Raw genomic sequence first — 71371 nt, 5'->3', positions numbered from 1 at the left:
GCTACCTAGTGTGCACTAAAAGAATAGGAACTTGGAACTGGGGGCTGGGGCAAGACAGGTCTGCACATCTGCACGAGGCCCTGAGCGAAGGGCCTCGTGAGTGAGTTTGGGACTGAACGTGGACTGAGGGTGAGGACTCAGCCAGCTCCTCCTCAGTTTTCTCCTGAAAACAGGCTGACCATTCTTACTGCTGGAACTTTTGTGAGGATGAAAGAGGTGACATGCCTGGCACAGAGTAGACCCCCAGTGACTCCTCCCTTCCTTTCCTCTCTTCCCTGCCTCAGCCATCCCTCCCTTCAAAATGCCAGCTCGTTAAAGTTGCCTCACACATATTGTCCTCTATTCAAAAACAACCTCTGCTGAAAGAATTGGTTTTAGATGTAAGAATCAAGCACTTTTTTTAAAATTAAAGTTTATTGGAGTGACAATGGTTAGTAAAGTTACATCGATTTCAGGTGTACAATTCTGTAATACATCATCTATAAATCCCATTGTGTGCTCACCACCCAGAGTCAGTTCTCCTTCCATCACCATATATTTGATCCCCCTTTACCCTCATCTCCCACCCCCTCCCATCTTACCCTCTGGTAACCACTAAACTATTGTCTGTGTCTACGAGTTTTTATTTCTTTGCTTGTCTTGTTCCTTTGCTGTTTTCAGTTTTATATCCCACATATCAGTGAAATCATATGGTTATCAACTTTTTCTGTCTGACTTATTTCACTTAGCGTTATAATCTCAATATCCATTCATGTTGTCACGAATGGCACTATTTCATCTTTTCTTACCGCCAAATAGTATTCCATTGTGCATATATACCACAACTTCTTTATCCATTCATCTATCGAAGGACATTTTGGTTGTTTCCACGTCTTGGCCACCGTAAACAAAGCTGCAATGAACATTGGAGCACATACATCTTTACGGATAAATGTTTTCAGATTTTTTGGGTAGATACCCAGGAGAGGGATTGCTGGGTCATATGGTAATTCTATTCGTAATTTTTTGAGGAACCTCCACACTGCCTTCCATAACGGCTGCACCAGTCTGCATTCCCACCAACAGTGTATGAGGGTTCCTTTTTCTCCACAGCCTCTCCAACACTTGTTACTATTTGTCTTGTTGATGATAGCCATTCTGACTGGGGTGAGGTGAGATCTCATTGTGGTTTTTATTTGCATTTCTCTGATGATTAGTGATGTTGAGCATCTTTTCATATGTCTATTTGCCGTTTGTATGTCCTCTTTGCAGAAATGTCTATTCAGGTCCTCTGCCCATTTTTCAATCAGATTGTTTGTTTTTTTGTTGTTGAGTTGTGTGAGTTCCTTATATATTTTGGATATTAGCCTCTTATTGGAGGCACTGTTTGCAAAAACCTTCTCCCATTCGGTTGGTTGCCTCTTTATTTTGTCGATGGTTTCTTTTGCTGTGCAGAAGCTTTCTAGTTTGATATAGTCCCATTCATTTATTTTAGCTTTTACTTCCCTTGCCTTTGGAGTCAAATTCATAAAATGCTCTTTGAACCCAAGGTCCATAAGTTTAGTACCTATGTTTTCTTCTATGCAATTTATTGTGTCAGGTCTTAGGTTTAGGTCTTTGATCCATTTTGAGTTAATTTTGGTACATGGTGACAGATAGCAGTCCAGTTTCATTCTTTTACACGTGGCTTTCCAGTTCTCACAGCACCATTTATTGAAGAGGCTATCTTTTCTCCATTGTATGTTTCAACAGTAGCAGAGATATAATGAAGAAAAGCCTTATGTTCTAACTTTGCTTTTTAATATTCCCTGTCAATCATCTGACAAATGTGTCAACACACTTCCCCAGGCACTGGGTCTCTCCCTCCCTGATGCAGCCCTTTCCCTGCCTATAACTGCTTCTCAGTTTTGGAAAATGTTCAAATATTACTGGTATCATTCTGATGTCTAATTATGTCACTCTACTTTTTTTCTTGCAATTCTGTTCATGGTGATTTTTGTGATCTCCTGGTGTCCTGCTTGCTCATGGTGTGGTAATAACCTGTCCATTTCACTGGGCATGTTGGGTCAGGGGGACACACTGTGATGATTCAGTATCATATGCTACATGTGTAATTTTAATGAAGCTTGAATTCATTACAGTAGGACCTCGGTTTTCGAACGTCTCCGTTGATGAACGTTTCGGTTTACGAACGCCATAAACCCAGAAGTAAATGCTTCAGTTTTCGAACACGCCTTGGAAGTCGCACATGTCACTTGGCTTCGTCTGAGTGCAAGCCTAACTGTTGGCTGTTTTCGAACATTTCAGAACTCGGAACGGATTATGTTCGAAAACCGAGGTACCACTGTACATGCTCTTCATCTCAAGACTGCTTTACTGAAGGAGGGATGCCAGTCTGAGAATGCCACACAGGGCTTCTTCCAATTTTTTATTTTTTTGAAAAATAATGCAAGATTTGTGATCAGCTGGTTGGGAGTGTTGACTGAAGCTGAAGTCTGATCTGTGGGAGAAACATCTCTGACAGAGCCCAAGGGACTTCTTGGGCCTGCGCTCCATGTCCCAGAGGGTAAAGCCCCTCTGCCTGGGGCCCCTGGGTGGGGATTTGGGACACACATGTGGCTGTTTAACGTCTTGTCTCAACTTATCCTGAGAACCAAGGAGTAGCAACACGTCGGGTACATTTGTTACTGAGAGGTGGAGGGAGCGAGTGTCCTAGCAGGGCAGCGATTTGGTGTGAAGCCCGAAGACCTCTGTGGGTGCACAACCGATGCTTCTAGAGAAGTCTTCTCCTAGGATGTGCCAGAGGGTCGGCACAGGCTTGGCTCTCGGTGAGTGTGAGGTTGGGTGTTGGCCCTTGTCCCCCAGAACCTCCAGGGAAGACCCTGCTGGGAAGCACATGTTTTCTCCATGCACAGGTTGGAGGTCTGCCCCCGAGGGTTGCAGTGCCACTCCCGGCTTCATGTCCCCCCTAGAGCGCATCTGGACCTGGGGGCTCTTTTCCGCTTGCTCTCAGTGTATGCAAGACCATGACAAAACTCCCCTCCAGACAACACAACTCCTAGGTGGTTACGGTTGGAAACCCCGGGCTCTGTGTCAGGGGCCTCGCCTGCTTCTCCTTGTGGGGAACAGAAGACACACGGATGCTGGGTGACTCCAGCTGTGCCCAGTCTGTTCTCTGCCCACATCCTTTCTCATGCTTATTAGGCTTTGACTATAACTGATAAGTGTCCTAATATTTTTGTCATATTAACACACAGGAAATGGAGGGAGAGTGGCCTTTCATGACGAATCGAGAAGGAAAAGGGCTGGCCATGGAATTCTTCACTGCCAGCACACAGCAATGCCAGGTAACCATCACACTGGTCAGTAAGACACCTGCCTACCAGCTCCTCACTCTTCTACCCCTTCCAGGTGTAAAGAGCTCCAAGACAGAAGGTAGGGGTCTCCTCACCCCAGGGAAATGTCCAGGTGCAAGAAGAGGTGAGAGAAGCTTTACGTGGATGAGACTTCTGACACCACCCCAGACCAGAGTTTCATATCTGAGAGTGACTGCTCCAGGATTTCACCCCAGGCAGGGGAAGAGAGCAGGGTGACATGAGCGCCTGGTTCCTCCACACTTCTGTCCTACTGAGGTCTTGTCACTAAATAAAGCGCCTCTACTGACTTCGATGTCACACAGCTGGCTTTAACTGCCTTAGGCAACAAGGACTCAGATGATCGTTTTTCTCTTTGGGGGCTTCAGGGTTTCTGGACTGAGTTGACCGTTTCTCTGATGTTGCTAAGAACTAGTCTTTGATTAGCCAGACTCCCTGTATTGGCTTCACTTGGAGCCCCTCCATTCTCTGGAAGGCCCGCTGTGCTGCTTTCATCCTCCTTTCTTGTTTGACTCCGAGACGGCCTGGCATCCGCGGGTCCGCACCGACTTGGCGGGTGTGCACAGTCGGGTGGAATCTGGAGAGGTGGAAAATACCGAGGAGGCAGGCAGCCCGTTCACCGAAGCCAACCAACCCCAAGGAATTTCCACAAGGGTTCAATTTCAAGCTTAGACCAAGATTTTGAATACTTTATTCCTGAGCCACTCCTGGGTAAACTGAAATTGGATAAAATGCACTGGAGGGTTGGAAAAAGCCTGTTTTTTTCCGTGCCTTGTAAAGCTGCCAGCCTAAACCCAGTCCACAGATGACTACTGCACACTCGGGCTTTGCGTGTCTGGATTGTGAGGTTGCAGCTTTGACCTCAAGGAATGTACCACCTCCTTGAGGTCATAATATACAGATAGATAAAGTATTAAATAACAGTGAGATAAAAATAGACAATTTGTCCCAAAGTAGCACATGTCTTTTTTTTTTTAATTTTCCAAATGAATTGTGAAGGCAGTAATTGTTTAAAGGAGTGAAGAATCATTTCAGTCTGGTTACTGTAAGGAAACCACACCTTCCTGTAAAACGTTAGATCCCGCCATGTTGGCGAGGGAGGGAGGGCGGATGGGCAGCTCTTGTCCACCGAGCGTCACCTCTCCTTGGCTCCTTCTCACTAATGACCAGTGATGGCACCTTTGTGCTGGCATCATGGGGGACCAGGAGAGGGCATTACTGTGTACGCATGGGTGCGAATATGTGTGTGTGCTTGTGTGTGCACATGTGTACATGCATGCATGTGTGCCTTGTGCACATGTGTACATGTATGTAAGCGTGTGAATGAGCGTGTGTGCATGTATGTAAGCGTGCGAGTGTGTGCCTGTGTGCACATGTGTGAGTGTGTGTGCATGCCTGTATATGTGTGAATGAGTGTGTGTGTGCCTGTGTGTGCATGTAAGTGTGTGTGAGTGTGTGTGCCTGTGTGTATGTGAATGAGTGTGTGTGCATATTTATGTGTGCATGTCTGTAAGTGTATGAGTGTGTGTGTGCTGGTATGTGTGTGAAAGAGTGTGTGCATGTTTGTGTGTGCATGCCTGTATGTGTGCACGTGTGTGAGTGTGCCTTTCAGGACCAACTGTCAGAACTGCTTCGGGTACCACCAGAATTAGTTGTAAGTTTTAGGGAAAACTTATAACTGAGTGTTAAATCCCAGAGGCTTCTCCAAAGAGGCTTCCCCCTGGGTAAATGGCATCACCTGCATCTTCACCGGGTGTCTGTGGGTCGCTGGGGGCGTCAGAGAACTTGAAGATAGGAAACCGCCCTGGAGACAGCTGGACTGTCCCTGGAGCTACTCTGGGTGGAGGCAAGAAAACACTGGGAGACATGCCCGGTCAAGGTCAGGAGTGTGCGGGAGGCACGGCCGAAGCTGGAGCTGCACTGAAAGCACTATTTGGATTTCACAGTTACAGCCCCTGCTAGCCACCCACTGTGTTGTTTTCAACCTGTCTGCTTTCTCTTAGAGGAAAACGACAAAGACAAAAACTCAGCTGGAGAAGAACACATAAAATTTACTTACAGATACACCACAGTGTTATGATATCTTTAAAATTGCTTCCTTCCTCTATTGCCACTTCTGATAAACACTTTAGTCAAAGCATCACACCGGAGAAAGCAGAGAAGTGGTCACCTATCTTTGCTGTGCACCTTCAGGGATGATTGTGAGCTAGATGCAGCCATGGGAGCGCAACCCAGACAAGAGCCAGAGTGAGCCCAGCTCCAGGGGACCAGCCCCTCGGTCACCGACCACACCCCTCCATAGGCCGGCCCTGATGGCCACACCACAGGAAGTGCCACCTGCTGATGAGCGAGCATCATATAAATGGAGTATTTTGTGTCTAGCTTTCTTCTCTCTCTGTTGTCCCATGAGATTCACCCATGTTGTATTTAGCAGTGCTGTGTCCATTTTTCGTTACGGTATAATATTCCACTGAATAAATATACCACAGTATACTTACCCATCGCAGGGTTGTTTCCCCCTGGCATTCTGCGTACCGTGGTGAACACTCCTGCATATGTCTACAGGCTTGTGTCACATGTGGTTGGGTGTACACATGGGAGGACAATTTCTGGGTCATAGGACACTCGTGCATTACACTTTTGGAGATTCTGCCAAACAGCACCCACCAGCTTCCAAGTCCTAAGATGTTTAGTGCTCTGCAGGTTTCCCCACACTTGGTATTAGCAGGCTCTAAGTTTAGCCACGGTAGGTATGTAGCAAAATCTCCTTATGGCTTTAATTCACACATATTTTCAACCATTATTCCTCTCCCATTCTCACTTTTGTTGTCTCCTGGAGCTCTCATTAGGTGTATGTTAGATATTCTTGTCCTGTTTTCCAGGCCTTTATTTGTTTCTTACATTTTAACTCTATTTGTAATTCTGTTATATTTCTGGGTAATATTTACAAAAGTATCTTCTGGCCTACTGAATCTTTTGCTAAGTCTTCAATGTTGTTTAAAATACCCATAGAATTTTTCATTTGATATATATATGTGTGTGTGTGTGTGTGTGTGTATATATATATATATATATATATATATATATATATATATATATATATATATAGTGTGTGTGTGTGTGTGTGCTGCACGTGTGCATGTGCACACGTGTGTGTTTTTGAAACCCTATTCGGTTCTTTCCCAAATCTACCTGTTAATATTTGATGGTCTCTAGTTTCTTCCTTATACTTTTAATTCTATCTTTTTTTCCCTTTACGTTCACACATGCTTGTTTTATGTTCCCCATCTGATAATTCCAATGTCTGAAGTCCTTAGTGGTGGAATTTTGCTCTTTTTTTCTGCAGACTCTTGCTTACAGTAGCCTTTTTCTCTTGTGTTTTATAATTACAGACTTGAAGTTCACAATAAACTGAGTTTAGTGGATCTAAAGGGCCCATGTTGTGTGTGTTCCTTCAGGGAGAATCAGTGTCCTCAAGGGCCCACTTGAAGTTAACCTCTTGGCCAGGGGTTTGCAGCATCTGTGCTGTCCAGTGAGGTGGCCACTAGCAAAATGGGGCCACTCAAACCAAAATTAATTAAAAGTAAATAAAAATAAAATCAGTTCCTCATTGCACAAACCACGTTTCAAGTTCTCAGTCATCACACCTGGCAGCTATAGTATGTTTCCATCTTGCACAAAGTTGTACTTAAATGCAGTATATTGGATCATAGAGATTTAGATGAATTTGAACCCCAAATCAGCAGGCAGTACCATAATTATACATTCTTAAGTGAATAGTGTGTTTTCCACATCGGAGGGGAACTTGTCAATTCTTCAAGCGACTTATATTTATATGAGGGGCTTGCTTCCAAACCCCCGCTCTTTTTGGCTGAAAAGACACATCTACATTGAGCTGAGTGGTCAGTGGAACCGAAGGCTTCAGATTTCTGGTGGGGAAAATCCAGCCCCAGGGAGCTGAGAATTCAGTTCTACCTGGTCTGTATTAGTTTTTGACCTCTGGGGATTTTCTGAACAATATTTTTGAGTTTAACAGAACATTTAAAAGTGTTTGGTTGTAATTCATCTGTTTTTTTGAAGTGTTTTGTGCGACATTTTTTTAAGAAAAACAAATTCCCCACTGTCCTCAGCTCAACACATGTCCAGAATGAAATGCTTCACTCTCGGAAGTGTTTTCTGACCTGAGGATGACGTGTGCATAGCGCCTGCATTTCTTCTTTGTTCTTCTCTAACACTCTGTCCATGCTGTTGCCATACTCTGACTGTCACACCTGCATTCCCTCTAGTCCCAGCTTCCTAAGAGCATAGCAGCACCTTATTCATCTCTGTGTCACCACCACCTGGCGATATGGCCAGCCAAGGTGGCACCAGTCACATTCTTAACTTTAGCATTTCAGACATTAGCTGTTATAAAAGACCTTCTTTGGGAGCTGTGTTGCATGAACGAAAGGTGTCTGCACAAAACTGAGAACAGCACGTGGATGGGGACCCTGTCGTGCTTCCCAAGGGGACGGAGCCCTTTGTCCTCGAGGAGCTCACAGCCTGGGAATTCACCCCTCTGTTTTAAAGCTGAGATGTCAGTAGGAAATGAAAGTTTCGGATGAACGTTTCGATGTGAAGACAAATGATCAGTTGGCAGTGGTGGCCGTGGGTGCTGCCGTGCTGTTCTCTGCTCGGGTTCTGAAGCTGGTGAGCGTCCCCCGCCCTGGAGATGCTACTGGGAGCCCACGGAACATTGTGTTCTGCTTCGTGGATCTGCTACACAGTCGTTCCTCAGCACAGAAGTCACAGCAAGTATTTTTAGTTCTACTTTTAATATTTTCCTTTTAAAATAAAGAATCTGTACAACATATGTAGATGTTTATGGCAACACAGAGCAAACACATACAGCTGGTCACTCAGTGTGACTTCTTTGATGAGGTTCCATTTATTGATCCTCAGGGGCTGTCCCTAACTCTCGGGTTCCTCTGAGGGGACTGAGTTCAGACACAATGTTCTTGCTGATGTTTTCAAAACACTCCCCCAGAACTCCCACAGTCAAGTTATTCAGCTTATTTTCAAGTGAAATGCCTATCGGAAGACAAGACCGCGAGATGAACAGGGCTCGGAGGGGAGTGTCCTGGAATCGTCACCTGAACATTCCACATGGTATAGAAACACATTTACCTAAAACGTTTTATTTTCTTTCTTGGAAACTGGTCAAATGTGAGTCATTCTTTTAAATGATAAAATATGGAACATCTTTGGTTAAAATAATGAAAATTGTTAAAATAGCGAATCAGTTATTACATTAGCAAATGGCCAACTGTATTAGGAAGAAAGTCTGGTGATCTTCAGTCATAACCTACAACGTGAGAGACATTGAATGTAAGACAAATCTACAGTGGATGGTGGGAAAGGCCTGGTGTTGGGTAAGGCAGATCTAGGTTTCCTTATTAACATACGGTTTTCTAGGTTTGTGACCTTGAGAAAATTACCTCTGAGAATCAGTCTTCCATCTTTAAATTGGAGACAGTAATTTCTACTTAATGAGATCATTTTGAAAGGTAATTGAGATGAAGAATACAAAATATCTGGCTCATAATAGATATTCAGTGACATAGTATGTCACTGAATAATTCAATCATCATTTGATAAGGGTTTCCTCCTCTTCCACACAAGTAGTTGTCTACAAATGTGAGCTAAATACGATGTTTTATTTCTAAAAATCCAAATATATAAACAAATAAATTTTAATGTTTATACAGTTGGTGAAATGACTACACAGAAAAATATTAAAATGACTCTAAAACACAGTATATTGTACATCCTTTGTAAAGTATATATTAAGGTTAAAAAACACTTTAAAAAGTTAATACTATTTTTGTTGTAATCATATTGTTGAATAGGCATGTTCACATTGTTATTCTAAGACTCTTGGGTGTGGTATTGTGGGATAAAGCAACTTAGTGATTATATATTACTTTATTCTCTCATTTACAGTATTATTTAGAACCAAGTTCTTTGGCAGAGGATAAAGAAAGCACAGATGTAAGATATAAGAGGTTTAGTAAAAACCCAGAATTATGAATGTAATTTGGCTACATAAGAATGAAGTCATGATGTATTTTATATTAAAAAAAGAGCCCTGTCATTTTTTCCACTAAAATGGCCTAGAAATAATGGCCAGTGGTAATAAGTACTTCTAAGTGACCAAACTAAGGTCCTGATATATTATTTTCCACTAGAATAAATCAGGGTCTAGACATGGAGTCAGAAATGCATAAGATGAGCCTGGACCATCTGGACCTTGTACACAATAAATAAGCTGTCAAAGACGGCTGTCAAAGACGGTCATAAGATCGAAGCAGCAAATTTGAAGAAGTTCCCACTGACCAAATATGGGAAAACTTGAGGATCAATAAGGATAGTAAATTCAATGAATTGAAATGTGAAATACTTATAATTACATTAGTTAATAACAATAGTTTAAAAAACACAGTTGTTCCCACTGTAGAATGCTAATGAACTAACTCATTATTTTAAAAAATGGTAAAAACAAAACAAAACAAAACAAAAAAACCCCCACATAAATAATTTGGCAGTTATCTTTCCTTTCCTGTACTGACTGCAAGTTACCTCAATCACAGATAAGGGGAGTGTTCTTTTACAGAAGTATGTTAGCCAAGGCATGAAGAAAGAATGAGAGATATGATTATTTTGTAAAACCTAATGAATTAATGAGTCTAACATTAACCATCAGTGGATGGTAACATCACAAAAAGAGACAGCTAGACACTTTGTGCCTCCTTTGGATTAAAATGATCCATGTCTTATAATGCAAACTTGCCCAAAGTAAAGACAAGTCAAAATAGAACCTTATGAAGGTGTCTCTCTTTCTTCTTATAAGGAAAACAGTCCTATTGGACCAGGGACCCACCGTTACAACCTTACTTAATCTATGTGACCTCGTTACAGACCCTATTTCCAAATACAGTCATTTTAAGAATACAATCCAGCTCATAACAGGAGAGTGGTTGGGAAGAAAAATGATTTTTCCTTTATCCTTCTAGGTTCTGGGCTAAGAGACTTCCTTGTAATAAAAGACAGATTAATAGGAGAAAAACAAACAGAAGTTTAATAGCATATGTACCTCCTGCACACATGGGAGAGACCCAGGAAAACTGAGCAATTCCTAGAAATGGCCCAAGCCACAAACTTAAATACCATCTCCCAGTAAAGATCAGGAAAAAAAAAAAAAAAGAAAAGAAAGAAAGAAAGAAATAAAGAAAAAGAAAAAAAAAAAAGAAACGTGGAGGGAGGGTGGAAGGCCTATTATGGGAGATTATCAGGAAAACAGTAAACAAAGGTCTGGTTGTGATTCAGATTTAGGTTCAAGTCTCTCCATTGATGAGAGTTTCTAGAGATTTAGTCACCATCCTCTTCCTGGTACAAAGATGGAGACACCCTTACAAATGGAGATTTCCTTTATAAATGTACATTTCTCTTATAAAGCGGTAACTACTACTTGATTTTCAGAGCTTCCCCTTCTGTTATTTTTTTAAAATAACAAGATCCAAATAATCCTTATGCCAAAGAGACATGTTTTGAGGTGACATATTCTGTTCCCCTTCAAGAGAAAACTTATTTGAACAAATAATGACCAAAAGCTCCCCCAAATTAATAAAATATTAAAATTTCATATTTAACAAATTCAGTGAGTTCCACACAAAGTAATTCTATAACATGTATTCAATAAAATTTAAACATATATTCAAATAAAATACACCTCGTCACATAATCAAATGCTGTAACTCAAAGATAAGGAAAAAAGTCTTCAAAGCAGTCGCAAAAAACAACACATTACATAAAGGGGGAAACTAATTCAAAAGATCACGGATTTCTAATCAGACTCTATAGAAAATAAAAGACAATCTAAGAAAAAAAACAATATATTTTAAGTACTGGAAGAAAAAATGTCAATATGGAATTCTATAGTTAGCAAAAATATCCTTCAGTAATGAAGGTAAAATAATGACATTTTAAAAGAATTTTAAAACAAAAGTAATATATTACCAACAGAACTGCTCTACAAGAAATTTCAAGTTTTTTTTTTCCTGTTTGTAAAGATACTTCAAGAAAACTTGGATTTTTGGGAATAAAGGCAAAGCATCACAAATGGTAAATATCACAGTAAATATAAAAGACACATTTTCCTCTTAGTGCATTAAATATATATGACTGTCTAAAATTATAGAAAAATATATGTAACATGGTTGATGTAAGAACATCCAAACCTATAGAGAATTTTTTTTAAGAGTTTCTTTGAGCCGAACTGATGACAATTTCTGAGAAGCAAGATAAATGCTCTGGAGAGTGATAGTTTTGCAGTTTCTTTTATGCGTTTGGAATTAAGGAGGAAACATCAGGAAGATGACATGGAGGTGGGAGAAAGCAAGGTGGGGATGGGATTACAGGGGAGTTAACTAGATTGTGTGCTGTGTAAGGGTGGTTCCTGCTTATTCCAAACGTGTGTTAACCGAGCCGCACAGAAACAATGGACAAGCTTGCTTAAGTCAAAGACAAACCTTTCGCTAAAGAAGTTGCAGGCCTTGGGTGTGATGACCCACCATGACCTGCCCAGTTAGGGATTTATGATCAGGTCATCCTGTGAGGTCACTTTTCATCAAATGCTTTTTTCATCCAAACGTGCTGAGGTTTTCAGTGTATGTATATGTAATCTATATGACAACCTCTTCCTAAAAGACAGCAGGGGAAAGGAGAGGGAAATAAGTGTTGTAAATTTTTAAAAGTTTAGATAAGGAGGTAACGTGTTAAATTTAAGTAGACTGTAAAAGTTTAGGTGTACATACTGTAATACCTAGAAGATACACCTACAAATGCAAAACCCCCAAAAGTAAATAAACAAATTAATATTGGATACTAAAGAAAAATATTACAAGTAATCTCCCACCCCCACCTCCCCAAAAATGTAAGGGAAGATAAACAAGAAAAAAAGTCAGAGAAGACACATGAAAAATGCATCATAAAAGTGGTAAATCTAATTCTAACATATCAATCATTACACTAAAGTTAATAACCCATACTCTTCAATTAAAAGGCAGATATGGCAATGTGAATAGAAAAGTAAGATCGAGCTATTTGTTATCTATAAACACAAATAAATGAATGATATAAAAGCAAATGAATAAAAACTGTCCACCACACAAATAGGAAACAAAAGAAGGCTGGGTGACTGTACTTTCCCCTTTCACATCTTGCTCTAATGCTGGTCTTGAGAGGATCTTACCTCTCATTATCCATTTTTTTATTCCTCTCAGCATTTCTCTTTGGAGAACCACCTCTCCCTCATCCTCATTTCATGCTGCTGTGGTCAAGCTGACCCTGCTCCCGCCCCCACTACCGGGGATGGACACTTGACTGACGTTTAGCCAGTTGGACTCTTCTAGGTACAGCTCTCTGGCCTGACAGTGTTTGGTTCAAGGATGAGAACTTAGCTTGATGAGCCAGCCTCAGGATTTTCTTTTTGGACGCTTATAGAATTTTTGTTTGTTTGCTTGCTTGCTTGTTTGTTCTGAGTCTACATTTTATTTATTTATATTATTGTTTTTAATTCATTTATTTAATCCATCCCTCTACCTCCTCCCCTTCGGCAGCCATCAGCTTGTTCTCTATGTCTATAGGAACGATTCTGTTTTGTTTGTTTGTTTTATTTATTTATTTGTTTTTAGATTTCACATATATGTGAAATATCATTGCAGTATAACTAGTAATAGCCGAGATATGGAAGCAAGCTAGATGTCCATCAATAGATGACTGGACAAAGAAAATGTATGTGTACAATTGAATATCACTGAGCCATAAAAAAAAAAGAAAAGAAATCTTGCCATTTGCAACAACATGGAGGCCCTGGAGGGTATTATGCTAAGTGAGATAAGTCAGAGAAAGACAAATACTGTGTTATTTCACTTATATACTTTTATCAGTAAAATAGACTAAGAACAAAAGAATATAATCAAAGTTCAAAGAGATATTACATAAGGCTAATAGGAACAATTCATGAGTAGGACACAATGATAAATGAATATGTACCAAAAAACAGAGCCTTTGCACATATTAAGTGATACTTGACAATTTAAAGGGAAAAATAAAGCCTGAATCAATGGAAGATTTTAACACACTTCTTTCAGCAACTAATACAGCAAACAGACCAAATATCAGTAAAGTAAGAAAAAATGAAATAACATTACAAGGTTATTAATCAATTTAACAGTGATAGACTGTGACATCCAACAACTGCAGAATATACATTTTTTCCAACTGCATGCTACATTCACCAATATAGGATATAGGCTGAGCCATAAATAAAGTTTCAAAAATTTTAAAAGAACTGAAATCAAACAGAGTGTATTATCTAACCAGAATGGAATTTGGATTCACTAAGTAAGATTTCTAGAAAAACCTCAATTAATTTGAAGTCAAACAACACCCTTGCACATAATGCATGGGTCAAAACTAAAATTAAAAAGGATATAATACTATTTTTAACTGAATGGTATAAAAATGCACTCTTTCTTTCTTTCTTTCTTTCTTTTTCTTTCTTTCTTTCATTTTTTAATTGCAGCTAATTCAGTGACTAAGGGGAATCTTGTGGAATTCAAGTGTGGTGTAGTCTCGTTCAAAATGGTGCCACCAGGAAATCCTGAACCCCCTTCTCTTATGGACATGCCATCTGCAGCTACACATGGAACCATTTCCCCTTAAACAGCCTGAAGTCCGGCTGAGTGATGAGCACACACTGGGCCAGTAAGAGGAACACCACATCAAAGCAGCAGGAAGAGCTGGGGTGCAATGTCGCCATAAACCGCGTCCCGGCGTGGTGACCCACACCTGGGAGGGAACTCAAAACCTGAAGCATCCCCCTGAGGACTGAAGGGTTTGAACCCTGCATCGGGCACCCTGACTTTAAGATATGCACTGGACAGACAAAAACCCCCAAGCATCTAACTTTGGAAACCAGTGAGGTTTGTGTCCTGAGACCCACAGGCTGCAACGACATGAAAAGCATAATCCCCAGACCACAGCTTGATGGAGACGTTATATGAACATGGCATGAACTGAATGTTTGTGTGCCCCTGCAGTCGTAGGTAGAAGCCCAATCCCCAGTGTGACAGCATTTGGAGGCGAGGCCTTTGGGAGGTGATGAAGTCACGAAGGTGGAGCCACCAGAATGGGGTCAGTGCCCTTGTAAGAAGAGACACGAGATCACTTGGTTTTCTCTCCACTCTCGCCATGCAGAGACGCAAGGAAAACATGTGCAAAGCCTTCACCACACAGCAGAGCTCTCAGCACCTTGATCTTGGACTTCCCAAGCTCTAGAATTGTGAGAAATAAGTGTTTGGTACTAAGCCACCCAGGCTGTGGTGTATTGGTTAATGGCACCTAAATGCTCTATGATGTGTATATTTATTTGTTATAGCAGCCTAAACTGAAGTGTATGTGTGTGTGTGTGTGTGTGTGTGTGTGTGTGTGTGTGTGTGAGAGTATTCAAGGCAATTTAATTTAATTGGGATAAGGAAAGTTTATTCAACAAATGATGTTATAACAAATGGATATCTATTTAGGAAAACTGAAATAAGACTTTTTTTTTTTATATCATGCCACAAAACTAACTCAACAGAGAATATTGACGTAAAAAAAGAACTAAAATTATAAAACTTCTAGAAGAAAACTTAAGAAAATGTGTTCATAACTTTACAATAAGTAAAGTTTTCTTAAAACTCACAGAAAATACCAGAAAAAAAAATCATGATAAATTGGACTTGATCAAATTCAGAACTTAAAATTTTCTGGTCATAAATAACCCCATTAAGAAACCCTCTAAAAAAGGCAAGGCACAGACAGGGATAGGAGAAAACATTTGTTATAGATTTAGTTGAGAAGAATCCTGTACATCAAATGCATAAAAAGTACTGCTACAATTTAATAATAAATAATAATAAAGAGACAAAATACTTGGTACACATAGACACTAGACAGTAACAGATGTCGCATATGAATGTCGGACTCCATGGAAAGTGCTCAGCCGTAGCCGTCTGATAAATGCAAATTCACGTCACCAAGACCCCACTGAGCCCCCACTAGATGGCTAAAGTAATAGACATGAGAACATATGCCCCCAAGATGACAAGTACAAAAGTGTTCATAGTGGTTTCATTCCTAACAATAAAAACATGGAAGTAATGCTGACATCCATCAATCGGAGAATCAATAAAATATGGTTCAGTGTCTTAAAGAATTCTGCTCAGTAATAAAAAGCAACTGGCTACTGAATCTCAAAAACATTTTGCTGAGAGAAAGAAGCCAGGCACAAGAGTACATGTCATGTTATTCCATTTATACTGACTTCTATAAAATGCAAAACTAATCTATGGTGACAGGAAAATGAACAGTTGTCTCTTGAGATGTCTGAGGTTGACTAGACAGGGACACCAGGGGACTTCCTGGGACTGTGACAATATGTGTCTTAATGTGCTGTGGTATTCACAGGTAGGTATACGCATTTCACCACTTGATAAACTGTACACTTAGGATTGTGCATTTTACCATTTGAGAAAACCGTCCTATGGACTTTCTTTCAGCATTGTACTGGGTTCCAGCTCTGCAATCAAGCAAAGAAATACAAGGCATAGATTGGAAAGGAAGACCATTTCTTGCATCTTCAGCATGAGAAACTGAGGAATTCTTGGAAGTAAAGCCCACGGCCGCGCGGGATCCTCCCAAAGGCTGGGCCTAGGGGGCCTCACTGTCATGTGCCTGCAATTCCGTCAGTCACGGCGGAAGTGCTCCTCCAGTGTGTGGCGGGTCTCTGTGACCCTGGGTGCTCCTCTTTCTCCAGATGTCAGGGTGGGGCTTTGCCCTGTTAACCTCAGTTCTCTGATGGATCAAGAAAAGTTGTTAAATTTCAGCTTGTTCTGATTTTTATTGTAAGCATATGAGTGACATATACCTTCTTTCTGTGTCAGCCTGAAACTGGAATTCTCATAATTAGATATTTTATTCTGAGAACTCGTTACAGTTCTCTGATTTTTCCTCACTCACTGAGTCCTCCTCTTGTTTCAAAGATGAAGTATCTTCTCTGAAAATATTAATTATAGTTTCTAATTAGTTTAAAAACATCTGTTTTTCCAGGGATACTGTTAAGAGAATGAAAAGAAAAGCCATACGCTGGGAGAAATGATAGCTGACCGTTGAACAACATGAGTTTGAACTGCATGGGTCCAGTTATAAACACATTTATTTCAATAAATACTATAAATGTATTTTCTTTTCCTTATGATTTTCTTAATATTTTCTTTCATCCAGCTTACTTCATTGTAAGAATACAGTATATAATACGAGGTCTGGCAATTAAGTTTGCGAACTTGCCACCGTGCGCTTACATTGGCAGCGCTGTACAAACAGCTCGGTCAGGTTTCATCCCCTTGGTTTATCAGTGTCGTACAGCTGTGTCCGTGTTGACGTGTGGTGGTATCTTGCTGGGTGGTGTTCATTATTGTTATTGCGTGTTTTTGTGTGCTGTCAAGAGAATGTCTGAGCTTGAATTAGAGCAACGAACAAACATTAAATTTCTTGTTCAACTTGGCAAGAGTGGAAGTGAAATCAGAGACATGTTAGTCCAAGTTTATGGGGATAATGCCGTGAAGAAAACGGCAGTGTACAAATGGATTAAACGTTTTTGAGGGAAGAGAACACGTCACTGATGAAGAGAGGTCAGGGCGGCCAGTAACTGATGAAAGCAGAACTGATGAAAACATTGCAAATATTCATTGAATTGTGTGTCAAAATTGTCAGCTGACTGAGAAGCACAGCAGACCAAGTAAACATCAATAGAGAAACAGTTAGGGAAATATTAACTGAAAATCTTGGCATGAGAAAGGTGTGAGCAAAAATGGTCCGGAAGGAGCTCTTGCATCTTGACAGTGCACCAGCTCACACAGCACAGTCTGTGAGGGAGTTTTTAGCCAATAAACAAATAACTGTATTGGAACACCCTCCCTACTCACCTGATCTGACCCCCCCAATGACTTCTTTCTTTACCCGAAGATAAAGGAGATATTGAAAGGAAGACATTTTGATGACATTCAGGACATCAAGGGTAATATGACGACAGCTCTGATGCCCATTCCAGAAAAAAAGTTCCAAAATTGCTTTGAAGGGTGGACTAGGTGCTGGCATCAGTGCATAGTTTCCCAAGGGGAGTACTTCGAAGGTGACTGTAGTGATATTCAGCAATGAGGTGTGTAGCACTTTTTCTAGGATGAGTTCACAAACAAGTGTCAGACCTCGTGTATGTAACATCTAAAATATGTGTTCCTTGACTGCTTATGTTATCAAAAGGCCTCTGGTCAACAGTTTTGGGGGGAGTCAATAGTTATATTCAGATTTCCAACTGAGTTCAAAGACTTGTATCCAGATATAAAAAGTACTATCAAAAGTCACAGTAAAAAACCAAACAGCTCATTTAAAAATGGGTCAAATATTAAAGTGACATTTGGCCACACAAGCTATGTGGATAACATACTGGTTTCAGCACGTGGAAAAGTGCCCCCCCCCCATTTTTAGATTTAATTTCTTTCAGGGATACACAAATTAAAACCAAATTAAAACCACAAATTTCTTTCAGGGATTTCTTTTCAGGGATTAATTTCTTTCAGGGATACACAAATTAAAACCAAACCGAGACAGTAGCACACAGCTACTAGCATGGTTACATTGAAAAGACTACCTGTAGCAAGTGGTGGTGAGAAGGTGGAGGAACTAGAACCCTTATACACCGCTCTTGGGAATGCAAAACAGTGCAGCCAATTTGGGAAACAGTTTGGCGGTTTCTGAAGAAGTCCTGCAGAAACTCACCGGGTGGCCTGGCCTTGCCACACCTAAGCATTTACTTACAGATGCAAGCATGCACCTTAACAAGTGTGTGCACGTGGATGAGCCTTTTATCAGAAGGTGAAGGGGTAAACAGATCGTGGAATGTCCACCACAGGAGTACTACTGAGCAACAACCAGTGCTACCATCGGCATGTGCAAGAGCGTGGACGAATCCAAGAGTTAGGCTGGGAGCAGCCCCAGTGCACACTCTATACATCGACTGAACAGTGTGGGAAGCACCCGCCATCTGTGGTGACAGAGGGTACAGAGCTACTGCTTGAAGATGGACGGGGAGCGGGGTTGTCCCAGGGGAAGATGCAGAAGGGTGCAGGGAGTCAATCACATGCTCATTTTTTTGATCGTGGTGATGGCTTCACAGGTAACACATTTCAACACATATCAAATTGCTCCTTTTAAATAGGTGCGCAGGGGCCCTCATTCCTTATTTTGCTTCAATTATACATCCATAAAGGTTTTAAAATGAAAAACAAACAAAAGGTGGCATATTGTACAATTCAATTTATAGAGATTCTAGAGAAAAAACAACAACCGATAGTGGGAAATGGGACATCGCTATTGTGAGGGGCCAGGGCGGCTGGGAGGCGTGCTGCACTGCCGGTGGTGGGGACAATGTCAGCTGCTACCTGTCAGGTCCTGTTGGATGGGACTCATGTGTCAGTGCTGCCCAGGGGGCAGACAGTACCTCAACCTGTGGATTAAGAACAGGTCCTAATATGGGCTCGCGTTTATGAGAGAAACAGAGTTAAGAGCTGCCATGGAGAAGAGCAGTGAGATGGAAACGAAGTGAAGGGACAGTTAGTGTGTGGGGTCCAGGCTGAGTGTTCCTGAAGGACTGGCCTGTGTGTTGGGGCGTTTCTGCACGACTCTGAAAGCAGTCTGTGTCAGATGACTAGTTATACGATGTTTGGGGCTGTGGGATTCTTTTCCTTTTGGTTTCCTGTCGGGAAACTCCACCGTAGAAACAGCGTTAATATGGGGCAGATATGATTTAAACCGTGAGCACTTACGGGAGCAAAGAATAGAGTTGGTTCTGAGATTCTGATTCAATCCCCCGAATTCTAGTTACTATTCAGCCATGAATAAATTAAGACCGTCTGATTTAGTCATGTTTGTAAAATGCTCTTATTAGTAACTACTTTGAATGTTTTGTCTTTTTATAATCAGTTGGTAATAAAACTCCCTTTCAAAGTTTAAATGTCAGACTCAGATCCAGTGAGTAGTGTAAAAGTTTTGAGCGTGTACAACAGTTGTGTGTAACATCCAGAAACATCTTATTAGACTTTCCTCAGTGGGCTTCTGCCCTGACTATGAGCAGGCTATGGATGGTTTTAATTAGTTGTCGAAGAGCACGGGCTATAAAATATTAAACGATGATGAAATGGAAAGAATATTTTGAGGCAATTGCAGACAAAACCTTTCCTGTCAAGATAAAAGGCTGAGGATGAGTCACCTCACAGAGAGCCATCTGGTCACACGTCCTCAGTGACCAGATCCTTTCTGCACGGCGATTGCACAACTTGGTGGCCCTCTCACCATGGGTCCTGAGAGAGCCTGGGGTGAGCGTGGGGTCAGACGCAGGGCAGAGTGGCGGGCGGGTGTCCCCGTGGGAGTGGGCCCTGCACCCACACCACCCAGTGGGGGCTCCCGGGACAGTGGCCGCTGTGCTTCCGAGGAGCGCCTCAAAGTCTGATGCCGTGTATGCATGTGAGCGTGCGGCCCCCAGTCCTCACAGAAGATGCTTTCCTGGCATTTGGGGTACAGGGCCACCAGCCGTGAGACGGGGCGTCACGAGTGAGCGACGTGCAGGGAGTCCCGACTCATGGATGCATTCACGGTGTCCAGGAGCTTCTGAACAACACTGGGCTGCAGTGGGGTGTGCGAGGAGAATGTTCACTCTACGTCATAGGATTAACTGATCCTGTGACGTGTGGGTGTCCGTCAAATCACCGCGTTGTACACTTTAAATATCGTGCAATTTTACTTGTCCATTGTACCTCAGCAAAGCTGGAAAAAACAGATGTTTTGTGACAGAGTTTCCACAGACCCCTTCATGGGGCTGAGGGTGCCAGGTGGTCAGCCAGGAAAGACAGACAAGCACATGTGACCTGTTGTCCCGCCTCAGGAAGCAAGCGGTGTGCAGGCGTGGCAAGTTAACTCGCTCGTAGGAGAATCTGATTCTCAAAGGCCCTGAGCCTCAGGGTGGGGCTCACCCACTTTCTATGTCTTTCTCTAAGGAATGAAGAGAAGCTTGGCTCTCTCTGCCTCCCAGGAGGTGAAAAGTTGTCGCTGAGTGTCACCTTCAGATCTGCCCTTAATATGCTGAGGGAACGTGATTGGCTGAAGACAAAGGCACAGCATTTCTGCCTCAAGGGAAGAAAGTGGTCAGAAAATGTTCTTTCTTTGAAACATTCTGATCCCGTGTTTCCCCCGAACTTGGTTCTGGACCCTGGACAAGGTCTCTGGCACCCCCACCTCCTCAGGAGACCGGGAGACAAACCGAGGCCCCCGGCTGCTTGGGGAGCAGCTCACTTGGCAACTGGGCCAGGCCAGGCCGGGTCTCCTTGTCCTGGAGATGGACAGACGTAAGGGACAGTGAGTCCTGCAGGCAGGTCTGCCTCTCCGTGGCCCGAAACCTCTCTCACCACACTTTGAAGGATCAGAGGAAGGCCCGGGTAGGCAGGACTCATTTGAAATTCTGGCTTCAAAGGCACCCATGAAATGTTGATCTTTATCACTTGACTTTTTTGAGATGTGGCAAATGGGTTGGATGCGGCCTTGCCCTCAAGAAAATAGCGTGAATCAGTCGGCGTTTGTCTTGGCATGTTTTCATTTCTCTTACTCATCCACTGGGGCCTCACCACATACAGTCTCTGCCTCTAGAAGACTGTCAGAGGCTCATTTTGAGAGAGAGAGGGCTGAGAAAGGGCAGGCTCAGGCTGAGGTCTGCCGTCCTCCCTCTCCCACCCTAGCTGGGCCTCCATCCTCACAGATGAATCCCGGGGCCCTGCTTCTCTCTGTGCCAAAAGGCCGTGGTCCTGTCCTGCTCACTCTTTCCTTGTTCCTCAGGAATACATTTCCCAAATAATGTGAGTGGCTGCGGTAGGCCAAATAACGGCCCCAAAATCGTGCAAGTCCTAATCCCTGGGACCATGACTGCTACCTCACATGGCAAAAGGGACTGCACAGCCGTGACAGAATTAAGGGTTGAGATCAAGAGATAAGCCTGGATTGTCCATGTGGTTCCCAAGTGCCATCACTGTCTCCTTACAAGAGGGAGGAGAGAGATAGTTGACAGCACAGAAAAGCAAGGAGTGTGTCCCCTGAAACTAGACGCCGTGCTGCTGGGTGAAGGAAGGACCTGAGCCAAGGAGCCTGAGGAGTTGAAGAGGAGAGGAGACGGATCCCCGGGCCCGAAAAGAGCAGCTGGATTTCTGCCCAGAGATACTGTTAGACTTCTGACTTCCAGAGCTGCAGGAGAATGATGTGTGCTGTTTTCAGCCTCTGCGTCTATGGTGATTTGTTACAGAAGCCCCAGGAAGTGAACACTGTGGACAAATGTGTGCTGAGAACATGTTCCATTTCTCAGCTTCCTTTGCTGCTACATGTGGCCGTGGGACTAGGTCCTGTCCAGTGAGACATACGTGGAAGGATGGTGCCAACTCCTAGAAAGGATTCTCAAAGAAAGGGGCCTGTGTCCTCCCTCTCCTTCCTGATGGAGCGAGCAGCCGTCTTGGACCATGAGACGAATTTGGGAATCGAATTGTGCATCAATTATTGGTGGATCAGAAAGATAAAGTAAGCTGGGAACGGACCCTATGGGTCCACACCTGCCTGGCTGCCTACCCAATATTTTATGCAAAGGAGGAATAAACTGTATTCTGCTTAAGCAAGTGCTATGTGGGCCTTTTTGTCAGCCTAACCTTGTCATAACGAAGACAAACGAATCATAAACCTTACAACGCGTCCCCTTATCCGTCTTCCCCAAGGGCCCCGGAGAAGAATGCGTGCCTCTATTTCTTGCTCACTGAAACTTCTAGCATGGTACTGATCATAAACTGATAGGTAGGAAGGAAACAATGTGATGAGACTACTTTGCTTTATGGTTTGGTTGCCATGGTTCATGGTGGAAGAACAAATACTTTGTAATCAAATGTACCTCCTAGATTATACATCTCAGGCTTTAGGACGAAGTAAAAGGAGAAAGAAATGGGGATACAGCTCTATGAACACTCTCCACCTTACAGGTTTACCAGTGGTTGAACTGTTCGGAGAAGCAGATGACTATTTCTTATTTGTATTTTAAGTGTTTGTAATTGCTACTTAATTTCATGTTCACTCTATCTGACTTGTCTTTAACTCATAGAGGACAGGAGTTTTCTACTTAGGGCTAGGTCCAAATACCCTCATGTCCTCAGCACAGTGTTTTATGGAAGCAGATGCTGTGAATTGGCTGTCTTCACGTGGCGTCTTAAACATATAAAGATTCATAAAGTTTAAGCGTCATTGAATCATATATATTTTTTTCTGTTTATGGAACAGAGCTTTCAACGGCCTTTCTAAGTTAGTTTCCAGATACTCTTTCTCTGTAAAGCCAATGGAGGTGGAGTTACGAACGTTGGCATCTGGCCACTGACCCAGCACATGTCCTGCCTGCCTGGAGTAAGCGTGAATGAAAGTTGGCGCCTGAGGGCTGATGCTCTGAAACGTTTCAAGAATTGTATCGATAATGAAAGCCACGCTTGATTACGTGCAGCTTATCAACATGTGTTGAATAAAGCACTGGAGGCTCTTATGCAAACAGACGTGGTGGCCGGCTTTCGTACCCTCCTAGCTTTAACCAGGCCAGGAAAGCCATGTCTTTTTCCTTTTTCTCAGCATCCTGGCAACGTCAGTTCCAGTTCCAGCCAAAATCTGGAAATGCAGAGAGAGGTGAGTGAGAATAACCATTAAAAAAAAAAAAGGCAATATAGTTAGTGCTATACACGGGTTGGCTTGAACTTGGAAACGAGTGTTCAACTCAAATCTTTTTATCCGAGTGGTTTCAACAGGCTTTGTCAGCTGCCTTGTGGAAGGAGGACTGTATCTCTATCACTTCAAAGCCCCTGCAGGAGAGCATTTCCAAGTTAACGCAGTCACACAGCCAACTGAATAGGAACTTTCCAGAAATACGCTGAACAGGGTCAATGTTTGCTAATCGCATTCGATATTTGGAGCTTTAATGGATTGAAATTTTTATAGATTTTAAAATTAAATACGATTCCTGTGAGATTTTGCATCTTTGAAAGAAGTTCTAAACATGTCTTCAAATGTTGTGTCAGGTTTGTTGCTGGGTTTGTGTCACATGAACTGGAATCCAGCCATTCTTGGGAAAGTGGGTAGTTTTAACAGGAGGACTCAGTGTTTTAGAAGTAGAGTCACATTACACGTATCAAAAGGCAAAGAATATACAATTCTGAAAACCTCATGCACATGGTATGTGTGTGGGCGTGCACTGACGGTGAATTTGGTGTCTGTTCAGACCTGCTGCTCTGTTCTCGGGCCCTGGGCTCCGGACGAGGGGAAGTTTCTGACCTGGCCCGTCTTCTCCCAGCCACAGGCTGCCTTCTGACCCCTGATCTTAGTGCATTGCTTTATTGGGATGACCCATTCTGTGTCAGTGAGCAAGAGCTCATTGCTGCTCGACATGTGGTTGACAGGTAAGTGGCCATGGAGGTGTGGGTGAGGGAGCCCTAACCTGGGTGGAAGAAGAAGCCGTTACTGTCACAGATGACAGCCAATACTGCCATCTCTGCTTATCATCTCTGCTTAAGTGGCAGCGGCTCATCATTCCTCAGGGATCTGCAGGGACTGAGGATTTCTACAGAGACTAAATGACTAGTGATTGTACAGAGTCATGGACAAAAAATGATGGTCACATGCTTTTAGAACGTCTTCTACATTACCGTCTTTGACGGTGGGCCCAAGGGCATGCTGGGACATTCCCTGGCATCACATTGCACCTGTGGGACTTGCACAGTGTGGCCTCGTGTCATTTCAGAGGACACTTCATTTACAAAATAAATGTAATATCTAACTTGAGGTACATTACACACGTGTGTTTACTTTGCAAGGGTTCTGAGACTTCCTTTTCCATTTTAAACAGAGAAAAGGGATCCATTGAGGTGTGGCCATTCTACCAGCAAAACCACAGACAAGCTTTCTGCTAATAAGTAGGGGGATGTAATGGTTTGTGCTACCTGAGATGCCAACTCACGACTTCAGAACACAGAAAATACTCATTTGTGTGTGTGTGTGTGTGAATAAATGAATGAATGAACTCTTCCAACTGCAGTGGGACATGGAATACAAATGTGAGACTTTAAAGGAAAGGCATACATTTCGGTTAAGGTCCCTGGCAAGTGTTCACTGAGCAGGCCGCCTTTGACCTGGATTTGGACGGGGGCCACATGTCCTCAGATCTTGCACTGCTTGTCCCCATTTCTGCCCTGAAACGTGACAAAGGAGCTGTGAGCCTGAAGACGTGACAGATGAAGAGTACAGATGTCACCTTACTTTATCAGCTGAGGCGTCACCAACACTGGCCTTTCTGCTGGACACAGTGCTGCAGCGTGGCCCCTGGTCCAAGAGCTTTCAAAAGCCTCTCTGTGGATCCTGCAGTCCACAGCCAGACTCAGGGTTTTGCTACCTCCAGCTGGCTGTGTTTCATAGGACACCGAATGTGACAAACACACAGCATGCTGTGTGAGGATAAAAACAGGTTCCAGGCTGTGGAGAATGAAGGGAATGTCACAACAGTTCCATGCAGTGACGGAAAGCCACAAGCAGGATGTGGATTTCTCCAGGGGTCACATACTGAGACCGGCTCAGCACCTATATGCTGGCGAGCCCTGGACTCTGCTCCCCTTGGGGGTCGCCTTCTCCTTCCTGTCCGAGTGGGGAGTAAGGAGAGCACAGGAGCAGGACACCCTCTTCCCCACGAGAGGGCTTGAGACATGACGCAACTTCTCACAAGCTGACTTTTTGCTTCTCTGCCACATTCTTCTGTCACCTCAAACTTGCTTTGTCCTAGACCTTTGTGGGTCATACAGGATGGAAAGTGATGATGTCTGGCTTGCTTCTCATGTGCTCCTATTTGTAAGGGATCAGCAACCACATACATGTAAGGTATTAATCCCAGGACCCAGCGTCTACCATGAGCTTGATGTCAACTGTGGCTTCCTATTATTGAAAATAGCGCTCTCCACTGTGGTTAAAATGCAGGAGATCCAAACAACATCGCTGTGCTTCCGACATGCTGTTGAGAGGGGCACCGGCTCCTTCCTGAGCGGGCGGACACAGGGCCACCTGGCTTTCTGTCGTGACACACCTGAGTCCTCCTGCCCCCTTCGTAGGGACCTGGCATTAATGTGAATGAGAAGGAACAAACAAGGAAACAATTCCAAATTCAGAAAAATTCCGACCTATCCAGGGTCCTCCTGCTTTCTTTGTTGTGGTCCGTCCTGACCAAGATGTGTTTCACTATCGCTCAGGGAACAGAACTCAGCATAAGTGTTAACGGAGGAATTCCAGTGGCTGACGAGGTCACGTCTAGTGGACGTCTAGTGCATGTCTAGTGGACGGACATGTCGTGTTGGGGATCCCACCTCATTACACAGGCCTGCAGCTGCCTCATGCACTTAGTGGGGACCACTGAAGTGACATTCAGATCCCATGTTCTACCGTAAATACACCACATTCATGCAACGTAATTGTGATGATTACAGCAGTACCATTGGTTGAAGTCTTACTAAGCCTGGTGCTTGTTTTATATAAATTATGTTATATAATCCTCAAAATGTATCCATTAGAGTTACTATGTGTATCAATTTACTTAAATACACCCAAGAGTGTAACAGGCCCAAGACCACACAGCTAGTCCAGAGGTCTGGGTGAGTCCACAGACCTTCAGCAATCCAATACTTCTCACTGCTTATTATTCAAGCAATAAAGAATAGAAAACTTGTTTGGGTCTTCTCCTATTTATCTGTAATGAAAAATGTATTTTTAGCCTCAAAACATAAATAATGCCAAAGCGTATCTGTGGGGAAATAATTATAAGTGATGTGATCGTGGGGATTTAAAAAATTGATGTAAACTTATTTCTAGACATTTGGTTCATGAGAATCGATAAAAGTAACAAGTCATTTCACTATGTTTTGATCTAGCATCAATTTTGGGGTCACACAGGAAGTTGAAAATTAATAAGGCTTAGATAAAAAATCAAACCATAATTTTTTAAATAGCCTCTTGATTGAATGGAAGCCAGAAAGGTCTTAAGTCAAACTGACTAGAGAACCAAGTACTGGGTCAGAAGTGGGAAGGTAGGATTGGAGGCGGGCTCTGACAGACAACTTATACAGCCACGATTAAGCTGTATCCATTGAGGAACTCCACTCGTCAGAGGAATCCTTTTGCTTTCTCTTCTTTCATTTTTCAGTGTTGCCCATTTAAGTTGTGATGGTTAGTGTTCTGTGTCAACTTGACTGGGCCATGTAGAGCCCAGACTGTTGGTCAAACGTTATGCTGGAAGTGTTTGTGAAGGTGTTTCTGGATGAGATTGACGTTTAAAACAGTAGATTGAGTAAAGCAGATTGCCCTACCTAATGCGGGTGGGCCTTGTCCAATCAGTTGAAGGCCTGAAAATTGCTGACTCTCCCCTGATCTTGCCTGACTATCTGAACTGGGACACTGGCTTGTCCTCACCTTTTGGACTTGATCTGAAACATCAGTTCTGCCTAGATCCTGAGTCTGCCAGCCTTCCTCCTGGAACGATACCATCAAATCTCCTGGGTCAGGCCTCTGGACCTAAATTATCAGCTCTCCCAGGTCTCCTGCTTACTGTCCACAGATCTGGAAACTTGTCAGCCTGCATAGCTGCATGAGTCAACTCCAATAACAAAGCTGTATGCATGCGTGTACATTGTATTGTTTTTCTTTCTCTGTGGGACCCTGATGGATACATAAGGTTTAACAAAGTACATTTCAAAGCAATCTGAAACTGAGCAGAAAACAGAGGCTCTGAACCTCCTTATGAGATGGTGCAGCCTAGGCTATCTCACAAGATTTGGCCTTTCCACTACCTTGCAATGGTACTGATAAGAGACATGATACTTGTGAATTTTTTGGTTACTTGTAAACACTTTGTAAGTGTTGGGAATCACACACACATCGATCCTGCCAGCCGGAGTCTGTTATGGTCACAGGAATTCCTCTGCCCTTCTGACTGAGTGATGCATTCCATAAGAGCACGGCACATGGGCACCAGGGCACAAAGCCGGCGGCCTGAGCATCCTCCCACTGTCCCCTGCTCACATTCCTGCCTAATTGTAACAATATTGTGTAAAGTCAGTCACATGAGTCTGCGTGTGGAGCCCACTGCCCTGCGTGCCTTCTCCTGGACACATGCAGAGTGACTCAGCTCCAAGTCCTTCTGCCCAAAGGACACTGTGGAGTAAATCCCTCCTGAAGTTAAGCAAGCACAAGCAAAACCCTGCAGATGCGCTTCTTTACAGATGCGGTGTGCTAACCGTGCACAGGCCCGTTGCATGTGCACAGGCCCAGCGACATGTGCACAGGCCCAGCCGCGTGTGCACAGGCCCAGCCGCATGTGCAGCTGCCTCCATCTGTTGCTGGCTTGGAAGGGCCTGGTTTGCATTCTTCCTATATGAGGTCTGTCAGTTAAGTTCGTGAACTTGTTGCAATGCTGCTGCTAACCTTTTTTAATATTAAAGGGATTATTCATTATGCATTTGTGCCAACTGGACAGTTAACGAAGTTGACTATGTGGAAGTGCTGAGAAGGCTGCATGAACAAGTTAGATGACCTGAACTTTTCGCCAACAATTCATGGCTCTTGCATCACGACAATGCACCAGCTCACACAGCACTGTCTGTGAGGGAGTTTTCAGCCAGTAAACAAATAACTGTATTGGAACACCCTCCCTACTCTCCTGATCTGGCCCCCAATGACTTCTTTCTTTACCTGAAGATAAAGGAAATACTGAAAGGAAGACATTTTGATGACATTCAGGACATCAAGGGTAATATGATGACAGCTCTGATGGCCATTCCAGAAAAAGAGTTCCAAAATTGCTTTGAAGTGCCTAGGCACTGGCATTGGTGCATAGCTTCCCAAGGGGAGTACTTCGAAGGTGACCATAGTGATATTCATCAATGAGGTGGGTAGAAGCTTTTCCTAGGATGAGTTCGCAAACTTAATTGTCAGACCTCATAGACGAGTGTGGCAGTCTTCAGGGTTTGTGAACAACAGAAGCACGCATCATCCAGGTCCGTTAAAGGACATGAATGTCTGTGACAGCATTCTATTAAAGGAAGCTGAGCGAGCACTGCTCCCGAGCTCTAGTGAGCGTGGCAGTGGCCTGGCGGTGTGGAGAACATGGGGACCTCACAGGTAATCAAGCCGACAGCCTTTGCTCAGGTTCTGGTAGAGCAGAGACGGCGCTAACCACCTTGCAGGGATTCCTCACCAGGCACCTTGGCATCCTGTGCGAAATAGGTTAGGTGCTCACTGGGGGCCCGGGGGTTGCACCAACCCTGGTTTCCCCGAGGGTGAGGTGCTCCCTGGGGGCCCTGGTTTCCCTGAGGGAGACCCTGCCTTCTTTCGAAAGCCACGTGTTCATCCTGGCCCCATCAAAGGAAAGACCCCAACTGTATCCTGGCTCCACTTATTAGTCCGTCTCTGTTTAATCCCAGCTCCAAGAACCTTCTAGAGCTGGGGCTGCCGAAAGCCTGGTGCCCACCACTGCCCTTGGCTGGTATGACAGAGGTGACCGGCCTCAGCCCCACCCTGTGGGGTCCGGAGACCCAGAAACTGCACCCAGCACCCCACCTACAAGCCCAGCCCACTTTTCTCTTGAACTTCGCTCCCTGGTGAAGGTAAACCCAAGGCCCTTCTTTGAATCCACTGGCTTCATGGGACCTGGCGCCCTGCCGGCTGCCCTAACTTCCTCACTGCCTGTCCTGGATGCTGAATTACCGCCCCTCGCCAGCTGCTTGCAGGAGGCTGGGTTCATCGCGACTGTGGGGTGTTCGTGGGGCCTGCCCCTGCTCTGTGGGGCCAGCCGCCCCCACTGCTGTCGGCTTGTCAGGCTGTTGGCTCCAGCGTCTTCCTCTCCCAAGGGTGATAGATGCCCACAGTCCAGCACTTGACAAAAACTCGGTCCTCATCAAGGGCACCACCTACGACCTTCCTCCCAGGAGACGGACCTGGCTGACGGCACAGCTGTGGTCCCACTGCCTCGGTCCCACTGCTCCTAGGCCTGTGGTTCCTGAGGTGACCCGCTGCCTCCCACCCAGGTGGTGATCCTCTGGACGGCCACCCTCACGACTGCAGTGTCATGAGTGTGCTCAGGGAGCAGCCTGGCCCCAGGCACATGCTGACTGATGTAGGCAGTGGACAGGGACATCCATTAGAGAAGTTCTCCGAGGGCACAGGGCAAGGATGACTTGGACACTGGGTGGAGCAGTGAGGTGGCCTTCCATGCTTCCCAGGAAACTGTCCCACGCACGTGGCTGAGAAGAGCCGTCTGCACAGACGCCCGTTCATGCATCAGCTCAGCCCGTTCCGGGAGCGTGGTACTGGCTCCAGCTGGGCAGCCCGGCGAGAGCACAGCGGGACCCGAGGTGGTCAGTACGCAAACAAGCCAGGTGATTCAGGGAGAGAGTGGATGCGGGGGGAAAGGTGACAGTGGGAGTGACAGATGGGTGGGCAGGGGTCTTGGGTTGGCTCATCCGGGAGGGGACTGGGCAGCTGAGACCTGAATAACTCTGAGTGCAAAGAAGCAGCAGCCTGAGCAGCTGACCGGAAAGTGTTTCTGGCAGAGGAGTAGCAGGTTTCAGGGCCCTAGGGGCGACGTTGGCAGCGCACAGTTGGCGGGAGGCAGGCAGGTGGACAGGGGAGAGCCTGCAGTGACACTGGGAGTGGCTTCTTCTCAGGCCCATGGCAGATCCCCAGGGGCTGCCTGCATGGCACTCCCGGGGTCATTGGTGCCATGTCCCTCTGGGGACAGGCTGAGGGTGGGCCGTGACTGGGAGCTGTGAGGCAGGGGCAGCTCTGGGGCAGCATCTGCCAGTATGGCGCTCCCAGCTCTCAGTGTTGGGGACTCACCAGGACCTGGGGAGGGGCGCTGTCACATCCCGTCCCGCTGTGGTCTGGTGAGGTCTTGGGTGCTGACCAGGGACAGGAGCCCTGGTTGTGGGCCCTGGAGCCTCCTGTCCCAGTGACTGTCCCAGGGCAGCCAGCAGAGGGGAGGTCAGTTGCCACGTCTGTAGACTAGTGGACAGCACGTGATGGCCAGGCAGGGGTGCGAGGCTGCCTCATGGCCTTGCAGGTGGCTGGGCCAGGACTCCAGGGAGAGATGAGAAGTCCCAGGGGACCCTTGAGAGGCTGGCCCTTCCTGAGCTTGCTGAGTTATCAGAGGTGCAGCGCAGGTTTCCCTGGGTGCAGGGCACACACCTGGGCCTGGCTCCGAGGCAGGCTTTGTGATTATGCCCATTTTACAGGAGAGCACGTTGAGGCCCAGAGAGGGGCCCGGGCAGCGCTGCACAGCTGGCTCAGGGCGGGGACCTGGGCTTCCGCCCCATGCTGTGTTGCCTCTCCTGCAGGGGTGCAGGGGTGTCGGCACACCCTCCCGCCTCCCGTGTCCTCGGTGGGACTGCTCCCTCTGCTCTCCCCAGCCCCAGCTCCAGCCTTTGTGTGCGAGTGCCCAGTTCACACCACCACGGATGGAAGTAACCCACGACCTCATTGCCTGGCCTCCATCCTCATGAGAATTCCTCAGGGATTTCCCCCTCCAGCTACCAGCCCGGGGCACGCTCACAAAGACTGCTGTGTCGTCTGGTGTTGGTTATGACAGCCCAGTTCCCGAAACCCCCGCCCAGAGGAGGCCTGAGAAAGCCCTCTGCTTTTTCATGGCCAAGGAGACTAAGAGGAAACAGATGCCCACAGCCTGACATCTCACGTCCCAGCAGCTCCTAGCTCACTGCTCCCAGCCCTCGGTGTCACAGAGCCCCAGCCATCTGTCCGGTGTCCCCTGTGGCTCCTCCCGGGCCCAGCACAGCAGAGTGAAGGCGCCAGCCCTCACCTCCAGACCCCGCGGCTCCCACGGGGACCTGGGACCCCCCCGTCTGGCGAGCACTCGGCTGCCTGTAGTTTCTCTTCCATCCAAGCTTGGCCCACTCACAGCTTTTGCATGGGAAGGGCGGAGGGGTCATTTGGTTCATTTATGAATCAACTTGTTCATTCTTTAACTCAAAAGAGATTTATGGAGCGTCTGTCACAATTGACACCTAACAGCCTGTCCTAAGTCGGCAGCATGAGCGCTGTAAGCGGTCCCTGCCTTTCTGTATCACGTTGAGTCCCACCCACCGGCTGCCCGAGTCCCCAACTGGCCCGTGGTCGCCGCTTGATGCTCACGTGTGTCTTGTGACTGGAAGCCGCTGCCCCACAGGCTGCTCCCAGGACTGAGCAGGACTCCTGCCCCATCTCCCTCCTGCAGGACTCTGAATGAGCCCCGCAAGCCATAAAGACCCTTCTCCCCACGCTCCTTGAGGCGTCTGAAGCCAGTGGCCTTGGCCTGCCAGGAGTCGAGTCCCTCTCCTCCCTGCCTTCCTGCCTCCTGCACCCGGCAGCGCGGACATCAGACACTGGGGGTTATGCTGTCGGTGCTGGGAGCACTTCTGTGGGAAGACAGCCACACCCACGTCCCAGGGCGGGGTCGGCACCCCACCGTCTGCGCAGGACGACCTGCTAAGTTGATGCTGAGCCCCAGTGCAGGCTTTCCGTTCTACCCCGTGGGGATGAGTGGCTCCACCCCGTCTGTCCTCCCCCAGACAGACCCCATGGTTCCCAAACTGCAGCTCAGACAGGTCCCCCGGCTGCCCTGCTCCAGGCAGTGGCTGGGTACCCCACTCCGTGGCACCCCGTGCCGCAGGCCTGCGTGCTTATTCCAGAACCGGCCCCAGAGCTGGACGCTGTGGTGTTCAGAGCCACACCCTAGTCCCCTCCTTCCTTGTCCCCTCTCGCCTGGCGCCCCCGGTCTTGGCGAGCAGCTCATCCATTCCAGCACTTGGTGCCGACCCACACTCAGATGGTTCCCGAGTCTGACACTCACGGTGCAGACTGTGAATGTCCTACCTGCTCTGCGGGCACAGCAGCTTTCCGCCACAGAAACGTGGGCATATCAGACGATGACACTTGTGTGGGATGTGGCAGGGGTCACACATCAGGTGGGGGCGGGACAAAATGGGAGCTCGGTGAAGGCATGGCCTGCACCACTAGGCCACACACTGTCCACCTGTCCCCCAACCCGCAGTCACCTCCACGGCCCACCCCTCCCCGACCTGGCCCCTTGCCTCATGCCCTCGGCCCAGCCCGGCCACCTCGGGCACTTCCAGCTGTTCCATCGGGACCCTACCCAGCCCGGGTGGCCGTGGCCTGTCCTTGGCTCCTGGTGAGGGCTGGGCAGTGGCCACCCCATGTCTCTTGCTTATTACGCCTTATTTTCTCAGCCAGTGTGGATGTTGGATTTCCAGGTTCTAGGAATGTTGGTTGGGCCCAGGCAGGTGTCTGTGCACAGCAAGCCGACCACTGGTTCTGCCCTTGACTCTTTTTTGGTGATTAGATTGGGCCATTTCAGGCTGTCATCATCTGATGCGTTAACTGTCCCAGGTCCCAGCTCCACCACAGTCGGGGTCCCCTCTGGGTGGCATCGGTCACTGATGGAAACACTCACGGGTCAGGGCTGGTGACAGCCTGCACTGCCCTAGTCCTGACAGTCTCCAGTCTCCCTCCTTGCTGTGTCCTGGATGGCAGAGGTCAGCCTGCTCCCCTCCCCAGACCTCACCTCTGACCACCGGTCAGGTGGCGTTGTCTCACGGGAGTGTCCAGTAGCACTGCACTGACCACTTTAGAAATGATGTCCTTGATGATGGAGGTTTCCGGAACCTGGCAGTGCAACTGTGTGAGTTTCCTAGGGCTGTTGGAATGAAGCACAAAATGAGGGATGGATTGAAAATCAGAAATGTATGGTGTCACATTCTGAAGCCACCAATCAGAGCTCAGGACTTGCAGCCCACGCTCCCTCCAAAGCCTCGAGGGAGGCTCCCTCCTGCCTCTTCCAGCTTCTGGTGCTGCCGCAACCTTTGCTGGTCTCTGGCCTGTGACCACGTTCCTCCCACTTCTGCCAGTGGCCTCACACCGTCTTTCCCTGAGTGCCTGACATGCACTGTCTCCTACAGACACCACACCCTACTCCCAGATGAGCTTGTCTTCACTTGAGCACATCAGCACAGTCCCCGTTTCCAGTGCATTCACGCTCTCAGCTTCTGGGGGTCATGGATTTGGGGAGCATATGATCCCAGCCACAGAATGGCTGCCTCGCGTGGCCGAGCTGTGGGCACTCCTCTTCTTTATATACACTTAACCCAGCCCTGAAAACCGGTATTTTACTCAAATGTCTGCGGACTTCCACAGAATCCCAGACACTCCCACCACCACCCTGACTTTGCTTTCTGGTTTTAGATCACACATCCACCTCATCAAGGAGAAGCTGGCCAGGGCCCTTCCTCCAGAACCCTCCCCCCAGGACCCTCCCCCCAGGACCCTCCCTCATTGACTCTCCCTCCAGAACCCTCCCCCCAGGACCCTCCCTCCAGAACTCTCCCCCCCAGGACCCTCCCTCCAGAACTCACCCCCCAAGACCCTCCCCCCAGGACCCTCCCCCCAGGACCCTCCCTCCAGAACCCTCCCCCCAGGACCCTCCCTCCAGAACTCACCCCCCAAGACCCTCCCCCCAAGACCCTCTCCCCAGGACCCTCCCCCCAAGACCCCCCCCCAGGACCCTCCCCCCAGGACCCTCCCCCCAAGACCCTCCCCCCAGGAACCTCCCCCCAAGACCCTCCCACCAGGACCCTCCCACCAGGACCCTCCCTCCAGAACTCACCCCCCAGGGCCCTCCCTCCAGGACCCTCTCCCCAGGACCCTCCCCCCAAGACCCTCCCCCCAGGAACCTCCCCCCAAGACCCTCCCTCCAGAACCCTCCCCCCAGGACCCTCCCTCCAGAACTCACCCCCCAGGGCCCTCCCTCCAGGACCCTCTCCCCAGGACCCTCCCCCCAAGACCCTCCCCCTAGGACCCTCCCCCCAAGACCCTCTCTCCAGAAACCTTCCCCCAGGACCCTCCCTCCAGAACCCTCCCCCCAGGACCCTCCCCCCAGGACCCTACCCCCAGGACCCTCCCTCCAGAACCCTTCCCCCAGGACCCTCCCCCCAGGCCCCTCCCCCCAAGACCCTCCCCCCAGGACCCTCCCCCCAGGACCCTCCCTCCAGAACCCTCCCCCCAAGACCCAACCCCCAGGACCATCCCCCATTGACTCCCCCCCCAGGACCCTTCCCCCAGGACCCTCCCCCCAAGACCCCCCAGGACCCTCCCCCCAAGACCCTCCCCCCAGGACCCTCCCCCCAGGACCCTCCCCCCAAGACCCTCCCCCCAGGACCCTCCCTCCAGGACCCTCCCCCCAAGACCCAAACCCCAGGACCATCCCCCATTGACTCTCCCCCCAGGACCCTCCCCCCAGGACCCTCCCCCCAGGACCCTCCCCCCAAGACCCTTCCCCCAGGACCCTCCCCCCAGGACCCTCCCTCCAGAACCCTTCCCCCAGGACCCTCCCCCCAGGACCCTCCCCCTAGACCCTCCCCCCAGGACCCTCCCCCCAGGACCCTCCCTCCAGGACCCTCCCCCCAAGACCCAAACCCCAGGACCATCCCCCATTGACTCTCCCCCCAGAACCCTCCCCCCAGGACCCTCCCTCCAGAAACCTCCCCCCAAGACCCAAACCCCAGGACCATCCCCCATTGACTCCCCCCCCCAGGACCCTCCCCCCAGGACCCTGCCTCCATGCTATGCACAGTGGGGCCACAGAGACCAGCCTTGTCCCAGCCTGGGCATCTCTGCTTCCATTTCCTATGGACCCCATTGCAGCTCCTGGGGCTGGGTCCTGCCCCTCCTGTGAGCGGCTTCTGCTGGACGGGTGCCCTGTCTCTCTCACACCGGCAGCTTCTGCCTGGTGTCCTTCCTGGGACATCCTCCTGGCATGCTCTCCTCTCGTGTAATGGTCCAGTTGGCTCATATTCTGTCTCCTCCAGGGGCCCTCCCTGACTCTGCCCTATGGCGACCCGGGGAAGAAACTACGCCTGTTGAACCCCAGCATGGCTGTCCTTCGTCGCCAGGGGCTCCTCTGACATCCAGCGTCATTCCTCAGGGTTCATCTCTCCCAATGGATATGCAGGCGGTTTTGCTGTCACATCCTAGAGCCACGTTCCCCAACCCGGACATTCCTGAAATGCCAGGCAGGCAGGACCCTGTGGCACAGCTTCGGAATGAAATGCACATGAAATGGTTGAGGAGAAGAGGAGATGCTTTCAGAGCCCCTGCAAGGGATACAGGGACAATCCACCTATAAGCAAACGAAGAAAGTAAAGTGGGCAATCTGACAATTAGCCACTGGAAAGTGTTTTGGGGAGACTGGGTTATGCATTTTTTTCTTTTCTTTTTCTTTCTTTCTTTTTTTTGATGTTCTGAAGAACATTTTATTTACTTATTTTTTATATTATTTGTTTATTTTTTTCAGTTACAGTTCACATCAATATTATTTTATGTTAGTTTCAGGTGTACAGCATACTAGTTAGACTTTAATATAATTTTCTTTGGAATTTGAGATAACATCAACTTAGTTACAGAGTCCAGATTTTTTAATTTTATTTTCCAAATGACTTTATCACCAACTAGCTGACCAAAAGGAAGCTGTCTGACCCTAAACGAGACAGGCATTCTTTGAGTCAAGTTTCTTTTCTTTCTGTACATCAGAAACTGATGTTGTCCAAAATGTGAACAGGGAATAGGATTGTCATCCAGATACGACCCCTGCAGGCCAAGTCCTCCCACACCCACGAAGAACCCAGAGCTGGTCAGCAGCAACCTGATCGGGACCCAGGACAGGAAATGCCAGGGACCTCAGGCAGAGGGAGGCGAGGACAGACCGGACACGTGCACTTGGCACACACTGTCCTCTCCTCCCTGTGTCCCCTGTCCCCTCCCTCTGTGCCCTTCCCCCTCCCTCTGTCCCCTGTCCCCTCCCTGTGTCCCCTGTCCCCTCCCTCTGTCCCCTTCCCCCTCCCTGTGTCCCCTGTCCCCTCCCTCTGTTCCCTTCCCCCTCCCTCTGTCCCCTGTCCCCTCCCTCTGTGCCCCTCCCCCTACCTGTGTCCCCTGCCTCTGTCTCCCTTCCCATCTGTCTGTCCACCCTCCCTCTGCTCACACCCTCCCTGTGGTCACAGCCCACCCTGGCCTTGGTGGTGTGTGACCTCTGGCAAGTGGCAGGGAATCTGTCTGGTTGCTGCTGCTATTTTTACTTCTGGAGTCTTTATTCTGCACAGCACCCTGGCTGAGCCCCTGGGAGTATTTAGGATGCTTGGTGCCACTGGGAAAGTGTGTGCTAAGTGGACTCATCCAGGGCTGGGTGTCCACCTGGAGAGGCCACCCTGTAGAGTCCAGACCGAGCAAAAGAAGTCCCATTTGGATACAAATAAAGTCTCCCAGACCTACTTCTGGGTTGTCTAGCTGCATGAACTAAAGTGTGTCAGCTTCCTGTTGGATTATTTTGTTTGCACGTGATACACTAATTTACGTGTATATGAACCCATCAGCCCCAGACTAATTAATTGTCTGCACCCCCAGGCTCTTCTGTGTCCCCCTGAGTGCCTCCTGGATTCAGAGCAGCCGCTGGCTTCCTGCAGCAGCGGAGTCAGATTTAAAGCACACAACTTGCATTCTTTGTCTTAAGCAAAAGCAGGGGCTTGCAGCCAGTCTTGCCGGGTTTATTTATAGCGTTGGCATTTTATTTCCTCAAAGACAGGAAAAGCAGGCTTGCGTTTCCGTTTCCCTGTCTGGCCCGGCCCGCCCCCGTGCTCCCCCAGCCAGCGCGTCAGCACGCGGGGTGGGTGTGCCCCCCCCCCCCCCGTGCCAGGTGCCGAGCGAGTGCGGGACGGAGGGGGTTATGTCACCCCTTGGAGGGACTGCGCTGAGCGCTGGGGGCGTGACTGACGGGCCGCCCGCCGCCGGCGCCTATAAAGCCCGCGCGGCCAGTGCGCCCGCCCCGCCCCGCCGCGCTCCGTCCGAGGCCGAGTCCCTCCTGCCCGCTGCGATCGCCCAGCTTCTCACGTGCGGTAAGGACTTTGCAAAGGGCACATCCCTTCCGCAGCTTAGTTCTTAGGAGAGGCCGATCTCATTTCCAGGAGCGGGAGAGACGCCAGTGTAGGTTTGTAATTGGAGGTGGGGACGTCTGTGGCCACCTGTCAGCGACCCTGCCCCACGCCGCGGGCTGCAGAGCCGCTGTGTGCGGAGAGCCCCCGGCGCCTGCATGGCTGAGGGTCCCTGTGGTTTCCAGGTACCTGCCCTGGCCGTGCCCACTGCAGCGTAAACAGTTTACACACCAAAGTTTGTTATTGAGCGGCCGTGAGAAGGGAATTAGAGAAACCGCTCCTGAGGATGCTAGCGGATCCAAGACGGTGGAGACGCCACTGTCACCCTCCTAAGAGCCGGGGGTGTGCTTCTGGACGAGATTAGTGGATAGAGGTAGCAGGTCTGTGCAGAGCCTCCGGCTGCCTGGAGAGCCGCTGCCCTCACAGGTGGGGGAATTGCGCGTGGAAGCCCAGCTGGCAGTTATTAAGGGGCTGCTTTGTCTGGGTCCCAGGTGGGGCAGTTGGAGCAGCACAGCCTTCAGTCATTCACGTGATGGAGGGGAGGTTGTTTTCGCTGTGAGTGCTCCTATGACTAGAGGTTCTCAGACATCCTGTGCTTCAGTCTTTGGAAATATCTCCTTTGAGGGAACAAATAAACAGCCGTAAGTGCCGCTCTCACTGTGTGACAGCAGTGTAGCGTACCGGAGTGTGCTATGTGACACGACACCTGAGAAGGGCTGCCCTCTGACAGGCCGGGTGTGGTGAGGCTGTACCCACCATCCCGGGACTCTTGGTCCTGCCGTTTCTTCTTGGTCGTCATCAGCCCGTGAGATTAGATGGGACCCTCAGGCTCGCTTGGCGAGTGGCAGAGCACTGACGCTCTGTGACGCTTCTGCTTGTGGAGCCAGACGGTTTGCTTTAGTCAGAACAGCGCTCACGTACTCTGTGTAAGCCGACGGAGGATGCAGGGCATCCAGAAAGGTCAAACTTGGCGTGTGGATGGAGCCGCCTTGGCCAGAGCCAGCCGTCCTGCTGCCCATAGGGGACGGACGCAGGGAAAGGGACCCAGAGGTGCTGGCCCACTGCTCTCTGAGTGCCAGGCACTGTAAGTACCTAACATGTGTCCCCTCGTGTACCTTAACCCTTTGAAGGCTCCTGTTACCATCCAGACCGCTGTCACTGCCAGGACACTGCAGTCACGGGGGAAGCACTCCAGAGGGGGAGCCCGGCCCAGTGTGTGCACTCGCTGTGCTGATAAGCCCTCCACCTACCGGTACTAACTGGCTCGAGTTGCTCCTCATAACGCCCCTGAAGGAGGTACTTAAACGAGTACTTTCCACGACCGGCACAGAGAGGTTCGACGGGTGCTTGAGGCTGCACAGAGGCCACCCCCAGAGGGCAGCCTCGAGTCCTGCGGGCCTGGGGCTCCCTGAGCTGCCCAGAAAACAGCCAAGTGCTGGATTGATTGGGGGCAGACTGCAAAGCGGCGTCTTGATCCAGACGGAAGCCAGGGGTCCTGCAGTGCCCTTCTCTTCCTCTGGGGGGTGTCTCTCCCCCGGGAAGGGGACTTTTCCAGTTTACCAAATACTTCTTCTTTTTAATTAGTTTCAGGAGTACAAAACAATGTAATAGTTAGACATTTACATTCCTCACAAAGTTATAACCCCCACCCCCAATCTACTACCCCTCAGCACCATATATATGTAGCTGTTATAATTCCTGACCACTGCCGTGTACACACCTGAAGCTGAACAACCCTGAATGTCAAGTATAATTGAATATATATATATACACAGACACAGGATGTGGAGTACCAGATACTTCTGGAGAGGCAGTCTTTGCGCTTCGTCCACACTGAGACCCTAACGAGCTGTGATCTCCTAAATGGGGCAGGAATCAGGGCTGGGGACAGCACGTGGCAGGGAGGGGCCGGCTGCCCACATGCTCAGTGGGGCTGAGGAAGCTGAGACCCCAGGACGGCTCTGGCCCCGCAGTGGTTAGCTGAGAGCAGCTGCCCAGAGCCGTGAGCAGCTGCCGGCCAGGTCTGCTGGCTGGGTCTGGCCTGTGCTGAGGCGAGCCAACTGCTTTCCCCAGAACGGAAAGCAGGCCTGCGGGAGGAGCCCAGCTGAGTGAAGATGACATCTAAATACAATGCGGGGCTGTCTGTGGTTATGGAACCAAACGAAGTTTATTTCTCTCACGTACATGTCCTTCTTATTCTATTTAGTGACGTTATGTACAACTTCTTCTTTTCTTGGCTGTTTTCACAAAAATCCTTCCCAGGTTAGTTCAGCACCCTCGTGTTTCTCTACATTCCAGCTTCCTGGGTTCAGGTCATGCCACACTTGTCCTTAGCTTTGCTTGGGGAGAGCACGTGACCTCTGCAGTCCTCCACTTGCCCCTGCAAAGTGGAGATGATAAGAACAGAACTACCTCCTGGGTCACGCTGAGGGGCCAGGCACATGAACATTTAGCGTGTGATTGGCACAGACCTCGTCAACAAATACTCGTTGAAAGTATTAAAAAATAGTTAGAAGCGTCCCATTTGAAAAGCACATTGCTTATGCAGCTTTTATTTCCCCTAAACCCATCTGTTACGGCTTTATATACAAATGCTTTTAAATGGTCGTGTGAGTAAAAGCTCCAGTCTCCACTGGAGCCCTAGTGTGCTCGTGACTGACAGTCTCCACTTTGTTCACAGGGGTTGGGGCTGAGAGGCGGGATGCTCTGGTCGCTGGTCCTGCCGGTCCTGGTGGCCTCCTGTGGCGCTCACGGTGAGTGGACAAGGCCTCCGGCCACCTGGCTTTGGGGTGTGGGTCGCATGAAGGATGAGGGGCCAAGGTGATATTGGTGCTGGAAGTTCTCACCTCTGAGCCCCCCCTTAACTTGTTTTAAATAAATATTTGTTTATATCTGAGTCTATGTAACAGGAAATGATTTCTTTTAGAAAATCCAGGTATTAGAGAAAAATACCTTCCCACCTAGAGATATCACATTTTTCCAGGCACGTTTTGGCCTTTTACCCACATGCTGTATCTCCGGCACTGGAAGTATTGGGTATTTTATAACTTTGTTTCTTTCCACTTTTTTCCTACTTAAAAATATACCATCAGTAGTTTTCCATGTGTTTATTCTTTTATAGCATGATGTTTAATGACCATACGTGGTCCATCAGAAGAGAAGCTCTACTTTTCTAGGCCAGTTCCCACTTATGTTATTACTTTATTTTCGTCGTGTAAATGGTGCCACAAGGAATATGACTGTAAATAGATCTTCACTAGCATTTCCGATGACATCTTCAGGATGAGTTCCAACAGTAAAATTGCTGAGTCAAAGGTTGTAATTATTTTAAGGATTTGGGGTCCATTGCCAAATGGCTCTGTCGAAGGTGGTGGCATTCAGACTTCCCTCAGCAACACTATGTGTCATAATGGTTTATTTTGCTAAATATTGGATGAAAGGTTGTGCTTTGTTTAAACTTTCTGTTCAGTAAATTATCTTACATTAGTGAAACGGTTATGATTTTGGTGAGGTCTGATCACTTTTGTCCCCAGCAGTTTAGATGGTGACTTAAAGCCATTCATTTATAGGCTCAAAACCCATCACCATCCCAGGGCCTTGCCTGTGGTGTCTGTGTTACAAGTGGGAGAATGCGTTTCTGCAAAATAAAATATACCGACATGATTTACTTAACCCAGATGGTCTCAATAAGAAAGCAGCGTGTTAATTCAGCTACTTCCTGAAAACGCATGGCTAGCAGGGCTAAGACGCATTTCTTTTCCAGGAATTTTTTTCTGGCAGTTGAATGGTGGAGACAGACAGGGTCACTCGTAAGCCCAGGTCTGGGGTGGAAGAACAGGCGTGAGCAGCAGGCTCAGAGTCCTGCTCGGGGACCAGATCTGGGATGGGTGGCAGGATGTCACTCAGGGCCCTGCTTCCTGCCCGGAAGTCTCGCGGTGGGAAGGGTCAGCTGACCTGACACAGCGCAGGGTGATGCAGTTGGTTACCTGGTTGGTTACGTTGTAGCCTGAGCTCCCCGGCCGGCCGCTGTTTTGGGGACCACACTTGGGGTTGCAGCCTGGGGGGAGAGGACGGTGTTTTCACCTAGAATATTGCAGCGCCCCCGCTGTGGGGAAGGGAGGGGTAGTGGGCTACGGGGTGGCCTCATTAACCCACCAGCGCAAGAATCACGTTCGCGGGGACTGTGAGAAGCCCCTGCTGGCCCCCGCCCTGCACGCTGGCAACCGCCCTGCTCTGCTCTCTCACGCAGCTGGGGCCCAGGACGAGGACACTGCCTTCGACCTTTTCAGCATCAGCAACATAAACCGGAAGACCATCGGGGCCAAGCAGTTCCGCGGGCCGGACCCTGGCGTCCCCGCTTACCGCTTCCTGCGCTTCGACTACATCCCGCCGGTGAGCGCCGACGCCCTGGGCCGCATCGCCCGGGCCATGCGGGAGAAGGAGGGCTTCTTCCTGACGGCCAGCCTCAAGCAGGACCGCAGGTCCCGGGGCACGCTGCTGGCCCTGGACGGCCCCGGCGCCGCCCACAGGCAGTTCGAGATTGTGTCCAACGGGCCGGCGGACACGCTGGACCTCACCTACTGGATCGACGGTGCCCAGCACGTCGTCTCCCTGGAGGACGTGGGCCTGGCCGACGCCCAGTGGAAGAATGTCACCGTGCAGGTGACAGGCGAGGCCTTCAGCTTGTACGTGGGCTGCGACCTGATCGACAGCTTCACTCTGGACGAGCCCTTCTATGAGCAGCTGAAAACGGAGAAGAGCCGGATGTACGTGGCCAAGGGCTCCGTTCGAGAGAGTCACTTCCGGGTACGTAGACCAGGGACACCGGCAAGGCCTGGGGAGGAGCTCGCTCTCGGGACCGCGGGGCGACTGGGGTGTCCTGCGGGGGCTGCCGCTGTGCCGGGCTGGCACACACAGCCACTCGCACCAGCGATGTCACAGGGCACATGCACACACACGTGCACTCATGCACACACAGCACACACTTTTCTAAACCGGGAATAGGCAGAGCGAGTTGTCACAAGTGCACCTTCTCACCTGCACAAGCACTCACCCATTACCAGATGGAAGGTCAATTTGATGATCAGGGTGCAAACCCCATTCTGACGTTTCTGGCAACCCCAGACTGACTTAGGACGCAGAACCCACTCCCAGATTCTGGCTTCTTATTGAGATAATGGGAGAACAAATGAACGATGCTATTTCTAAGGGAAGGCTATTGATTTAGGAGGGAATAGTTCCATCTTCATCTTATTAAAATATTTTCTGGAGGAGGATCTTTCTAAACCACACGCGTTAAAAAGCTACAATGGAGTGTGGATACAGTGTTCTCTCCCAGATATGTGGGTAGTCTTTGGAAATAAGCATGTGTTTTATTTGCGTAAAAGGCCTGAGATACCTGACTTGTTATTGGATTCATCTCTGAGGGCCCCCAGGAAGCTCTAGTGGCCACACATGCTGGCGAGCGGCCTGCTGGGACCGGCATTACACGCATGCTGGGGAGGGACAGCTCTTTCAGCCTGTTGTCTGCATCTAGGGCTGGACCAATGCATGTTTCCAAGACCTGGGCCCAAATGCCAGAACACTGGCAACCACCAGGGTCCCCTGCGAGGAAAGCACAGCCTAGAATACCCACCTAAGTGTTCTGGAGGTAGATTTACCCTCTTTTGGGGCCACCCTCATTCTTCTGTGTGCAACACTTGCTTCTTATGTGAGCTCCTGCTGTCTGTGTCATGTCTAAGAACGTCTCAGAAGAGACATGTACAGGACAAGCCATTTTAAAGAGATTTCAAGCCTACTGAGTATAAAACTGTAGCAGAAGACCTTGCCACCATTTCAGGATTACATCTTGTATCTTTAAAATGTCACTGAGCTTGGCATCAAACATTAGATGTTGACACATCGCTCTGATTCTCTCCTCGTGTCTCTTTACAGGGCTTGCTTCAGAATGTCTACTTAGTTTTTGAAAATGCTGTGGAAGACGTTCTAAGCAAGTTAGGTTGCCAGCAAAACCAGGGAGGTAGGTGTGTTTTGAATGACGTTTTTCCTGGTTCATTTCCTATTTTGGATAGATTTCTGCTATGGGGTTTGTGCATGTGTGTGTGTGTGCGTGTGTGTGTGTGAGAATGTGGGCTAGTGGGAATTTAAATAGAAATATTTGAATCAAGCGCCACCATTGTCTGTGAGTGAGTTGGCGCGTCAGTTTAAACATGTTGATATCTTAAAATGATAAATGGGTTGAAGGATTAATTTTGAATAAATTTTAATCCAAATAAATCCATTTACAAGCTCAAAACCAAATCACTGGCATTTTCACATGACTTTAAATACATGACAGTTTTCTAGTCTATTACTGTGTGAACACTCCACACGTCCGTCTTCCTAATAAGCTAACACCCCACACATCCGTCCAGCTTGTTGATGGGTTTTCTCACCCCTTCTGCAGTGGTGATGCAGACGTTATGGGATCTGCGGGATCCCACACGGTCTGTTAGTTACATGTTAAATTCACGTCCAGTGAGAATTTGGCAACTTTTTCTTGAGAATTTAGTTGATTTAGTGGCCGGGTTCTTCAAATGTCCTTTGATCTTCTAAATACCTGTATACCTTGGGTGCTTGTCTTTGCTCATCTGAGAGAGAAAGGAGCTGAGGTGCAGGGAGGTCCCATTAATTGCAGGTGTAACCACCTGCGAGCAGCCAAGCTGCTCCCCACCTGGTCTGACAGTCCCCAAAGAAAAGTCTCTTATCTGCTACCTGCCTTATTCTCATTAAGACCACGTCTTCATGTCAATCCTAAGTCATGACAAATATAAGTTGTTCTTTCTGGATGGAAACGTCCAGACTGCAGACACACTGGCTAGGTGTCCAGCCCTTTAGCCCCGCTCTGCCCAGAGTGACGACCGAGGTGTCTTTCAGTCTAAATCATCCACCTGTCCCCCTAGACAGTTCTCAGATGTTGAAGTACCAGGCAGGGTGACAAGGAAGCAAACTAGTGATTTTTGGCCAGACTGGCGGGAAGAGAGGTTTTTAGTGCCTGCTGTGACACTTACCCTCAATTCTGAACTCTCGTGGGCCGGGTCCCTGTGGTTCACGACCAAATCTCCTCCTGTGTGTCCAGCTCTGGCTAATGTGCCAACATTCAGCCTCTTTTTTGGGGGTGCGGTCATTAAAGAAGCAAAAGTTCTGACGCGGCTAAGACCCAACACTAATCCCGCCAGCCAGGCTCACGAGGACACAGAATGGAGGGGACGGCTTGTGGGATCCCTGATGGAAGACAGCCTTGCTGGATGGAAACGAAAGCTGACCCTCATTCGAGCCGTCCCCTCTGGTAGGCAGCACGTCACTGTGACAAAGGAAAGGACAGGGAGACGTTTCACCCTCGAAGGAAGGAAAATGGCAGTTGCTCTAACGCGAGCCCCAATCCCAGCCCCCACTGTGCCTCCCCTGGGGGCACTGGTGCCACAGTGACAGTGCCTGTCCAGGGGGGTGGGGTGCAGGCCCCCCTGAACCAGGCACTGACGTCCCGGTGCCTCGTGGACGCCAGTATTAGCTTCAGTCTCTACATAGGTTACCAGTAGGTGTGAGTTTTATGGTTTTGTGAGGTTGTAGGTCTAGCGGGTGTGAGCACGCCCCCGGATCAGAGAGGCGTGCGACAAGGATTTATAACCAGTACTAGCAGCTCCATAACGGCTCGGCAGACAGAATCACACATTTACAAGTCGCAGGTCAACCATGGAATGTGAGAGAAATGAGCCATTTGAAACATGTGACGCCACCGCAGAGCGGACACTGGGCTGGGCTGTGGCTGCAGAGACGCCCGGGCCTGGGCACAGCCACGCCTGAGCCAGCACCATCTGAGGGTGGCCCTGCTGCGGCACTTGCTCAGATTGGTTTTGTGTTTTGTGTCGTAGACACACAAGCCCTGGGGATGAGGACCTCAGAGCGACTGCGATTTCCAGGGCTGAGAAGAGAGTCTCTGGGTTGGGACCCTGTGGGAGGGAGTCTGCCTTTCCCTCCAGGGTCACGGCAGACAGGTGACGAGAGTGTCAGGGAAAAGGAATGTGGAGTCGGGATAGAATCACTTGTTTAGCATGTGGACATCGGAATTGGGCTTAATGCAGAACAAACAGATAAAAGAAAAGGTGTTTCGGGTGGAAAATGAGATGGATGCGGAGTTGAGAGGTGCTGTCAGAACTTAGGCTTGGAAAACATTTGGGGGAAGGCAGGAGCTGCCAGGAAAGGGGGTGTTCTCCTCTGCTCCCTTTGCACAGGAAGCAGCTGCCGGGGCCCCGAGGGACAGACGAGGGACGAGGGATGTGCTGCCCGGGCCGCGACGTGCGCCTGCTCCTAGGCCACAGCTCTGTGTGCCGTGGGCTGCCGTGAACGCTGACTTAGAGTGGGGTCATGAGTGGGGAAGAACCCCCTGCTAAACACACAGGACCCAACGGTCCCTGTGGCTCCTGGGAGCGAGGGACGAGCCTGCCACAGCGAGGACACAAGCAGACCTGCCTGCCCTTTGGGCAACGGGCATGGCCGGGCTGTGCCCAGGAGCCACGTCTGACCACTGCCCTCTGCTTCCCCTCAGCCGAAGCCAACACCATCAGTGAAGACACGGACACCCTGCACCTCAGCCCGCCTGTCACCGTCGTCACCGGGCATGTGGGCCAGGGCGCAGAGCAGAGGCCAGGCGTGTGCGAGCGCTCCTGCGAGGAGCTGGGCAGCATGGTCAGCGAGCTGTCGGGGCTGCGTGTCATCGTCAACCAGCTGCATGACAACCTGAGGAAAGTGGTGGGTGCCAGGGCGAGGTGGCCCACACGTGCGTCCCAACCCCCCAACTCGCGTACCACCCCCCCAACTCGCGTGTCACCTCACCAACCACTGGCTGGTCTGAGACACGCGGGAGGATGGCCATGCAGGTCTTCGGGACGTTTGTTCAAAATGCAGGGTGGGTACAGAGGAGGGATTCAGAGTGACAGATGTGGTCATGGCGACACTGTCTCCAAAATGGGTTCTCAGCTTGGGGACATTCGTCTCTGCAGTAAGTCAGGGTCATACACACAGAGGGAGATGCTTCTATCTTGAGGCTGAAGTGCGATGAGGGAGAACCACAGTGACCTGGCCTGTCCCTAAAGGTGTGACATGACCACAGCCACGTGTGATTTCATCTTCACAGCACGTCAAGGCCGAGAGAACAGCGTCTCAAATGCTGTAGAACTTGTGATTGAAAGTTTAGAGAGAGGTTTCCAACAATATGGACGTCCGCTAGCTGTGTTTTCCTGCAACCTCCATGTAGGAAGTGACTGCAGCTTGTGGTTCCACCCTGTGCATGGCACTGAGGCAGGGATGGGGGCATGAGTGAGGGCAGTGCCGCTCGGTCGGTGCCTGTGTCTGCGGGGCAGGAGGGACTCTCAAATCCTCAGGTTTGATAGCAGCGTCCTCTGTTTGGGGGACGACCTTCATACGGGACGGAGGCTTCCTCCTGACCGTTGATCAGGTGGCATGCCCGCCACTGGTCTGCCTCGGACTGGCTGGCGTGGCTGTGATGGTCCCTGGTGGTCTTGCAGCCAGCGCAGGACAGAGCGGTGGGAGGGACAGGGACCTCAGGCGCCGCAGCTTCTCACCCTCAGACTGAGATGCGCTTCAGGACACGTTTCCTTAACCTGGACCTGGGGTTTAAGGGAATTTGTGAGCTCCCTGCAATTGCACAGAAAAGCAGATGTGTGTGTTTCTGAGTGGTTTGTGCAAGAGACGGTCCGTATCTTCCACCCGATTCTCAGAGGGCTTCTTACCCCCAAATCAGAAGCCGCCACTACCATGTTTCCCTGAAAATAAGACCTAGCCGGACCATCAGCTCTAATGCGTCTTTTGGAGCAAAAATTAATATAAGACCTGGTATTTTATATTGTATTATATTATGTTATGTTATATTATATATTATATTCCGGGTCTTATATTAATTTTTGCTCCAAGAGACGCATTAGAGCTGATGGTCCGGCTAGGTCTTATTTCAGGGAAACACAGTAGGGGAAATGTACCCACTTAACATGAGCAGGAGCGGGAGCTGGGAGAGAGGAGGTGAACAGCACACGTGTGATCCCTCTGATTTTCATGTATTTGGTTTTTTAAAACTTTGTATCTCTCCCCCACAAAACAGCAAGAATCATGTCTGTGCTTGTCCTTGCCATTTATCAACGGGATGAACTCATGAATGGAAGTTTAGTTTTCAGCTGCAGTTGGCTGGTGGGGGGTGGTCCTCCTGTCCCACCGTCTAGCACCACCAGGCGGCTTCGTTCACTGACGCATGATCGACCTCAGGGATGGGATGCACTAAGCAAACACGCAAAGGCAGCGAACATTCAGAGCACGTGTGGATGCCGTGTTCAGGGCTGAGTGGAAGAAGGGATGTTTTCATCGTGAGCGTGGTGACCGAACGCGTGGTGTTCTTGTCTGAACTTACCCCACCTCGATTTTCCAGTCGAATGATAACCAGTTTCTGTGGGAACTCATCGGTGGCCCCCCGAAGACGAGGAATGTGTCAGCTTGCTGGCAGGATGGCCGGTTCTTTGCGGAAAATGAAACCTGGGTGGTGGACAGCTGTACAAAGTGTACCTGCAAGGTGAGACCCAGCAACCCTGCTCCCTGCAGAGCGTCATTGTCCCTCAGCCGCCATCGAGCTTCCAGCATGTCCCGGTTGCCAGGAGACCGTGTGGTCCATGGCTGACTGTAAGGAATGTAGGGAAACCCCAGTGTAGGAGCCTCAGTGCTTTGCACATAAACCCACATCCAGGGAGGTGAAGTGACATGGCCAGGGTCACCCAGGTGGTCGTAGCTGGGACGGAGCTGGCTGGGTATCCCTCTAGTTTGTGTTTGGTTCCAGTGAGCTCTTTGAGGGATGTGAGACTCAGCAGAGACCTGGGGACGGCATGTCACTGCCCACCACATGGCAGACGGGTCACTTGTTTCTTCTCTGTATTTCCGGTCACTCGGTCTCCATTGATGGTGGCCTCAGACATCAGACAATACCAGTTGGCCCTAGGCTGTCCCTTCTCCTCTCCTGCCCAGAAGGTCTCTGTTGTGTTCTCATTGCTCAGTGATGGCGGAAGGAGGAAAGGACGCGTAGGGCAGCTTGGGCTCTTAGGGGAGGTGTGGTCAGAGCCTTCTGTGATGTGGGGAGCCGTGGACATTCTGGTGACCCTTTCCTATTTAGCCTGGTACCAAGCTTTATTTTTTAAAATGAGTGTTCCATGAATGCCTTTCTTTTCTTGTAGAAATTTAAAACTGTTTGCCACCAAATCTCCTGCCCACCTGTGACTTGTGCCAACCCGTCCCTGGTGGAGGGTGAATGCTGTCCCTCCTGCTTCCACTGTAAGTGCCACCATCCCCAGCACCCCCACCCCCGTCCCCAGCATCCCTGCCACTTAGTGCTTATTGCTTCATCAGACAGGCTGAGGCTCGGACCAGTGAGAGCAGGAGATAGGGGAGGGGCAGGAGAGCACTGGGCTCCACTTTGTCCACTCACTGCTCCCCGGGCACCACCTGGAAGCTCCAGCCGCCCTGGATTCAGCGGCCAGGGTTCTCGGGCCGGCCCGTCTCCTCTTGATGAGGAAGCTGAGCCCCGGGGGCCACTGGGGCACACACACAGCCCTGACATTCGTCCCGAGAAAATACCCACCAGTGAGTCAGACACAGCTGGCGCTCTTGTGTGTTAGGACGAAGCGTGAGCTTTGCACACACACCCTTTGGAAGGATGATAGTGCAGAATCCAATGGAAGCCACAGATCATCCAAGCAATGCGTTCTAGTCATAGAAATTCGCTCCTGGGATCAGAAACTGACGCAGGGAGGGCAGGACACGCGCCCACAGCCTCAGGTCTCCACACGGCAGAGGCTCCTGCATCCTGAAGCCACCTGGCACGAAAGCGTTGCTCAGGGCGTCTGCACTGCACACACCTGCCGCGGCTCAGTCTGGCAGAGGTCAGCTCCCGGCAGTGCGCCTGACCCCGCCGGGGCGCCCCAGGCCCTGCCACCAAGAAGCCCCCTTAGATCCTAGGACGGGTGCCACGGCACTCAGGCAGAGTGGCACAGGACAGGTCTCCTCAGCCACGCTTCTCTTTCTTCTTGCTTTCGGGGATGTTTAATCGTTGAATTAAATTAATAGCTTTGTTTATTATCCAAATGTGATAGTGCAGCACCTTTTACTATTTACCAGAGAGTCTCCTGCCTTAAGTCACTGTCTTTTCTCTCATGTAGGGATGGAATTAATTAACTGAAAATCTTACTCGCAGGGAATTGCTTTCTATGTAACTTGTCCCAATTTAAATGATTTGAAACTAAATTTAGTGACCTGTAATTCCTAGTAAAAATGGACAAGTTTCGTTACCACGTATAAATCAGCAAATGGAGGTTAAATGGAAATCTTGACAACTCCAGTAAACCTCGTGCAGCCCTGACATGGCACCCCACCCGCACGCCCGACACCAGCGGGGACGTGGCCACCGTGGCATCTGGGGCCGTCACACGCGCCTCCCACTGAGGCCCAGCTGCGTCCAACACAGGGCCCTCCTGGGGAGCAGCCCCTGAGCTCCGGCCTGGGCGCAGACATTGGGAATTCCTGCTGTTTGCCCTTGGGGCCAGTGCCCACCACCAGGGCGTCCCCTCCCTCGGAAGCTGACACCCAGCGTCCCAAGGGCATGGGTCCTGTGGTGTGGCGTGGGTCCGTCCTGCGCCCATCACTGGTGGAGTCTTGACGGGGCCCCTGTGTCCCCTTCTGCAGCAGTGGACAGTGAGGAAGGCTGGTCCCCGTGGGCAGAGTGGACGGAGTGCTCTGCCACCTGTGGGCCTGGCACCCAGCAGAGAGGGCGGTCCTGTGACGTCACCAGCAACACCTGCTTGGGGCCGTCCATCCAGACACGGGCATGCAGCCTGGGCAAATGTGACAACCGCAGTGAGTGTCTGAGGCCGCTCGGCCCTCCCCGAGCGGGTGGGTCTGCATCGCCAGCTCTTGGTATTTCGGTTGACGAGGATGGGCTGCCCACTGCCCTTTCCGGGAGGCTGCTGGCTGGCTGGCGACCCCTCCTCCCACTGCCCCAGCGGCTGACACCCTGTGCTTTTTTCCACATGCTAGTCCGGCAGGATGGCGGCTGGAGCCACTGGTCGCCTTGGTCATCCTGCTCCGTCACCTGCGGAGGCGGCAACATCACGCGCATCCGGCTCTGCAACTCGCCGGTGCCCCAGCTCGGGGGGAAGAGCTGCAAGGGCAACGGCCGTGAGACCAGAGGCTGCGAGGGCGTCCCCTGCCCAAGTGAGTGGGGCCCAGGCACGGCCGGGGCGGGCACGTGCAGGCAGCTGGGCCTCTCACTTGTTCATTCCCAGGAAGGCCTGGGCGGGGCCTGACACTGAGGAGTGGCCGGTCCTCGAGGCTGGCTGTGTCAGAGCAGACCGCCTGCACTGGGCACGGCTCCGCCTGAGTCAGCTCAGCTCCACGAGGACCAACCAACAGATAGGGGACTAGAGGCCAGAGCCCTGGGGACCCTGTGAGCACATCTGCACTGTGGGAGCAGTGCCTGTGCCAGAGGAGGTATCTCGGGGCGGCCTCCCCGCGTCCAGGCGAGCAAGTGCAGCTCTGCAGAACACACGGGGGTGCCTTGCCAGGCCCTCCGTGGGGCCCTGGGTCCTGGGCTGTGCCGAGGCTCGGAGAACAGGTGTGCAGGTCGGTCCTGCCACTCCTGGTGCCCATGGCACGCGTGCTGAATGATGGCCATGGAAAACGGACCTTGCCATCACACTACCGCTCGGAGCGAGTGCCTTGTGCACGTGACAGGTGCGCCAGCAGCCAGCAGCCCTGTCAGCGGTTCTCAGCCTCTGGACACACAGGTGGTGTGACCGCTGGTCCCAGACATAAAAACGACCAGCCAGGGTTCCGCACGTACCTCACTTCCAGGTCTCAGGTCACGGAAGGGTTTTCTTACCCACTTTCCTGCCACGTTGGAGGCTGCCTCCCTCCCCCGCTCTTCCCCCCCAAGCCCCCAGTGCAGCAGTGCCATCCTGTTTCACGGTCCCCTCTCTCTCCCTGCAGTCGATGGTCGCTGGAGCCCCTGGTCCCCGTGGTCGGCCTGCACGGTCACCTGTGCTGGAGGGATCCGAGAGCGGACGCGTGTCTGCAACAGCCCCGAGCCCCAGTACGGAGGGAAGGCCTGCATGGGGGACGTCACAGAGCATCAGATGTGCAACAGGAGAAGCTGCCCCATCGGTGGGTGTGCACGCAGCACGTGCCACTGTGCCTGAGGCTGCAGCCAAGGCTCCTTGGCTGTAACCGCTGGCTCTCTGTTCTGATTGCAAATACAAAATAGACAGAAAACGCAGAAAAGAAAAACCAGTTGTGGGCACACAGCGGTACCTGCTTTGATCATTTGTGCTGTGTTCTGCCAGCATTTTCATGTAAAACAGACACGCAGTGCAGTGTGGAACCCTGGACGTAACAGCGGTCGTTACTGAAACGGGCCCGCTGCCACGTTTTCACCACCTCGCAGCGTGTTCTCGGGATGGCAGCTTTAGGTGGCTGTGCAGTGTGACACCACACACACGTCACCGGCACAGCCTGGCTAGCTCCGCCTCACCGCACTGAAGCAGGTGTCTGACAGCACGCACGCGTGCCTGCCCTGCGAGCCCACTTCTGCCCGCTTAGTGGCGGCTCCTGGCCGCCGTCCTGACCCCCTCTGTTCCCTCCCCGCAGACGGCTGCCTGTCCAACCCCTGCTTCCCTGGAGCCCAGTGCAGCAGCTTCCCCGACGGGTCCTGGTCCTGCGGCTCCTGCCCGGTGGGCTTCCTGGGCAACGGCACCCACTGCGAGGACCTGGACGAGGTGGGTGCCTTGCCTGGGAGAGGGCACCCGAGGATGTGTGGGGGTCGGCACAGGCTCACCTCTGCGTGTCCCCACAGTGTGCCGTGGTCACCGACGTCTGCTTCTCGACCAGCAAGTCAAACCGCTGCGTCAACACCAACCCTGGGTTCCACTGCCTGCCGTGCCCACCTCGCTACAAAGGGACGCAGCCCTTCGGCGTGGGCCTGGAGGTGGCCAGGACAGAAAAGCAGGTGACCTGCTCTTGGTGTGCCTGTCAGGCCTTTAGGGTTTCACGCAGTGTGGCCAGGACCTGGGAAAATGGGGTGGGGGAGAGGAGAAAGGGCCACACGCTGGGAAGACGGCAGGAGCTGCTTTGTGTTGTGGCAGCTGGGGGCCGGGCCTCTGTGCCAGCAGCCCTCCCACGGGCGGTGGCCCCACACACAGGATTTAGGACAGAGAACTGGAGCTGAGTGTTCCTGTGAAGGGCCCGTGAGGACCCGGGTTGGCAGCATCACGGGCACCTGCAGGCTCGGATGCATGTGGGCAGCTTTCGGTGGAGCCACTGAAAGGGACCTCAGGCCGCTTCCTGAAGGGACGAAGTCCGGAGCTTCTGGAGGCTGGCTCGGCAACTGCCGTCTGTGCAGCAGCCCTAGGGAGGGGACCCTGCAGCCTGCCTGGGCCCTCCCGAGACACTGGGGTCTCAGCACGCATCCTGAGCGGCCCTTCGTCCATCCCCAGGTGTGTGAGCCTGAGAACCCGTGCAAGGATAAGACCCACAGCTGCCACAAGCACGCAGACTGCATCTATCTGGGCCACTTCAGCGACCCCATGTACAAGTGTGAGTGCCAGACGGGCTACGCGGGCGACGGGCTCATCTGTGGGGAGGACTCGGACCTGGATGGCTGGCCCAACAAGAACCTGGTGTGTGCCACCAATGCCACCTACCACTGCACCAAGGTGAGGAGAGCTGTGCTGCTCCATTCAGGGCCAGCGGCCGGGCAGAGGGGGCTGATTGGCGTGGCGTGGGGAGCTCCAGACCGTTCCCAGCTGCGTCCTACACTCTACATGGATTTCCTTTCTGGAGACAATACACACACGCGCGGGGATGAGGGGACCTGGGTGTGGCGTCCCCCGGGCCATCAGCCAGCTTCCCTGAGGGGCTTCTATCATCAGGGTGATAGAAACCCGCCAGGAGTCAGCCCGAGGTCCCAGGAAGGGTGAGCATTGACGTGACTGTGGACAGGTTTCCGTTAAGGGTCAGCGGCCACCCGGCCATGGTGGCATGGCCAGTGTTGTCCGTGACACTGGGACTGCACTGCTATACGGACCTCTGATGTTTTTTGTTTTTGTGCAATTTCATATAGGAATTTAATAAGTTCAAAAACGACATTTCACAATTCCCATCTATACATGTAGTTTATGAGGACAATTAGATGCAAAAGTGACACCTGGACTGAGAGGGTCCTTATGTATGTGCTGCAAAGGTGTCCTCAGGGCCTGTCCCCACATCCTCATGTGCTGCTGTTGAAACTGAGCCCCACGGCTGGCCCCAGTACCAGTTCTGAGGAGACATGGGCCGTGGCGAGTGCATGCAGAGGCCACCGGCCAGCCCCTGCGGTGCCCATGTCACCGTGCCTGGAACACTGGCCTTCCTGTCTCCTGCTTCTGGTACTTCCAGCTCCCTCCTGCCGTTCGTGTCTGAATTATAACTGCGTTGGACTGAGAGGCAAGTGGCCTGCCTACCAGGAAGAGCTGAGCCAGGGGAGGTGATGTGGGGCCTGACGCAGTTTCTGAGCAGGTCGCTGCCCCTCCTGCTGACGAGGTCACGGGTACAGGAGCACTGGCTGCTGATGTGAAGCTGGAGAGAGGGGCACTGAGTCTGTGTCTGCCATGTCCCTGGCAGCAATGGTCCCTTTCTCTCCTGCGTCCTCCCTGTTGGGCAGCACACAGGGATCCTGGGCTTGGGACACGCTTCTTTTGTCTCGGTGCCCTGGGAGTGATTTCCAGGGCTGCCCTCGAAAGGAAAGCAGGTGCCTGTGGCGTCGCTGTGAGTCTCTTCCTTTCCTGCGCCCTGTTGGGGACGGAGCGTGAGCCCGATATCTCAGTCCAGCCTCAGGCTTCACTGCCTGCCTTCCAGAACGCAGACTCTTAGGGGCGCCTTTGTCACTTGCCGCTTCCTTTGGTTACAGGACAATTGCCCCCTGTTGCCCAATTCCGGGCAAGAAGACTTTGACAAAGACGGCGTGGGCGATGCCTGTGATGACGACGATGATGATGACGGCGTCAGTGATGAGAAGGTCAGAGGCTGTGCCATCCGAGCCCCTGCTCTGGGTTTCGGGACTGGAAAGGGCAGAGGGTGCTGAGCGCCTTGCACTCAGCGGTCCCCACAGGTGGTCGGGCGCAGCACTCCTGCCTCAGTCATTCAAAGTCACTGATGGACATGCATGTTGTTTACAGAAGCAAGTGGACCAAGGAGCACGCGCAGTGGTCTGGGTGCTCTGCTAGAAACATTTTTAATAGTTTAGTCCCTGGGGATGGGCGGGACTGTGCCTGCAGGAGCGGTACACTTGCGTCGCCATTTCCTGAGACAACTGCAGAACAAATGACTTGCCATCAGTGCACAATGCAGCACCGGCAAGACACACCACGTACATTTTTCCTCACAGCTTTACCACCTCTGACTTTCACTGATCCGCTGATTGATGGATTCACTTGACATTTCCATATCTGTCTTCACCATGAGGTGCAGGGAATGTCATGTCAGCTGTAGGAGTGTCCTGACAGGGCAGGTGCCTGTGTGATTTACAGTGAGTTGAGCCGGGTGTCCGGTGGGGCTCGCTGGGCGTGCTCACATTCTCCCTGCTTCCTGCTAGGACAACTGCCAGCTTCTCTTCAACCCCCGTCAGTTCGACTACGACAAAGACGAGGTTGGGGACCGCTGTGACAACTGCCCGTATGTGCACAACCCTGCCCAGATCGACACAGACCACAACGGCGAGGGTGATGCGTGCTCCGTGGACATCGATGGGGACGGTCAGTGACAGGAGGGTTTGCGGTCACGGTCAGGCGGGCCTGCAGCTCTGTGTCCCCCTCAGGGCTGCCTGTGCAGGCTCAGCTTCATCTGGGCCCTGACATAAGATGACATGGCCCGTGCTGCAGTCCCAGGAGCCCGGCCGCTCCGAGGGCAACGGACGGGGTGGCTGCCTCGGAACCGCCCTTAGGAAGGTGCAGATGTGTCACGTTCCTTTCTCTGGCCGGCTCTTAGCACAGCCCCCGGGGCCCAGCGTGACATCTTCCTTTAGGAACCACCGATCCCAGGCCTCGCTCCTCACCCAGCTGATTCTGAGAAAGGTCTGATGTCCACATCTGCCTGTCCTGGGATGTACACGTTCAGGCCCTTATTTCTCTCCATTCACTGAGTCATGCATTGCAAAGCTCCCCCAAGTTCCAGGTACCCACAGACGGGAACCTCCGGACCCAATAGGCCCCCCCTTTAACCTGAGATCCCAGTGCCCCCAGGACAGCGGCCAGCATGGTGACCCCTAGGGCTCTGGCCACTGGGCTTGTCCTCCAGACCCGGCGTCTGTGACGTGCCAATGCCCTGCATTTCTTCAGGGTCCTTTCTCACCTGCCCTGGACCCAGGCTGCCCCTCCCCCCAGACCCACCTGGCCAGGACAAGACAGACGCCCTGCCTCACCTCCATACTTTCCCTGACTCCCTACTTGTGGTGTTGTCACGTGTACCTGGTCACTGACAGCTGTGGCGCTGAGGCCCCAGGGTTCAGTCATGGTTTTTCATAATTCTAATCTTGATGGAATTCATGATTTATTTTCAGGTTTCTTAAAACAGGATATCACACCTAAAAACGCAATCGATCTCTGCCCTTGTTCCTTTCCCCTAGTGTGGGGAATGAATGGGTGACGGGACTGCATCACCCGCAGTCAGGCAGAGCCCAGGCGCTCGGTGCGTATCTTCTGAATGGATATTAGGGGACACACTCAGCGTAGCAGGCTCAGAGTGACCCTGTGATGACAGATTCAACAACTCCCCTTGGGTGGCCTTACCCAGAAACCTCCATGAGCTGCTTCTAGTTTAAACTAAGGGAATTTAAAGTTAAGGAGAAATCTGATACATGTTCTTTCATGAATCTAACACATTTCCCATGTTACCATATTCTTAGATCATTTTCTTTTAATAAAAGCTTGGCTGTAAGTTATTTGATGCGATAAGAAAGGCGACGTGCTTTTCCAAACTCAGCACATTTCCCTGTGTTCCCTTGGGATGCCTGCAGATGTCTTCAATGAGCGAGACAATTGTCCCTATGTCTACAATACTGACCAGAGAGACACCGACGGCGACGGCGTGGGAGACCACTGTGACAATTGCCCCCTGGTGCATAACCCCGACCAGGTAATGGGTGAGGCGCAGGGCAGGGGTGTCTGAGCAGGCAGAGGGCTCAGGGGGCCTGGTCGGCCACGGATACATGTGTCTCTGGCTTTCCGTTAGCTCTGCCAAGACATGACCACATAGGCTTTGCAGTAATTTTAACTGGTCTCAGCTCTAAGCAGGACTCCATCTCAGTGGCCACAGGCCAAGCGGGCAGCGGCCTTCATCTCACTGTCTGAAGGGCGACTGTGTCTCCTTACAGTTGCCTATGTGTTTCCCTGACGCAATCAGAGGAATTCCTTTTTTCCCAGATGTGTCTTTGGGAGATGCAGCAAGAACATGACATACTGTGGTTCACAGGATGGACCACAGCAGACGATGTCAAAGGAGTTTGATCCTGGAGCTCATACTGCCCCGTCTTCCCTATGTAAAGCGAGCCCTGTGCAGAGGTAGCTGGGAGGGAGAAGCTAGTCCCACCCTGTCTTGTACAGGCCGCGGTGTGGCCTCCGGGGGCACCTTTTGCTCCGCGATCCGGCCACTCTCATGTGGGACAGTCCGACGTCCACAGGTGACTTTCTGTCCGGCGCCCGTTCCACTGGCTGGGTGCTCAACGCTGCCGTCCCCATGCTCTCTCTCCAGACCGACGTGGACAATGACCTCGTGGGTGACCAGTGTGACAACAATGAGGACATCGATGAGGACGGCCACCAGAACAACCAGGACAACTGTCCTTACATTTCCAACGCCAACCAGGCCGACCATGACAGCGACGGCAAGGGTGATGCCTGCGACTCGGACGACGACAACGACGGGGTGCCTGACGACAGGGACAACTGCCGGCTGGTCTTCAACCCCGACCAGGAGGACTCGGATGGTAGGTGACTGAAGGCGGGGGTGGGTCTGGGGCGGGGCCCGGGCGGGGGCGGGGCCAGGGTGGGGCGGGGCCCAGGGTCTAGCGGTTTTCTCCGCCTCCCAGTGAGCAGAGGTCTCGCTCAGCCTCTGCATGATTTTCAAAACTCTTGGCGATCTTTATGAAGAAACGTCAGTGACAGACAGGAAGGAGAGATCCAGTGGGTTATGACAGTGAGGGGACAGAGAGGGTTTATTTCTTTAAGGGCAAAGCAAACCAAATGGCGGGCATGGGAAATATGGAAAAGACCCGTGTCCCGGCAGTGGACGCAGTGAGCCGGGCTGTGGCAGGCTGGGACCTGGGCGTAGAGCCCGGGGTGGCAGCAGCCTTTCCTGCTGGAGTCACCAGGTCAGCAGTGCACCTCTGGACGTGCTCTGGCAGAGGGGCTTCCAGGTGGAGCCTGCTGAATGCAGGCACCGAGTGGGGGCACGCGTCCTTCACACGTGGGGCAGCGGGTCGCTGGGTGTGTGAGCCAACATGGCTAAGCAGCCATGAGACACGCTGATCCGAGGGCAGCCCTGGGGACCCTCTGGAGAGCAGCAGGAGGGGTCTTCAGAGAACACGAGTCTGTCTTGACGTGAGAAGGATGTGATCAGCTCCCACAGCCGCTCAGCTTGTGGAGAGGACTTGTGGTCCTGGTGGAGAGCCTGGGCTGTTTGCCCGGAAGGAACCCGGGGAAGCAGAGGCCGGCACACAGCAGCCTCTCAGTGGTTTCATTTCCTACACGAGGGAAGAAACTGGAACGTGTCTCACTGAACAGAGGGACCTGTAGTGGAAGACTGAGGGGAGATTCGGCTGCACGTCAGGTCTTTTTCTCCTCCTAAGGTGCTAGGCACTCAAATGGGCTAGTTTGGTGAACCGTGGCCCCTGTGGGTTGTCATTATTGCCGTGGATGCAGGTACAGTGTGCACCTCCCCCACACACCAGCCCCTCCCACCACACCCACCACCTCACTGGAGAATCGGACAAGAAGCTTCCAAAAAGGGAGCCCAGATCTCCCTAGGGGACATCCTTGCTAGTGTAAGAGTGCTGCTTGAAACGCCAGATAGACTACAGGCAGGGCTGAGTACGAAAGGAGAAAATAGACATTCTGAAAACATGACAAAAAGCCGGAGGTCCCTCTGGATTGTTTACAGCCACTCAGGTTCCGTACCCCCGTTGTGAGTCCAGAGCGCGGTGGGAAATGGCTCCCAGGGGACGGTGACGATGTCAGGCTTCCTGCAGTATTTGTCAGCGGTGTTGTGAAGAGTCAGGACTCCTTGAGCATGGAAGCCCGGAGTTCTAGGCGTCAGTCCGCCCAACACTGCAAGGCACTTGCCCGTGGGTTTTCAGAGAATCAGGTGCTAACTTTTCTCAGACACAGAATGGCTAATGGAAAGCCATCTCCTCTGTTCTCGTTTCTCCTCTTGCCCTTGGTGACAGGTGACGGGCGAGGAGACGCTTGTAGAGACGATTTTGACAATGACAGTGTCCTGGACATCGATGACGTGTGCCCTGAAAACAGCGCCATCAGTGAGACTGACTTCAGGAACTTCCAGATGGTGCACCTGGATCCCAAGGGCACCACACAAATCGACCCCAACTGGGTGATCCGCCATCAGGGCAAGGAGCTGGTGCAGACGGCTAACTCGGACCCTGGCATCGCTGTTGGTGAGCCTTCAGAGTACACACGTGGTGCACAGTGCCCACAGAGCATACGGCTGCTCTCTAAAGCCATGGGGCTGGCACGGGTGTGTCCTTCTGGGAACCCCCATCCTCCCTTGGTCTGTGAAACCGTCTGCCCAAATATGCTTGACAGAACTTGGGGGAGCATGTGTGCTCGCCAATGTCCCCGAAATTTCATTTTCAGGGAGCCATCTTACCGTATGAACTTGGTTTATAAACATACATGACACAGGAAAGCTCTCCAGGAACTCAATCAATGAGGACCAGAAAGTTGAAATCCCATCCCGTGCATTTCATTGATCCTGCAGTAACAGGACCTGAGTGGGGTGGAGGACGAGAGCGGCCCCTCCACTGAGCTCCGTTTGGTGTCCTGGGTGTCCCGTAAAGGCTGGTTGGGACTCACTCTTACGGCTGAATGTTCCCTGTGGCATCCAGGTTTCGATGAGTTTGGGTCTGTGGACTTCAGCGGCACGTTTTACGTCAACACCGACCGGGACGACGACTACGCAGGCTTTGTCTTCGGCTACCAGTCCAGCAGCCGCTTCTACGTGGTCATGTGGAAGCAGGTGACTCAGACCTACTGGGAGGATCAGCCCACCCGGGCCTACGGCTACTCAGGCGTGTCCCTCAAGGTGGTCAACTCCACCACGGGGACGGGCGAGCACCTGAGGAACGCTCTGTGGCACACCGGGAACACGGCGGGGCAGGTGAGGCCAGGCGAGCGGGCGGCGGTGCCTTTGGTGTGGCTTTGCAGCCGCCAGGCATTTTCGGGGGAGCAGGCCCAGCCCTTCTGAAGACACCCCCAGCTTGGCTTCTGTTAACTGTAACTCGCCACGGTGCTTGGGATGATCTTTTCCTGAGTCCGTCCCCCAGGAAAGATGCCAGGCCCGGTGCTTGTAGAAACACAGTAGGCGATCCCCTTGCAAAGGGAGCACATTTCTGTCCTCTTGGCCAGATAGGGAGAACTGCATGGCAGAAGCTTTGGGATTCGCCCGAGGTTGCAAGCTGAGCAAGCAGAGGATCCAGCATGGGAACCCATGAGTCTGGCTCTGGTTCCTGTGCCCTTGGCCCCGAGCTGCTTGTTCCCTGTCGCTGGTTTTGACCAACACTCGGCGTTTATACTATACGCATGAGTCATACAGGCTGATTTGCAGTCATGTTGTCATTTCCCATTTGGTGTTGTCAAACTGGGTAAGACTTGGGGTGCCAATCGTTCTCATGACTAATGCTTTTCCCTCAGGTCCGTACATTATGGCACGACCCCAAAAATATTGGCTGGAAAGACTACACTGCATACAGGTGGCACCTGACCCACAGGCCGAAGACCGGTTACATACGGTGAGGGCAGCTCTAGCCACCAACATTTCTAACAAGCGGTTGTCACGTTAGGACACCTGTGCCATGCATGGCCAGTTTGAACACAAACAGACTGATAAGCCAGAGTGAAGTCTGTTAGCATGTTTCTGGGGATTTTCTGCTTTACATGCCTTGTCTCTTCTGCCCTGCATCTTCTATTGCAAAGCACTTGGTTTATAAAAACAAAACCAAAACTATCGAAGAGGAGAAAATCAAACTTGTTATAGTAAAATAATTTGGAGGATGACAGCGTGTCCTCCCGATGGATGCTCCAGGCATGGGGGTAGGAAGCTGTTAAAATGACCTCATTCTTGCCAAAATAGCGACTGCTGCATTTGGAGAACAGGTTCATGTTGTTTCTGACATGTGGATGGCTGACTTTAAAATGCATCTTGGTGAATGTGTTTGGTGCATAAAAATATATCCAGTGCTTTAAGAAAAATAATATAGAATAAAAACAAAATTCATGCTCCAGGCAATTTAAGTATTATCTGAATATTTATTTTTATGTGTCATTTTCTTTTTGATTAATTTTATATTAGATACAGATATTTTTGTTTATATCATTGTACCTATGAAGGATTATATTTTTTTACTCAAAGATTAAACAAAAACTACACAACCAAAAAAAAAAAATGCATCTTGGAAGAAAACTCACAAGTGTCATTGGTCTGACAGAATCTTGTTCTCTTGGCATGACAGCATTTGTGATGGATTTTGGATAAAAAAATATGGACGCTTTAAATTTAAGTTTTCTTGCAACATTAAACTTAGTTAATAACAGTGGGACGTAGGTGGGTGTGTAGTGTGTCCTGGCAGGTCACGAGCAGGTCTGAGCGGGCGCTAGCTGGTGGCCAGCGCGACGTTTCCACGGGGAGCGCACCTGTCGGCGTGCATGCTCCCTCCTATGTGGGCAGCCTCAGGCATGCAGTCCCTCCCTGGCCAGCACGCAGCTCAGGTGGTGGGTGGGCACAGGGCTGTCATGCCCATGACATGGAGGACACTGTAGGGGGAGCCTGGTGTCCAGGCCGAGGGAGGGCCACTGACTGCATGGAAGGGGACTAGAAAATGTCGCTCTTTGGTTGTCACAGGTGGATTCAGTGGTGAACCCCACACCGGTGGGGTTACGGGAGGAAGGGGACTTGGGGACGAGTCTGTGTCACTGTTGGTGGCACTGCAAGGAGAAAGCTGACCTCCTTCTGCTGCTGAGCGTTCTTCACAGGTGTCACCTTCTCTGCTTTCTCCTCTGCTTGTCCACAGTGTGTTAGTGCACGAGGGGAAACAGATCATGGCTGACTCAGGACCCATCTATGACCACACCTATGCTGGCGGGCGGCTGGGTCTGTTTGTCTTCTCTCAAGAAATGGTCTATTTCTCGGACCTCAAGTATGAATGCAGAGGTGAGTGTGGGAACAGCGTCCAGGGGCAGCTGGCGGTTCAGAAGGGATGGCACACATGCTCCTTTCCCTTCACAAAGGCTATACTTTAGGGCAATAAGTTGGTGGCCCATCCATGGCAGATGTTTTGTTTGGTCAGCTCAAGTTGCTTTTGGTTTGTTTGTTATAAATTGTGGATGCCTTTGGTAGAACAAACACTTTCCAGTTATTCAGTCCCCACCCATCTTCACTGCACTCTGCCCTATAGCTTCCTGTATTTTCTAGACTTTCAGGGCCATAATGAAATTTTAGATTGTTAGCCTTGCAAAAAATGGAAGGAAGGAAGAAAGGAAAGAAGGAAGGAAGAAAGGAAGGAAAAGAAAGAAAGAAAAGTAGGTAGATAGGTGGGTTCTCTTTTTTTTTTTTTTTTTAAAGATTTTATTGGGGGAGGGGAACAGGACTTTATTGGGGAACAGTGTGTACTTCCAGGACTTTTTTTTTTCCAAGTCAAGTTGTTGTCCTTTCAATCCTAGTTGAGGGTGCCGTTCAGCTTCAAGTTGTTGTCCTTTCAGTCTTAGTTGTAGAGGGCGCAGCCCAGCTCCAGGTCCAGTTGCCGTTGCTAGTTGCAGGGGTCACAGCTCACCATCCCTTGCGGGAGTCGAACCGGCAACCTTGTGGTTGAGAGGACGCGCTCCAACCAACTGAGCCATCCGGGAGCTCAGCAGCAGCTCAGTTCAAGGTGCCGTGTTCAATCTTAGTTGCAGGGGCGCAGCCCACCATCCCTTGCAGGACTCGAGGAATTGAACTGGCAACCTTGTTGTTGAGAGCCCACTGGCCCATGTGGGAATCGAACCGGCAGCCTTCAGAGTTAGGAGCACGGAGCTCTAACCACCTGAGCCACCGGGCCGGCCCCTAGTTATCTTTTTATGTCAAAGCATCATAGACCTGGAAGGGAACTTGGCTCCCATCTGGTCTAATTCCGTACCCTCTGGTACACATGAAAATATCCCCCTTGTGCAGATGAGGTAATTAAAGCTCAAATATGTTTCTCAAAAATCACACATTGAAAATAATGCATCAAGTAGAGATGCAGGGAACACAGAACATTGATTTATCTTCTCATGTCTGGTGAAATTTTCTTTTCCCCCTGTTAGGTGACCTTACATAACTTCCTTCCTCCCTCCTTCCCTCCCTGCCTCCTTTCCTTCCTTCCTTCCTTCTTTCCTTCCTCCCATCCCTTCATCCATCCTTCCTTCCTTCCATCTATCCATCCAACCATATTGTTGTTTTACAATTAAAATAATATTTTAATTATTTTCTAATGGTTGTATGTGAAAAAATGAAATCGAACCCATGGCCCCATTGTCCTAATTCTGTTTACTGTTTTGCAGATGTGTAAACAAGATTTGCTGCATTTCCAGCCACGTACTGTAGATGCTGTTACCTAGACACCTCAGTCCACCCTGGTACTTCCAGCTTCTCTCTCTCTAGCAGCACCTCCTGTCCTTGAACTTAACTTCCAGTGGTTCTTCACCTCCTGTCATCAACCCCAAGCCCAAGTGCCTTCAGAGGATAAATATTAATGGGACCCAGAGATGAACATCCAACACACTGCAGGAAAATGTTTGCTGATACATGAGATTTTATGTGGAGTGACAATTGACATGACATGACATTGTTTCTTGTTTCTTTAAAAAGAATGACATTTACATATAAATTGTAATTACTTATTGTATTTATGTGTATATGGAGTTGAAGGGAATATTGTGCGTGACCATTCTCATAAGTTAAGCAGGAGCATGTCACCACACTGCTGCCACTGCTCACAGTTGTCCCTGATCTTGGGTCACAGCTGTTCTATAACACACAATCCTATGAGGTCAACTCAAGGGAGAAGTGACATTAGAGTCAGGAGGAGGTAGGAGGTAGCAGTCATGTGATAGAGGATGTCCCCTTAACTACCTGGAACATTAAAAACGATTCTGAGAATAAATGAGGACCCCCTCCCATCCCTCGTCCACTGAAGACCGTCCCCCTCAGCAGAGATGCGTTTTTATCAGAAAAGGCATATCCCCGCTAAACAGCTCCCACGTGGCTCAGACGTGGGCCTGGCGAAGCCTCACGTGTGATAGGTTAGCAGAGCGAAGTGCCGTCACTGCAGTTGGCCACACGTGCTGTTTGGTGCTGTTGTAGAGCTGACAGAACTCCTGGCCACTTGTCACTTGATTCTGCATTCCGGTCGCCAGAACTGTGCTTGAGCTTCTTTCCCAGTGTCTGCTCCTGGAGACCAGACAAGCAGATGGACGAGCCAGCAAGCACGCTTTGGCATCTGAGTCCCTGTCTAGGCTTTGAAAGTGTGGGAAATGGCTTCCGCCTAATGTGGTGACATGTTTCATTAAGGTTCCAGTTATAAATGTCGTGTTAATATTTATTAAATGAATACAGAATGCAGTTCCATTCAACAATAACTTATTTTAAAAATGCCAAGGAACACGTGTAGTATAATTTCTAGAAATACACATAACTAGTATATAATATAAAGATACAGTAACAGCAAAATATCTTCTTGTCAAAATATAAAGCTTTATAATTTATGTTGTCGTGACAAAGCATGCTGTAAAATGTAAGAGAATAAATAAATAATAATGAAGAGTTTATAACGGAACCTTAATATATGCTGTTGCCAGTGACTTTAATCCCACACTTTTTACTGTCACGTATCTGCTGTACACAGGGTTTTAAGAACTTGGTTGATGAAATGTTAGTGCTGTCTTGCCAGACCCACCCATCCGTCAGTCACACGGTCACAGACACAGGTTTGATTTATATTTTGTGGTAAGTTGTGTGATCTTTCTGCAGGAAATATTACTATCACTCCACATAAGGGGTTTAAGCAGAGGATTTCGTCTTGTCTGTCTGATGTGAGCAAATCTTCCCTCCCTATTAATAGTGATTTCATTTTGTTGTCAAATGGAATATGCAGCCTTCGTTTTAATGCCCATGTTTCATTTGATAAAGTTGTGTTTGTTGCTTCCTTTGAGGCTGATTTTCTTTGGTGTTGCTGCACTCTCTCCTTTTCTGTGAACTGCATTCCTAGGACGACCCGGGTTGGGAGAAGGCATTGACTACAAACCGTGAGGACTGTGTAGTTTCTGTGCGTTGGCCGAAGGACACAGTGGTGTGGAATGATGATGTGAATATTTACAATGTGCCATAGTTTTTTGTAAATTATTTATGTTTTTTTAAACGAACTTCTCGTACAGATTGATGAAACTTCATTTGTTTTGCCGGAGACTGTAAATATTTATTTATTTGTTCACATGGTCAACATTTCACCACTGAAACCCTGCATTTAGCTAGAGCCTCATTTTTATGCTTTAAAGATTAATAACAGAAAATAAATTGTAAAAAGGTTTTCTATAAATGAATCTCTCTCCCTTTTTTAAAAAGATTGAGAAAAGTTTCTATGGGGGGAAGGAAGAAGCCCCAAAGGGAAGAGCCCAGTTCCCTTCTGGTCATGTGGACGCTGGGCCACAGGTTGCTCTGGTCCACTGTTAGCTGAGAGGAGTTTGGGGTCCTCGGGGAGAAGGGAGCTCTTTTCACGGCAGGTGTCAGTATGTCGAGCACCCGTTATGGATAACACAACCACTGGGTGATCCCGCTCTCCTGCCCTTTCTCAGTGTCAAACAGGACAGGACTAGGCAATGAGTTTTGGCACCTCTGAAATGATTCAGAAAAAGGCAGCAACTCAAGGAGCCTTTGATTGGTACCCACTGCATGTCCCCTGGCCCATTCTCAGGTCCCCAGAGAGGAGAGGAGATGCAAGAAGGACACACAGGAAATCATGACAGGGCAGGAAGAATAAGCTGGCTCATCGGGACAGTGAAAACACAATCGTTTGGGGTTTTTCTGGCAATTCCAACTGCTCTGTGGGATTTCTGAGGAGTGTGGTGGAATCACTTATTGAGGAAAATGAGAAAAATGCAGGGAGAGAGGGAGGTTGAGGGAAAACAAGCATATTTGCCTGAAATAAGCTGGAGTGAGTCAGACAGTGAAGCAGTGAGATGTAAGAAAGGCTGTTTGAGGTGACAGGATGGAGACTGGGGGCCCTGGCTTTGACTTGGGTTGTGGGGATGGCTGGGTTTTATGACACAAACATGGAGGAAAAGACTGGACCTACATACACAAATCAAGATTTTAAAAAATTTAGAAACAAAATACTCAGACAAGTAATTTTGGTTGGAGGGAGCTAAATGTACACTTTACTCATGAAACAAAAAATATGTAATATGTGTAATAGAGATGCTTAGACGTGAGGCCAGAAAATGAGATACATTTCTCCACACATTTGGGTTTTTGAGTCATTGATCAGGCAATGTAAGTTCTCTGACAGTACTATACCCTCTTGCCACGGTCTGATCCCCTCAGAGACGCCGTCTCCCAGGACTCGTCCTTGGTGTCTGTGAGCTGACACAGGAGTGTAGGGACACAGGGTTCCTGGAGTGCGAACTTCCTCCTGGCAGGGCTCTGACACGTGGGTGTTTGGAGCCACGTGCTGCAGGGGCTGTGGTCACCAGACTCTGTAAGCTTGGTCGACACGTGGTGGAAGCTAGAACCGAAGGCCCCGGGGTAATGAGCCAGGTGTCCTCGTGGTGCAAACACTCTTTGGACCCAGCAGCTGGATGAGGAAGTCACAGGACACCCTAACTCACCAATTCCCAGAACGGGGTCTGTGTTGGCCTGGACGGAGGAGGGTTCCAATGGACTTCTGGCCCTTGGTCCTCACTGCAACCAGCATGTCCCTGTAGGGTGAATGGGGGTCCTTGCCAGGGTTGCTAAGAAGGGCAACACAAGGACATTCCCAGACATGAGTGTCACCAGGCAAGGTACACAATCCACCCTGTCACATCTCACAGCTGGAAAAGGGGCATTGTGACGCGCTGTGCTCGCGGTCCCATCCTAGGAATATGTCGGGGGCTGGAGGGCATGGTAGACCTACCCGTAAAATAAAGCCAGAGGGCAGATGGAGGTCCCAGCTGGACTTTCAGGACGAACAGAAGCCGGATTCCAGAGCTGCTCAGGGAGGTTAGTGGACGGGACTCTGTCATTCTGGACGTCCCTGCCCCATGTGCCTGTTCCCTCGTGGTGGTGAGCAGTACGTGAGGACGAAAAGGAGCTCGCTGCCCAAGAATATTCCAGGTGGAGTAAAGCTGCATTTAAACCGTGATTCTGTTATAAAGGGGAAAACACGTTTTCATACTTTATGTTCTCAGTTCTAATAACAAAGGAGCTGGTCCAGGTAGGTGACACTACCCTTTTTTTTTTGCAAATGAAGATCCGAAAAGCAGTCGGTAAGTACACATAGCTGTAAATTGCAAAGCAAAATAGTGAAGGGACCAGGGTCCCTGATATTCATCTGTAAATCTTTTCCTTTAAAAATCTTCCATGCATGAACAGAAGGTTAACTTTTGTCAAAGGCAGGCCCTGTTTTGTGATAAGAAGTGCAGCTTTTGGACACAGACTAGGTCTGTGCAGCTGGCTGAATCATTCAGCTTTCTCATCTGTGAGGTAGGGAGACCCCCAGCCAGCAGAGGGGCCCAGAGGCCCCCAGGAGGCCTCCGCTCTCCTTCCTGCACCCAGCTCCTCTCTGCGAATTCAAAACCTCATGAACTTGGCACATTGGGCTTCAGAGACCACACAGCATTGTCTACAGTCAGGATTTGAAGGTTTTACTTTTTTACTTTTTTTATTTTTTTAAATTTATTGGGGTGACAATTGTTAGTGAAATTACATAGATTTCAGGTATACAATTCTATATTACATCATCTATAAATCCCATTGTGTGTTCACCACCCAAAGTCAGTTCTCCTTCCATCACCACGTATTTGATCCCCTTTACCCTCATCTCCCACCCCCCACCCCCCTTACCTTCTGGTAACCCCTAAACTATTGTCTGTGTCTATGAGTTCTTGTTTCTCATTTGTTCGTCTTGTTCTTTTGTTGTTTTTGGTTTATATACCACATATCAGTGAAATCATATGGTTCTCTGCTTTTTCTGTCTGACTTATTTCGCTTAGCATTATACTCTCAAGATCCATCCATGTTGTCACAAATGTTCCTATATCAGCTTTTCTTACCGCCGAATAGTATTCCATAGTGTATATATACCACAACTTCTTTATCCATTCATCTATCGAAGGACATTTTGGTTGTTTCCATATCTTGGCCACCGTAAACAAAGCTGCAATGAACATTGGAGCACACGTGTCTTTATGTATAAATGTTTTCAGATTTTTTGGGTAGACACCCAGGAGAGGGATTGGTGAGTCATATGGTAATTCTATTCGTAATTTTTTGAGGAACCTCCACACTGCCTTCCATAATGGCTGCACCAGTCTGCATTCCCACCAACAGTGTATGAGGGTTCCTTTTTCTCCACAGCCTCTCCAACACTTGTTACTATTTGTCTCGTTGATGATAGCCATTCTGACTGGGGTGAGGTGATATCTCATTGTGGTTTTTATTTGCATTTCTCTGATGATTAGTGATGTTGAGCATTTTTTCATATGTCTATTTGCCATTTGTATGTCCTCTTTGGAGAAATGTCTCTTCAGGTCCTCTGCCCATTTTTCAATCGGGTTGTTTGTTTTTTTGTTGTTGACTTTTGTGAGTTCCTTGTATATTTTGGATATTAACCCCTTATCGGAGGCACTGTTTGCAAAAATCTTCTCCCATTGAGTTGGTTGCCTCTTTATTTTGTTGATGGTTTCTTTTGCTGTGCAGAAGCCTTTAAGTTTCATATAGTCCCATTCGTTTATTTTAGCTTTTACTTCCATTGCCTTTGAAGTCAAATTCATAAAATGCTCTTTGAACCCAAGTCCATAAGTTTAGTACCTATTTTTTCTTCTATGCAGTTTATTGTGTCAGGTCTGACGCTTAAGTCTTTGATCCATTTTGAATTAATTTTGGTACATGGCTACAGATAGCAGTCCAGTTTCATTCTTTTGCACGTGGCTATCCAATTCTCCCAGCACCATTTATTGAAGAAGCTGTCTTTTCTCCTTTGTATATTTTTGGCTTCTTTGTCAAAAATTATCTGTCCGTATTTATGTGGTTTTATTTCTGGGTTCTCAATTCTATTCCATCGGTCTATGTGTCTGTTTTTCTGCCAATACCATGCTGTTTTGATTATTGTCCCCCTGTAGTACAAGCTAAAGTCAGGGAGTGTGATACCACCAGTGTTATTCTTTTCTCTTAAGATTGCTTTGGCTATTCGGGGTCTTTTGTGGTTCCAAATAAATCTGATGATTTTTTTGTACTATTTCTTTAAAAAATACCATTGGGTTTTTGATGGGGATTGCATTAAATCTGTATCTTGCTTTGGGTAATATGGCCATTTTGACTATGTTGACTCTTCCAATCCATGAGCATGGAATGTCTTTCCATTTCCTTGTGTCTACTTCAATTTCTTTCAAAAATGTCTTATAGTTTTCAGCATATAGGTCCTTCACATCCTTGGTTAAGTTTATTCCTAGGTATTTTATTCTTTTTGCTGCAATTGCAAAAGGAATTGTTTTTTGTATTTCTTTTTCTGAGATTTCATTGTTAGTATATAGGAATGCAATGGACTTTTGTACGTGGATTTTGTAGCCAGCAACTTTACTGTATTCCTTGATTGTTTCTAATAGCTTTTTGGTGGAGTCTTTAGGGTTTTCTATATATAGCATCATGTCATCTGCAAAGAGTGACAATTTAACTTCTTCATTCCCAATTTGGATGCCTTTTATTTCTTTCTCTTGCCTGACTGCTCTGGCAAGGACTTCCAACACTATGTGGAAAAGCAGAGGTGATAGGGGACAGCCCTGTCGTGTTCCTGAACGTAGAGCAAAGGGCTTCAGTTTTTCACCATTAATTATGAGATTAGCTGAGGGCTTGTCATATATGGCCTTTATTATGTTAAAGCATTTTCCTTCTATACCTATTTTATTAAGTGTTTTAATCATAAATGGATGTTATATCTTGTCAAATGCTTTTTCTGCATCAATTGATATAATCATATGATTTTTGTCCTTTATTTTGTTTATGTGATGTATCACATTGACGGATTTGCAGATGTTGAACCATCCTTGTGCCCTGGGGATGAACCCCACTTGGTAGTGATGAATAATCTTTTTAATGCTTTGTTGTATTCAATTTTCTAGAATTTTGTTTAGGATTTTTGCATGTGTATTCATCAGAGATATTGGTCTGTAGTTTTTTTTGTGTGTGTTGTCCTTGCCAGGTTTTGGTATCAGGGTAATGTTGGCCTCATAAAATGAGTTAGGGAGTACTGTCTCTTCTTCAATTTTTTGGAAGAGTTTGAGCAGGATTGGTATTAGATCCTCTTTGAAGGTTTGGTAGAATTCACTACCAAAGCCATCTAGTCCAGGACTTTTGCTTTTGGGAAGGTTTTGGATGACTGATTCAATTTCATGACTGGTGATCGGTCTGTTTAGATTTTCCAGTTCTTCATGGTTCAGCCTTGGAAGGCTATATGTTTCTAAGAGCTTGTCCATTTCTTCTAGGTTATTGAATTTGGTGGCATGTAGTCCTTCATATTATTCTTGGATGATCCTTTGTATTTCTGTGGCATCCGTGATAACTTCCCCTTTTTCATTTCTGATTTTGTTAATTAGTGTTTGTCCTTGTAGCTGAGATGTGTCTCTTGGAGACAGCATATGGTTGGGTTTAGTTTTTTGATCCAATCTGCTGCTCTGTGCCTTTTTATTGGTGAGTTCAGTCCATTTACATTTGTATGTGAGGATTTCCTGTCATTCTATCTTTAGTTTTCTGGTAAGGCTGTGTCTCCATTGTTTCTTTGCTTTTTGTCGTTGTCTATTATTTCTGTGTGGTGGTATTCTATGATGTTTCCCTCTGTTTTTTCTTTTATTACAGTATATATTTCAGTTCTGGATTTTTTTTTAAGTGGTTATCCTTAAGTTTATGTAAAAGAAAGTTTGATATTTAGAGTATTCCATTCTCTTCAGCACGCTTACTTTTTCCATTCCCATATTCCGGTTCAGGCCTTTACTCTCCCCCTTTTTATGTTTTGGTTGCCACAAATTGTCCCTGTTGATGGTGATCGAATAGCCTCCTTTAGTATTTCTTATAGTGCAGGTCGTGTATTAGAAAATTCCCTCAGCTTCTGTATGTCTGGAAAGGTCTTTATTCCTCCTTCAT

The 71371-nt window shown here is 49.4% G+C and overlaps 1 protein-coding gene across 1 annotated transcript; it reads left to right on the top strand.

Moving 5' to 3' along the window:
- Positions 1 to 37435: 37435 nt before the first annotated feature.
- Positions 37436 to 65538, top strand: THBS2 (thrombospondin 2). The gene is made up of 22 exons (XM_033100460.1): positions 37436 to 37585; positions 40302 to 40374; positions 41871 to 42427; positions 43556 to 43640; positions 46206 to 46408; positions 48096 to 48236; positions 48889 to 48985; positions 50393 to 50563; positions 50744 to 50920; positions 51695 to 51868; positions 52352 to 52479; positions 52557 to 52709; positions 53197 to 53415; positions 54648 to 54755; positions 55332 to 55491; positions 56751 to 56869; positions 57485 to 57719; positions 59178 to 59405; positions 59856 to 60127; positions 60661 to 60758; positions 62037 to 62176; positions 63544 to 65538. Exons 2-22 carry the CDS (start codon positions 40323 to 40325, stop codon positions 63549 to 63551), a joined length of 3525 nt encoding a protein of 1174 aa, XP_032956351.1. The 5' UTR covers positions 37436 to 37585; positions 40302 to 40322; the 3' UTR covers positions 63552 to 65538.
- Positions 65539 to 71371: the final 5833 nt, after the last annotated feature.

The sequence above is a fragment of the Rhinolophus ferrumequinum genome, assembly GCF_004115265.2.
Source record: "Rhinolophus ferrumequinum isolate MPI-CBG mRhiFer1 chromosome 3 unlocalized genomic scaffold, mRhiFer1_v1.p scaffold_36_arrow_ctg1_4, whole genome shotgun sequence".
In the NCBI taxonomy this organism is placed as follows: Eukaryota; Metazoa; Chordata; class Mammalia; order Chiroptera; family Rhinolophidae; genus Rhinolophus; species Rhinolophus ferrumequinum.
The sequence above is the reverse complement of the archived record's forward strand: the minus strand, read 5'-3'. Positions and strand labels throughout refer to the sequence as shown.

Bases quoted from the DNA above. Each gene is read 5' to 3' on its own strand.
- THBS2 (XM_033100460.1), top strand. From the start codon at position 40,323: ATGCTCTGGTCGCTGGTCCTGCCGGTCCTGGTGGCCTCCTGTGGCGCT. The intron at 48,237-48,888 runs GTGAGACCCAGC...CTTTTCTTGTAG, and splicing joins GTACAAAGTGTACCTGCAAG to AAATTTAAAACTGTTTGCCA. The intron at 51,869-52,351 runs GTGGGTGTGCAC...CCCTCCCCGCAG, and splicing joins CAGGAGAAGCTGCCCCATCG to ACGGCTGCCTGTCCAACCCC.